Source organism: Juglans regia, chromosome 6 (assembly GCF_001411555.2).
Source record: "Juglans regia cultivar Chandler chromosome 6, Walnut 2.0, whole genome shotgun sequence".
Lineage (NCBI taxonomy): Eukaryota > Viridiplantae > Streptophyta > Magnoliopsida > Fagales > Juglandaceae > Juglans > Juglans regia.
Window position 1 is genome coordinate 21,334,278 of NC_049906.1, and position 71,480 is coordinate 21,405,757.

The window sequence follows — 71,480 nt, forward strand, 5'->3', positions numbered from 1 at the left end:
CAAATATTCTTAGATTTAGATAGAGATTTCCCAACATATTATATTGAGGCCTCATTTGAATAGTTAGATGAGATTAGATGGGATGATCTGTGAATAATAATAAAATAGTTTGTAAATAATAGTAAAATAGTTTGTGAATAATAGTGGAATGATTTGAATTAAAATGTTTATAGGATTTTGGAAAAAAAAAAGAGAAAAATCTAAATAAAAATATTATAAAGTTAAAATATTGTTAAAATATAATTTTTGTTTTGTGATTTGAAAATGTTGAATTATTTTTTGTGTTTTATTTGAAAATTTGATAAAGTTGTAATTATTAGGTAATAATTAGATGAAAAAGTTGAAATTTTGAAATTAAAAATTGTTTGTATTTGTGGTATTTAGATATTAAGATGAGATAAGATGAGATGATATGATATGATATGAGATAAGATGATATTACAATCCAAACGAGGCCTTAAATGGTTTTAAATCAATCTATTATTTAATTAGTTTTCTTTTTAAAAATAATTAATATTTGTAATAAAAAAAAATTATTATTCATTAGATTTTTTTTTTCCTGAAAAATTCTAAACCTTAAAATGTTTGAGGTGTAACTGCCTTATTTAGAGCTAGTTCGAGTAACCAAATATTCTGAGACATTCTCACGTATTTTGAGTTATTTTTTTTTTGTTTAAATATCATTTAAATACAAAATATTTTTTAATTTTAAATCTTTAATATTTTTATCTAATCATTATTAAAATATAAAATTTAATAAAAATTTAAACTTAAAAAAAAACCATATTTTCCAAATTTTAAAATATAAATAATATTTATAATTTATAATATTTTTATACAATTTCTTATATTTATTTTATAAAATCCAATAAAACATTTTAATTCAAACATAATATTCATACATATGCAAACGAGCCTATGGACTCTGTTTCCGTACGAGTTCGTGTGCACAGACCGAAAGATCCAACGGTGCAAGCGATCCGATTCGAAGAAAGCATCCAACGTAAGCCAATAATTCTTCTTAGAAACTTTGGCCGTAAAGCCTGTATTCATCCAACTCGGAGTGCGAATGTTTGTAGAAAAAGATGAAGGAGAGTGGGATTTCAGAAGAATTGGAATTGGCAAAGAAGAGATGCTGGGTCGTCATAGATAGAACACCGAGATTGCCTCTCATCGACTCATGCAGGAGCACTCTCCTTAGACTCGCCCACTCCGAGCTCAATTTCCTCTCCCGGTGTCCCACTCGCTCTTCCACACGCCTCAGGTCAGCCTTACACAAATTGATCTTGAAACAATATGTTCTATAAAACCCGTCTGGTTCAGTTCAGATTATACTTGAATTAACGAGAGAATTGCTGATTTTGCCCATTTTATACAATAGGAGAAAATTAAGATAAATTTGGATAGTAATTTGAGATGAGATGAGATGAGATGAGATAGAAGTTGAAAGTTGAATAAAATATTATGATAATATTATTTTTAATATTATTATTATTTTGAGATTTGAAAAAGTAGAATTGTTTATTATATTTTGTGTGAGAATTAAAAAATTGTAATGATTAAATGAGATGAGATGAGATGAGTTGAGATCAACTTTGAATCCAAACGGGGCAGTGATAAAAAGAAAACCGGCAAGATGGTGCTCTCTGTGAACTGTTTCGTACGTGAACTAAGTGTGGTGAAAACATACTCATTTGAGTGGAAATTAGTGGGTCCAAATCTCTAAGGTGGAGTGAATGGTAATGAGGGTTTAAGAGGCCTATTCTGAATTAGATTATCAATTATTGTAATGCCCCAATGGAAGACTTAAACCACATGGCCTATACTTCAAAATGATTAGTCAATGATACAATTAGAGCCGTATTGGAACATCATAAAGAGCAAGAACTTCTCATTCCCAAATAATGTGGGATCCCATACACCACCTACCTTATCCTCTTATCATATGGGATATCACAATTATGTTTTTTAGTGGGGCTGCGTTGTAATCTAATAAGAAGGTTCGTTGGTAATCCAGGATGGGTCATTTTTTGTTCTTTAGTTGATGTAGCCAAGTAATTGGCCATAAGTGGTAACTGTGGTTCTACTTTTCTTGAAATAGAAACTAGTGATTACTAAGATTTGATCATTTTTTCTATGTGGTGACAGTTTAAATATTGGGCACCTCGAAGCAATTGTTCACATTCTCCAGCAGCCATGTCTAACTGGTGTTTCCAGAGTTTGCAAGCCAATACCTGTATCATCTACAGATTGGAATGGGTTGAAAACCAATTCTTGTTCTAAAGGCGTCCATGTCGATATAGTTTGTACTCTCAATAGGCAACCTGTGTGGATTATTGTATCTGATAGGAACCCAAGGTACATTCCTTGGGATAAATGTCAAAAGAGTAAGGGCTTGAGATTGCGAGTTGAAGAAGTCCTTGCTGCAGCTCGGTCTTCAATGACATTGAAACCTTACTCGATCATTCTTTTCTTCTCGAATGGTGTTGGAAACTTTGTTAGAGAGAAACTCAGAGAAGAATTTGGGGCATCTGAGATTGAATTGGAGTTCTCCGTTTTCGATTTTGACTTCTCTGAGGATTTGGATGGTGAGTGGATAAATGTGCTTGCAAGATCGTACCAAGATGCATGTGTGCTTGAAATAAAGGTTGATGATATTGGTGATATCATTTCAAGTCCTGGATGTGAATTGAAAGGGTTAAGTGTTGCTGCAGTCACACCAAGGCTTTCAGAAGAGCTAGCGGAGAGAAGTGCGGGTGATCCTTTTTGTTCACTCATTTCGAGGATGAAATACTGCCCTTTTGAAGTTAAAAATTTGGAATATTCTGAAATGAAGGAGCTGTTAGGTGACGTTGATCTTATAAATTTTGATACAACAGCATTGATTGCACTTGTATCAGGGATCAGTAATGGTGGTACCGAGAAACTTTTGGGTACTCCAGAGAGTGAATTGAGACAGCGGTTTAAGGGAAACTTTGAGTTTGTGATTGGACAGGTAAAATCACTTTAGTTTTGTGTTTACTTCCACTTTATCGAGTTGTGTTAGTATGGAACTGACACATTTGTAGGTGTGAGCAGCATTGGTGGGGTCTGAATGCGGATAAACTTCTTTCTTGTACTTCTCTGAGTTCGTGGTGTGTAAAAAAGTGCATGATATGTAAAGTTTTGGTTAGTAGGCATAATGCTTAAAACATGGTCTGACATAACTATCCTATCATGCATGACTCAACGGATGTGGCAAATCAGCACATAAAACCGACATGGGTCAACTACTCATTTGTTGCCTGTCTTTTCCCATGGTAAAAGTTCTCTTTGCAGTTTCTCTTGCATATTTCCCATACCTTTCAAGGTGGTATTCTACAATCAGATGGTGGTCTTCTTTGCTGCCAAATTTTCCCATGATAAAAAGTTCCCTCTGCAGTTTCTCTGGTGTATTTCAAATAACTTTCAAGGTATTCTACAATCAGATGGTAGTCTTAGATGCATTTCTTCATTTCATTCGTCAATGTCCCCATTCTTTTGAATAGTTTTGCCGTGATACCTTGATCGATCCATTCACACACCGAAAACATGGAAAAAGACAAAAAAGAACTGGTGACCTATTACCCCCATAAAATTTTCAATTTTCCTATTATCCTCTTTCACTAATACTCAGTAGCGAGCAAATAAGCTGCAACAGTAACACTGCAATCCTACATTGGGAATAGGCATAATCCACATAAAGTGGTAAGCTATAAAGATAGTCATGAATGCTAAGTCCCACATTCGCTATTGTAACACCCGGATCCAAATTTTATAGGCTTGGAAGTTTTTTTAAGTTTGGACCATGGACCCATTTTTGTTAAGGCTAAAAGGAAGATTCTTTATGGAACCCATTAGTCCGTACCCATTATTTGAGGATCTAGTATTGAGGAGATAGGATTGGATATGAAATTATGGACCTAGATTAAAAAAGGAGTAGGTTCGGCCCATTAGGAGGCCCGGCCCATTTTTTTTCTAGCCAAAGCCCATTTGATTTTTGGCTGTTAAATTCATGAGAATTGGAAATCAACCCTTTATGGGTAAGTTAGAACCCGATTAGGTGCCAAGAAACCCTCTAGATGAATGCGATCCACACTTAGATTGTTTTAGAAGAATTCTTGCACCAGCCTGATTTAGGACTCTCTCTAGATAGGGATATGAGCTGTTCTAGATCTGGAGAAGTAGAAATCAGCCCCACTTATGACTTCTAAATGGGTCGAAAAAATAGGAACATGTTTTCCTTGTAACTCCTAGCCACTATGATTCTTAGAACCCTTTTCTAAGCCAATGGTGAGTTAAATTCGTACAGTCCTATTATTAGGTTTTTCAGGCCTCATAAGAAGGACCATATGGACTGAAAACTAGAAAACTAGAGGCTACTGTGAGTCTAGAAAGTTTTTATAGCAATCTCACGTGATGTGTTTCAAGAAAACCCATCCCTAACCCTAGGAAAGTTGCTGCAATTTCAGGAGATTGAAAAAACAGCATCACCCTATTACTTCCAACCATTTTTCAGCAAATTAAAGTAGGTGATTGTAGATGTGTTTATTCTCGCCAAAAGCGAAGAGGTAATTAGCATGATCATATCCTTACGTGTATGGTAAGCAATGTTTTTAAAGTATTATGTATGTATGGCCCTATATTGAAAGCCCTTTTTTATGTACCAAGTTATGATGAAAGTGATTTTTGAATGGCAAGATAAAAGACAAGTAATGAAAGAAGCTTTAAGAATGGCCATGAGAGATGCATGGTACCAATGCATTTATGGGTGGATGTGCAAGCCATGGACCTAAGCATTGTTCACCATATTTATATTATGATAAGTTAAGCGGTTCCCCTTGTGGCTATAGACAGTTGAATCGGTGCACAACCTTGCACACGGGGTTAATACCTGTTGGCCATAAAGATAATGATATGATTAAAGAAAGGGAAATATAAATTCAATGAGTTATGCATAGTACATGTTTATGTAAAAGTATTAAGTATGCATATTTTTCAAAGAAACCCTATGTTTACTGTTTGATGTACTACTTATTAAGTATTCAACTCATTTTGTTTTTTTTTGTTTTTATGTTTTTAAAATGTACAGGTAAAGAAGATAGTGTTGATGAGCAGCTGGTCAGGCATATTCATGTTTCAAGGGATTTTCAGACTTAGTTAATAAGTGTTTTTCACCAAAAGATTTGTTTTAAATTTCTTGCTATGAGAATATTTTTTTTATGCTATGATTTTGGGAAGTTATTTCCGATAAATGAGGTATTTTTATTATGTTGGGTCTCTTTACTTGGCATAGTTACAAAAGTACATAACACTCCTAACCTATGGGAAGGGAGTTTACAGCTACATACTAGGTCAAACTGGACTTTTTAAGTGATTTTAGGAAAGCTCTGAAATTGACTAGTCCCTTTGGAGTTATAGTGCAGATATAGTTATAGTGTAGATATGACTAGTGCTTTCCTTGTTTCATTAAAAATCAGAGCCACGCACTTATCAAAAAATTTAAATTCAGAGCCACGTAGTAAGGCCAACCATTTGATATTGGAGCACTATATGACATAACTCTGACAAGGGCATTAGGAATTTAAGGGAGGGAGGGAGGGGGTTGTAATACGTTAGTCCCCATTGGGAATAGGTGTATAACCCACATAATGTGGGTAAGTATTAAAGGTAGTTATGGGTGCTAAGTCCCCACTGGCTACGTACTAGATGAAAATGGGTTTATAAGTGATTCTGGAGAAGCTCCAAAATTGACTAGTATGTTTAGAGTTATAGTGCAAATACGACTAGTAGTTTCTCTGTGTCGGTAGATAGACCTTTTTAGAAAAGTCCGTTTGACATCCCTCCCCCCTCCCCTTTCCCCATACCTATCAAAATGTTAGACACAATTGTTAACATACAGAGAGCCCTGTCCCCCTTCCCCCCCTTCCTCTCTCTCTGCATGGCAGTCACATGGTAGTCTTAAGTTTATGTGTTGGCAACAATGGAGTTTTGTTCATCTTTGTGTGTTTTCACTTCAATACTCCCGGCATGTATTAACATCCACGTTCTAGTTGACGCAATCTTGTCTTCTTTTTTGGCAGGTGATGTCTGAAATTGAGAATCCAATTCATGTGGAACTGGGTGGTGTAATATCTGGAAGGAGAGGCATAATATGTGAAAGTGTTCATTCAGAGTTCATGGATTTAGTACTGATGTGTGGAGGGCCTAATGAGAAGTTCAGAGCCAATCAATTACTCAAGTGCCTGACGTGAGTTTCTTGACTAGTTTGTTTCCTTCTTGAACCACTATAATCTGCAACAATTATAAAAATCATAGATGTGCACATTATAAAATCAGCATAATTATTTACTGATTTGACACAATCATCATTGGTTTGTTTCTTTTTTTGTGAGATAGGTTTTTTATTCTGTACTCAGTATATTGAGGTTAAAAGAATTCCAATCTCTATGGGTAAAAAAGGCTTGTTGGTTAATTTTTTATACAAAGCTGTCACTAATGTTTAGTGTGGTCCTTGGAGAACTCACGTGAAATAACCATAAAGTATTGGTTTCTAGGTTCTATTATAAACAATTTGTCCGTTCTTTAAGTAATTCAGATTGTTATCTATTTTATTTGGTGTAAAGTCATATATTTATTAATTACTATGTTTGAGAAGATAGGAAATAAATTTAGTGTTCTGGTAAATGAGATTTCCACTTCTTGAACTTACTTTTAATTATCCTCTTAAATCAGCATATTGTCTATAACGTTTAATGCGCTTGCATTGTGATTTATTTATCTTATGTGTAAATTCTTCGAGGAATATTTTCTTTGTTCTTACACGCAGACACCATGTGCACACCCCACAAATGGAAAGCTTTTGTGTTAAACTCACATAAGGTCACATGATCCACCTTCTTGTGATTTCAACTTTTGTTACTGTTTAGGAACATTCCAGCTGATCATAAATTCTGCCATAGTACTTTCCTCCACCCTCTCTCAGCAAAGAAAACTCTACCATGTCCTTGAATAAGCAAATGCAATTCTCTGTAAATGGAAAAGATCTAAAAAATCTCTGTGCTTTCTCTCCTTCTAATAGAGTTTACTGTAGCTGAAAATATACAAATTTGAGCTCAGTGTGTCTCATCTTTGCTAAGAGAAGCAATTTAGTAATTAGATTTTTTTTGGAGGTAAATACCTCTGTACATCAGTGGGAGTTGAATCTGTGATCTCATTCTTGTTGGGGGTTGAGATGTTATTTAGCCCAAAGGTTGTTAGGATAATGAGTTACTTGAACTGCTCTTTTTAGTTTTGATTGCAATGGTGCTATATACAATGATCAAAATGGATCAATGTATTTAGGGAAGAGGAAGGAATTTAGTTTATTACCATAAAAGAACCAGTGAAAGGTTTGTGGTGAGGAAATGGGGGAAAAAGGATTGGAATTCTGAGACACATGATTTATGTGTGCAACTCTAATGAGAGGGTTTAAAGAGTTGGGTGACCAAGATGTTGATATTATGTAAAGTCCAGACTGGATCATCTGCTTTATATTATTATGGAGATATCTTTGCCTTACATTATTCTTGTAATTATTGTGATTTGCTTTGGTTTCCATGGTTAGATGCATTTGTTTTATATAAGATAGGTGTATGGAGAATGCCTTTTAATTTTGTAACTAGGTGTATGCTGTTACCTCTTGTCTACTCGGGCTATGCCTATTTACTTTTAAGATAGGTGTGTGGAGAATGATTCCTTTTGTCTCATTTGGTGTATTTGGCTTGAAAAGAATGGCTGGAGCTTTGAAGATAGGGACTGCTCTCTGGATGAGCATAGAAGTTTTTTTTTTTTTTTTCCACACTTTTATTTCTTTGGGCTTCTGCTAGTGTTTTTAATGGAGCCAGCTTTCATGACTTTTTTGTATCACTTTCAGGCTTCTAACTCGTAACTAGGTGTTCTCAGTTGTATACTTCCTGTATAGTTGGGCTATGCCTATTTACTTGATTCAATAAAACTTTATTTTACCCATAAAAAAAAGTTTGTAGGCGTCCTATGGCTGAGTGGTGGGACAATAATTTGCAGTTTTCTCCTTTTTCCTCCTTCCAACTTGCTATCAGATCATGCTAGAACCCTAGAAAAGTAATCTAACCCATAAAAGAATCGCCAATCTCTTTCGAAGACACTGGTGCTGTCCAGATGCTGACGTCGGGGTAGTAGAGCTACCAGATTTCTAGCAACCTGCTTAATGAAGCTGGATTTGTGGTCTGGATATTGGCAAGTTCAAATTGCTAAGAGGAAGATCCAAAGACCACATATGTCATGAGATATGGTACATATGTGTTTATGGTAATGCCCTTTAGTCTCGCAAATGCTCCTGCCACCTTCTGTAATTTGTGAATGATGTTTTATTGACTACATCGACAAGTTTCTAGTTGTCTATCTTGATGATATTGCATTGTGTAGTGAGTCCCTGGAGAACAATTTGTGCCACCTGAGAAAGCTATCGATATGATTGAGCGAGCATTATCTTGACATTAAGAAATAAACGTCTGAAATTTCTTGGAAGGAGGTTCTTTTCTTCAAGCAAAAAATCAGCAAAGTGAGAATCCTCATGGATATCAGAAGATTCGTGCTATCCTTGATTGGCTGGTGCCCACAATGACCTTAGAGTTACAGCCTTTTGCTGCCCTAGGTAATTACTATTTAAAGTTTATTGATGGCTGCCCTAAGAAAGCTACCCCTTTGACTGATCTGCTGACAGAGGAGAGATGGCAGTGGTCTGGAAGGCTATGGTAGCAAGCAAACTGGTGTTGTGTTTGCCAAATTTTGATGTACCTTTTGAAGAGCATACAAATGCATCCGACAAGGCCATTGGTGGAGTTCTTGCCTAGGGGGCACCTTGGGTCATGAGAAAAAGATATTGGCAGTGATCCACTGCCTTGTAATTTGGCAGGTGTATTTGCTTGTCATCAAGTTTGTTGTTCGCACATGACAATGCAACCAACACATATTTTCAATACCAAATAAATCTCCCAAGCAAGCCAGATGGCAAGAACTCCAAAAGTAGTATTTTTTGTGGGTAAACAAGCCACAAAGGCACACAACCAAGAAGTGGATGTGCTTAGCCGCATGCAGGTTCAAGAGATAGTTGCAGCTATTTCTCGAGTGGAAACCAACTTCCTAGAAAGGGTCGCCTGCTCCGTAGGACAGATGAACACTAAGAAGTTGGTGACTGGTGTGAAGGAGGGTATTGTGTGGCGGTGTTGGTTGGAGGCTATTTTACTCTATGTTGAGGAATGTCTGTTGTACTAGAGATCATACACCTTAACTTTGCTCACTCTCAACTTCATGGACCCATAACCAATCCTTGCATGTTTCCCAAAACTCTCAAACATCTCACCCAATTAGGGTTGCACGCACATCAGCATTAATTGCCCATATCCTATTCGGTTTTACCCTAATCTCCTGCACTCTACTCCACTTGGTTTACTCATCATTGACCCATTCTTTGGACATGATCCTAGGTATTTTAATGAGGAACGATGCAAAATATGTCCTTACCAAAAGCGTTGGGGTGTTTTGCACCAAGGGTGTAAACCGAGCGGTATAGAGGGCTCTTTGCTTGGCAATGATGTACTTGGGGTGTGGCGGCTCACCGGTGGTGCTAAGTGGTTCCAAGAGGTCCTGGTGGCTGTGTGGCATGGGGTGTAACTCATGAGGAAAAAGGCCCAAGATGGATGGCGCTAGGCGGAGGGGCCGAGTGTGTGTGTGGCATGTGCGTGTGTGCAGGTCAAGGGCTTATTGGCAGGGATAGGTGTCACATGGGGTGACAATGGTGCTGGCTGGATGTGGGGAGGCACACGGCTGGAGGGAGTCGGGCTGCTGCAGAAACCCTTGGGCCCCAACGTGTAAGTGCATGCATGTATACCGTGCGGCTCATGTGTGTGTTTATAAAGGGTTTGGTCAGGTCAGGCCCTAGGATTATGAGCCATGGGTTATTCTCATGGGTATGGGTCATGGTTTGGGCTTATTCTCATGGGTCCTATGTTACTATCCTAGCCCAATCTCTTCTCCACCAATTCTAGACCCAATAATTCAAGCCCTAGCATCCCTTAGGGCCCAAACTTCAAACTTTTGTATTTGACCTCAATGAAATGGGTTGAAACCTAATAATTTCCAATCCCGGGCTAGCTTCCTAAAATTAAATCTTCTCATGACATGGTTGCCAATCGCTAACTAGTTAATTAACATAAAATGATAACCTGAGTTCACACATGAAATGCTAGAAACTAGTAAATATGGTACTCTAAAGCATGTCGGAGATATGACAAATTAGAGCTTATATGCATCCAAAATAGTTCCATGATTGATTAAGATCAAACTGATAAAGACAGCAAGTCTCCGACTATAGCTAATATTGAACTTGAAATCTGATACCAAAAGAACGAATGTGGTATATTTTAATTCAAGTACCTAAACATAAGGAAAAGCAGGAGCGAAAGGCTAGCATAGGGAACAAGGTCATGTTGCTATGATAAGTGAGGAGGTGGAGGCTCTTAGTTGTAATACAGGACATAGAATGTAGGAAACAGGAAAAAGAAGATGAAGAGACCTATGCATCTGACGATTACTACACCCAGGGGAAAGTTGCATAACACATCAGGCAAAGCAGCTAGGATTTCAGTATTTTCTCAATTAGTCTTCAGAAAATACTGATGCATGCATAGATCACTATCTACCAGCGTGTTACCAGTTATGGCTAAAATGTATAGTTTGTACCTTATTGTGAAATTTGACTGTTAATTACTAAAGTGCATTTACTAGAGAACTTCTCAAGTTGTTCCCAGCCTCCAGCCTTGAAATCTATCGATATGCAACTTTCTGGTTTGGCCTATTCACAGGATTTTAAATCCGGTTTCTCTAAGGATTTGATTCAAACATAATTCTGAAAGAAGACTTACACAGGGAAGACAAAAACGAATGACACTTGTTGAGAAAATGATATGGTATGTGGTGATACAATAAGTTCTTTAGTGTGTTGGACTTGATGTATAGTATCTTAAATATCTCTCAGTAGTTTGAATGTTGATTTCTGAACTCATGTTACCATAAGCACCCTCCCATTTTTTCGTACCATATTTTTTTTTTATAATTAATGAGAGATTTTATTACCAAGAGTAGGCATAGCCCAAGTACATAGGAAGTATACAAGAGAAAAAACCAACATACACTCTAGAAACTGAAAATGACTAAAGCAAATCAAGAAAATTCTCTCCATTCAATACAAAAGCCTTAGCCCAAAAACACAAGGTATTAAAGAAAACTCCCCAAGTTCTCCCATCGATCATTCTTATCTTCAAGGCACCTCCCATTCCTCTCTAACCATAGGCACCACATCAAGCAAAAAGGAATCATCTTTCAAATGGCAGCAATACGATGACTCCCCTCAAAACCTTTCCAACATGCAAGAAAATCCACCACATGCTTAGGCATCACCCAAGCAATGCCCATCCTACCAAAAATCTCATTCCACAATGTCTTAGCCACCTCACAATGAAGGAAAAGATGGTTAACAGATTCACCATCTTTCTTACTTATGAAACACCAATCTACTACTTAAAGTCCACACACACTTTCTTAAGTTATCCGTAGTGAAAATTTTTCCAAGAGACGCCAACCAACAGAAACATGCCTCCTTACTAGGTGCCTTAACTCTCCAAATGCATTTCCAGGGGTAATCATAGACACAATGACAAGTTAGTGCCTTATAAAAGGAACTAACCGAAAATCTGGAATTTCCTACATGAACCCACAGCAAACCATCCTCCCTTCCCTGAGCAATCTTCAAATCATGTAATCTGCCAAAAAAATCAGAGACTACATTCACTTCCCAGTCATGCACATTTCTGACAAAATCAACACTCCATTGTAGACTATTATTCACAAAAGACAAGGAATCAGCCACTGCAGCATCTTGATCCCTAGCAATCCTGAAAGGGAAGGGTAAACACTCTCGAGAGCTGAATCCCCACACCAAATATCATGCCAAAAATGAATCCTTGCCCTGTCCCCCCCACCTTGGATTTTACATGATTGATGAACTCCCCCCAACCCATCCGAATGGACTTCCACAAACCACCCCTTTTACTTCATTAGAACACCAACTCCCCCACATCCTCCCCCATATTTAATGTCAACAACATTTTTCCATAGTGCGCCCCTCTCAATATGATATCTCCAAAGCCATTTTCCAAGAAGAGCTTTGTTAAAAAGCCTCAAATTTCGCACCCCCAAACCTCCACAAGAAACCGGTTGACAAACCTTATTCCAACTTACCAAGTGAAACTTTGTTTCCTCCACTTTACCTCCCCACAAGAAATTCCAAAAAATCCTTTTAATTCTATTTGCCACCCTTGCCGGCAAAGGAAAAAGAGAAATGAGATAAGTAGGAAGATTAGACAACGTACTCTTTATCAAAGTAATTCTACCCCCTTTAGACAAATATAACTTTTTCCAACCAGCTAACCTTCTCTCGATCTTATCAATCACCCCATCCCAGATCATAACAGATTTGTGAGGAGCACCCAAAAGAAGACCAAGATGCCTCAATGGCAACGAGATATCTTACACCCCAAAATATTAGCCAAATCTGAAATATTAGCCAATTACCCGTTAGTTCTACTCTTGTGTATTTTGCACGCACATTATACATGAAGTAAATAATTTTTCAAGTTTTTTGTGCCTTTTACCGTAACTATATAAAATTCATACTATGCAAATACTTCTCATGAAGGTCAGAGCTGATAAGATTGAGGTTTTGAACAGGCTGGTGCCGGATAGTCCTTCGCAACGTGTTATGGGTCTGCCAACTACAAGAAAGCTGGCATTGAAGAACAAGGTAGTTTTTGGCACCGGTGATTACTGGTTTGCTCCAACCTTAACAGCAAATATGGCATTTGTTAGAGCAATTTCACAGACCGGAATGTCCCTGTTTACTATTGAGCATAGACCACGGGCTTTAACTGGCGATTAATCTTATACATGATCTTGGGACTAAATGTTAAGACATGCTTCCATAAATATCCTTTGCAAGTAAGACGGTCTCAATTGGATACACTTGATCTATATGTATATCCATGTTGCCAAGGACATGATCCATGCATGGCAAGAGTTAACTACTTCAATTCGTGAAAGGTGTGAAATCCATCTGCAGTGAAGAACTTATATATATATAACTACTGCCACAATGACGCACTTCAAAGTGTCATTTTTTGTTTTTTAGACCCGGTCACCCAAGTTCCTACCCCTTGTAGGAAAAAATAGAGATGCAGAAGAAAAGAAAATAGAAGTACGCTACCGGAAATTACTTTGGGGGGAACTTTACAAATATAGATTTTGGGAATTGAATTTTAATAGAATTTACCTTTAAAAAAATCTTAAGAAATTAACTTTTAATAATTTTTTCAAAGGTTTCCGGGTTCAAGCCCATCTTTGTAGTCCACTTTATGTAGAGATAGTAGCGAGGAGATGAGAGGTAGCCCTTTCCACGTAGTTGGATTTGTGGGGGAAGTTGGTGAACCGGACGCCTGCCTGCCTCGTAGGGTGGGATGAGTGGGAGGGGATTCCACCACCCATCGTGACTTAGAAACTTGAATATGTATTATTTTAGTTAGAATTAGAAACTTGAGTCTTAAAAACCTTAAAAAAACAAAACAAAAGACGGGCAGTGGTAGTGTTTATGAGTTTTCTCCTTAACTTTTATAAATTTATTTCTTTTTGTGATGCAAATGTTTCCATGCCTAGGAAAACATCATCTGGGGTCTTTCATATGTTTCTAATTACGTAGTAGATTTTAGCTATAATATTAATATTTGGAATTGCATTGTAGGCACTAATGTTCATAGTTCTATGTAGCAGATACATGCAAGATCCAAATACTAAGAGTTCTGCATGGCACTATGGCATAGAATCTCAAACAGGACAGGGTGGTTCATACTGCCAAACCAGCCTTCTGCTCCCTGGGCTTTGCATCAGGCTAAGCTAATCGAGACAACTAAGGTTTAGTAGTACTCGATCTTTGGAAACTTTACTGCTAGGGTTTTACTTAAAACTGGGGTGTGGAATCAAGCAAAACCATAACCAGAGGTCCAGAAACTAATCGTAGTTGGGGCTAAAGTAAACATGCAAGAGAGAATTTGGTGCGTGTTTTAGCCAAAATTGTAGCGAATATTTTTCAAACAAGAATGTGAAAATTCTGAATATAGGATATTATTAATTTATTCACTTATTACCGTTCTTAATATGAGTTATTCAGTTATTTGCATTATAGTAAAATGAATTTTGCTGCCAAATTTGCATTAATATACAAACACGCAGAGTTCAATTGATTACCACAAAAAAGTATGGACGACTATCTTAATAAAGACAACTTTTCATTTCATTCAAAATCAAAAAAATAAGTTTCTTTATAGAAAGTGGCCCGTTTGGATTAGTTGAGATGGTTTTAGATGAGTTAAATAAAATATTGTTAGAATATTATTTTTTAATATTATTATTATTTTGAAATTTAAAAAAATTGAATTGTTTATTATATTTTGTGTGAAAATTTAAGAAAATTGTAATGATGAGATGAGATGAATTGAAATGAATTTCCAATCCATACTGGGGAAATCTGTTTACTTTTCTACAATAAGTTACTAATCAATTCCTTTGGGTGCAAACAATCATTTGGGGCTACACTATGTGGTGAAAAGTCAGCGATTTAACCAATTCCGTGTAGGGAAACTTTCGAGGGTGCGGTGCACGAAACCAAGATTTATTTTATAGGGGTAGGTCCAAAGCCTTGGAGAAGTTCCCTGACATATAAAAAAAAAAAAAAAGTTACTAATCAATTGAATCTGTATTGTATATAGAAACTTTGATTGAGTATGTATTGAGGGGCCATGACCTATTTTGCCCAAGAAAAATGATAGTTGCAGTCGTGAGTGCGCAAGTGCTGCATAATCATTTTGAGAAAAATGAATAAATACGGGATTTACATGAAATAAATTAGTTTTTAATAATGAATCTCACTCATTTTTCAATGTAACTGCATAACGATTGTATGTAGCATTACTGTATGTAGCATTACTCTTTGCCCAAATGCCAATTTTCTGTTTTACTAAACTTTTACGAGTAATGTATTTTATGAATCAATGGGGTCCAAAAAGGATGTTTTGTTAACCCACTTAGGTATGTTGATTGAGAAAATTGACTCTTGCCATTGCTACTTTTTTCTGTTTTTTTCTTTTTTTTTGAGAAAATGACAATGTCTGATTTGATTTCGACAACCACTTCGGTATTTTTCTGATGGATGCCATACTCATGTCATGGAGTACCTTTTCGATCAGGTTTCCAATTTCCAGTAATTTCTTTATAGTTTTTTGAAAGTCTTCAACCATTATATTTAAATTTAATTATTTAAGGAAAAATCAAAATTTTATTTTAATGTAATATAGGCTGAGGTGTAAGATGTAAACCATTTTTTGTGAGATGTGAAGAACTTCAATTTGCACGCAGATGGAAAATACTTTAGCCACAAAAAATTATATAAAAATAAACTCATAAATTGATGTAACTTGATATGATACGCCAGATTATAAAGTTATTTTTATTATAAAATATATCTAACGAATTCCATAAAGTCACATCAGTTTGTGGATTTATTTTATGTAATCTCTTTGTATCTATAGCAGTTCTCTTTGTAGACACATACCCAAAAAAGTCTATAGATCTTGAATAATAGTTTCTTCTCAATTACCAGGTCGATGAAAATTGTAGATTGGAAAATGAAGATCGAAGGAAACACTCGTCGTAGTATGTGTCATATTATTATTAAATACAATGCAATTGAATTAGTGATATGTATGATGGAAAAAGAACCAACTTTCCCATCCAAAACGTGGGGGACACAGCAATTTGTGGAAAGACAAATAACTCAAAATCTATAGTGATAATTTCAAAGCTTCAGCCTGAACCTACAATTGCTGGCTTTAATGCTGATGAAATTATTAGCAGATAAACTATCCACGACCAACAAGCATCCTCCCAAGATCCTGACCTTTTTGAGCTTCAGCTTGCCAAGTTTGATTGCCACCGGTGCATCAACCTTAAGATCCAAAGGAATTCTTCCAGTTTGTTGTTGTTCCTGGATTGCAGTCATCAAAGTGCTACCATACTGCGTTTGGCCGGTTAAGGCCAGATGCAGTACTGTCTTGTTTTGATGTCCCTGATAGAACTTTGGCAATGCCCCATCACAAAGCTTAGTGTTTGCATACCACACACTCAACCGGCCCCCTTTCTCGTAGTAAATTCCGATCTTCTTGTTCGGATTATAGGCCGTGATCTTCACGTCGAATTTTGCATATAGGGACATGTCAATGTCGAGCCCTAAACTGCTTATCTTCAAGCTATCGACTGAGTATGATGGAAGTTTTGGTTGGAAGACTAGGTATAGAATTCCAGCAGTGGCTCCGGCTATAACTAGTAGGAGAACAAGGAGGCTAATTGTCCAACATATGCATTTGCAACAACTTCTACTCTTTGCTGGCCTCGAATGGATCACCGGAACAGGAAATTGCTGTGTTGGAGGCTGGGGATGCCGCCGAACGGGACTACCTTTTTCTGATATCGATGAGCCATGAGGCACCAAAGGAGCTGTTGGTGGGGCTTCCATGTCCACCACTGGATGGATTCTTTGGTGCTCTGCCATTGGTATGTATATATTTTCTTCTTGAGCTCAACAAATATGCACCTCTTCCACATAGAACCCACCTTTTTTCTTTCTACAACTAAATTTCATGTCCAACAGTATTAAAGTGTCTGTAATCTGTACCGATTTATAGATGGATTAGTTGGGCTTGCTAAGTTGACTTTTTTTCCTTTTTGATGTTGCTTTTGTGGGGGTGGCTTGATTAATTTGTTCTTCAGAGGAGAGGAAACGGGTTGGAGTCTAACCTTCCTCACCTAATAACTACACGTACAAAGGCCATGGAATATAGAGGTAGTTCAGCTACGCATGCAGTTCCCACTCAATAATTTCATTGGCGTGAATCTTTCTCTATTAAATGGATGCATGCGACACTCTCGAGCACATAATTCTCATTAGGTAGGTTTCGTGGAAAAACATGGCCTGAGATTGTGCCATGAAAAAAAAAAGGCACGTATTTTTAATTACTAATTAATAAGTAAGAAGGATGGAGGAAAAAAGAATAAGAAAAAGGGAGCATGAATACATGACTAAATGGAAAGGAGATACAATTTGCGAAAAAAATAAAAATTCAATGAAAGAAATAAAGAAATTAAGGATATATGGAAGAACTTTGCTAGGTATAAACGCTTTGGCGTACCAAATCACGTACTGACGCTGACGCGATTTTTTTTATTGAAAAGAAAAAAAAAAGAAAAATTTTGAAAAAAGAAGATCTTTTGTCTCACGAAAATTATTTTCGTTTTTAATTCATACCGTTTCATTAAACAAATGCCTTGCATATGTTAGCATCGGTGCGCGATTTGGTGCGCGAACTCGCTTGCAAGAAAACTTTTCCAAATGGACTAATCCATAATTTTTTACCAAATGAGTAGTAGTTCTTTCTTCTCATTGTTTTGTTTTGTTTGTTTGTTTGTTTTTTTTTTTTTTTTCCTATTTAGATTATGCATATGTATTCTTTTTATTTATGGTCTATAAGACACCAGTTGGGCTTAATGGCTTGCGAAATGAAACTTGGCCCATAGCTAAGAGACGACAAACTCTCTTCATCTTCTGCTGAAATGCTGCTGCGGGTTTTGAATCTCAAAGCAGAAAATTTAGATGCCACTGCACTCATGCACTGCTCTTAAATAAACAAGCCTTCATGGGTATCAAATTCTTACTCTCAATTGGATTAGACCCATGACTTCATCATCTACGCCCTTAAATATGACATTCGATTCAAGAACTATAGAGGTAAATACACTGGGAAATTTATTTCCATAACCATATGGTTCCATGCAGCACAAGAACACCAAAACCTCAGTCCTCCACTGGCACCACTTTTACATCAAAAAAATCAATCCTCAGATGAATATCGGATCCTCACATACACAGAAGCAATATTTATGTCAAATCAAATTTAGTACATGTAATTCTATTTCATGTGAATAACACAACGCAGACAACTACCTTCTCCCATGAGATCAAAAGCTTTGTTGATATCTGCAAATGGAATATTATGAGTGATGAATTCCTCAAGCTGAATTTCCTGCAGGTAAAGAAACGACATATTAATCAACTATCTACTTATTCATATAAGAACACAACAATTGGAAATGAGTGCACTGCTGATCTTTGAATTCTCCCTTTTTTTTTCTTTTTTTCTTTTTTTCCTCCTTTTATCATAATTTAGGATAGATTTCAACCCCAGATTTCAGGTAAATATCATCTAGCAAAAGAGCACGCTGTCATCTTGATTCAGAGCATTATTCCTGCTAGGCTTTCTGTATTCAATTATTTTCTCTATCTATTTATTCCTTTATTAATTTTGGGTTTGGATTTTTTTGGGGAAAGGAGGGGAGAGGAAGAGTTGAGGCAAAAATGCCTGTAAGAAGAGAGGGCGAGGATTGGGAAAGTTCCTTGGTTCGCATATCTTTGCTTCCTTAGAAAATGGTCATTGGACTTTCAAAACTGACTTTTTACTCTTTAGGTTTTGGATTTAAATAGAAAGGTCCTTCCATCAATTATCCGTTTGAAACCTTTCTGATGGATAAAAGTTTTTTTAATAGGTTAAAACCTTCCATGAAATCACCGACTTAGCATCATAGGTCAAATGCCATAAAGAAAATAACATAAAAATAGTTCAAAATAGCCAAAAGCATTTATTTAAAAAGCAAAATAAATAAATAAAAAGGCAACAAAAAAAGAAAACGAAAATAAATTCAAATAAAATAAGCCAAGAATATTTAAAACAAAACCTAAAAAAATAATTAAGAAAAGAAACAAAAAATGCAGAAAAGAAAAAAAAATATAAAAATATGTAAAAGATATAAATAACCAAAACATAAATAAAAATTAAAAATAACTTTTAAAAGCCACAAAAGAACATGAGGAAAATATAAAAAGGCCCAAAAATAAAAGTAAAAAACTAAATTTTAACGAATCAACAGTAGTGACATATAGAGGGTTAGTAAGAAAATGAATAACGCTGCTAATTCCAAAATGCACAAGTTTTTTACGAACAGCCAAGCAGGAAGGACCTTTTTTTTTTTATTGGCACCAGGTGTCTGTGAACAAAGTCTTTGGCCCTTGGCAAGGAGTTTCCTGCAAATACAACTCTTGTAATTCAAGTGGAAACTCTCTCACTTGATCTAATCAAAATTAATCAAAATCTTATATTTGGGTCAGTTAGTGATTCAAGCTCAAACATGTTTGAAAAACACATTGGTGTGAAAATTTTGTAGTCCTAAATTAATATGATTTATGTACTGTGCAAAATTTTATTATACCCAATTCGAAGTCTAAAACCAGTACTCTTAAGTACCCATGCAACCATATTTCTCTTGTGGTAACAGCCTAAGTATCTCAAGCTGTGTTTCCTGCACTTCAGAGCTTTGTGTTACTGAACCCTACTAGAAACGAACATGTGGCATATTTTATGGCTGAGCAAGCCCACTCCAAAATCTGATGCTTTAACACTATGGAAAACGAGAAATTGCAGATAGCAGATCTACACATTTGACAAGCGAAAAGAGGTAAAGTTTGGTCACGCAACTCTATCAGAAGTTTTCATGTCCACTTACCTTCTTTATGTACATGTCCACTAATGAAGGAAGATCAGACTTAGGTTTCCATCCCCCAAATAGTGATCCTTTCAATGTTCTTCCAGTGAGAAATAGTGAATAATGAGCTTTCATCTCTGGGTTTACTTTAGGTACGCCAAGAGTAACAGTCATACCCCACCCCTGAAAGAAACATGGACGGACAAAGAAATATTCAAATGAAAAATGCAATTCAAAATGCTTCCTTAAAGACAAAAACATGACACATGGGACATCGAGAGAATTACATCACAACATGACTGCAATGCAGTAGTTATCATTCCAGTATCACCTATACATTCAAATGAGTAGTCTGCCCCTCCACCGGTGATATGCTTAATAACCTGAAACAATTTTACCAATCGGTATGTTGATTTCTTAATGCTCCGAGGGGTCCAATTCAGATAAAGATTCAGATGGTAAATAAAATGTCTGATAGTCACTTGCTTAGTTCTATTAACCTGTTGAATAGGTTGATCAGAGTGATTTGGATCAAGAAACTCTGTTATTCCAAAAGCCTTTGCTGCATCAATAAGAGCACAACATGAACAAAGAATGTTACAATGACTCGAAATACTGCTGCCGAAAATATGAAAGAGCAAAAGTCATGGTACCTTTTTCACCCTTCTTCGGATTAGTGTCCACACCGATAATTCGAGATGCCCCCCGAAGTTTGGCACCCTGTGCAACCTAGTCTTACAGGAAGTAATTACTGATCAAAGTCATGTCAGGATAACTAATTTCCATGCTCTTATTGAGGATACAGATTGCATGCAAGACACAGATAAGAATTAATGTTACCATGCCAGCAAACTTACAGAAAGGCCCACTGTTCCAAGTCCAAAAATCACCACTGTTGATCCTTTAGAGATATTAGCAACATTCCAAGCTGCACCCAAACCTAATAAAACAACCCCATTGTTAAGCATACTCAACTAGAACAAAGAATTCCTTTTCCATAGCACAAAGATGTGCGCATAAACATGTATAATATGCATGTAGGTGCACCTCCACTTTTCCTTTTTCTTCTTTTCCTTTTTAACATGGAGCAACTCACCCAGAACCAAATATTCTTTCTGCTTCACAGAACTCAAATGACGGATACACACAGATATTTCTACCATGGTATAGAAGTTGAGTGACATTACTATTTACCTAACTATAATTACATTTCCATTTGCATCCCCATGCTGTGTTTTCATACTGAGATATACCAAAACATAATTAAATTTATTCAAGGTCTCACTACCAAAATTTTTCCTAAAATAGGTTGATTAGGAAAAAAACTGTATCCCAAGTGGCTGATGTAATTCTGGTGATATACAGCCCACCCTCTTCCCAGAAACCATGGAAAACTCCAAGATTCTAGTGCATAAGTGCATGTGTAGGTGTAAAACAGACACATAAAAACAGAGGGTACAGGAGTGCCAGACTTTATGGCATTATCCTGATTTGGTGTTCAATAAGGAAAAAACAGTGGGCACTGTGGCATCAGACTTTATCAAATCATGATTTGGAGTTTTTACCTGCAGCTACTCCACAACTGAGAAGGCATATTTTGTCCAGAGGTGCAAGTGGGCTCACTTTGACAGCACATCCAGAATGCACCACTGTATATTCACTGAAACTTGAGACTGCACAATAGTGAAAGATGGGCTTCCCATTTATCGAGAAGCGTGTCTTATGATCACTATGCATTACACCTCTCCTTTCCAAACCAAGTGCTTCACAGATGTTGCTTTTGCCTGATTTGCACTGTCTACATTTCATGCATTCTCCAGTAAATACTGTAAGCACGTGGTCTCCCTCTTGAAACTCAATTACTCCTTCCCCCACACTCTCAACAACCCTGTGAAAAAGCTACTAATCAATCCAAAGTTCAGCATCCATTTCCCAAGCCAATTATAGCTATAATGAAAATTTAAGAAAGTGTAGCTATTGCATTATTATAACACCAGGACTCATTATCCTCATGGTATTAACTCTGCAAAACTTGGTGAAAATTTTAACAGTATCTTTACCAAAGCTCAATCCTAGTGAATGTTCTAGACTATCTCATGCACAACATAGTACAATCAAACATGATTGTCTCCAATCCTAGTAGCATCCAGTGTATAACCAAATTATTGCTGTGCATATCGTATGGACAAGTCAAATAGCATGACTCCTTATACTTAGATGAACATTCAAGGAAATCAGTTGAGAGAAGACTGGCCCAAAAAGAGGAGAGATTTTGATGCAGACCAGGAAAAAATAATTATGGTTGTTTTTAAGGGTGAGATGTAATAGATGTATTCTGGTGTGGGAGAATCCCACCTCTTTGGAGAGATCTAGTTTATGATTTGATCCTAATTTATGAAGGGTTTTCCTTCAAAATATTGAATCCCAACTCTTATGAGACTGCTCACTTTAATTCTGGCGTGCTTCTGAAATGCATATAAGCCTGCCCATACATAGAGTTGAGATCACATGTAATACCATGGATGTATAAGAAGGTGGTGAATGAGATCCAAGATTGCTTGGGAATGAGTTCTTACCCTTTATAATGAATTTCAAGTGACTCCAATTTAACATTAACTAGCCTTTTGGAATATGTGCCCAGATGTGGCTTGGGCTTTTCTTAGGTCGTTACAAATGGTATTAGAGCTAGGTTCAAGGAAAAGTGTAGGACTTGAGCACTCCCACTTATGATGGGATGTAATGGCCTAACAAGGACATTAGGGATTTAAGGGGAGGAGATTGTAATACCCCAAATTGTGTATAGGAATGTGATGAATGGGATCTCACTTTGCTTAAAAATGAGAAGTTTTTAACCCTTTATAAAGGGGCACCAATTGTAACATTAACTAGTCCTTTCGAAGTATAGGCCCAGATGTGGCTTGGGCCTTTCTTGGGTCGTTACATGACAAGAGTCTAGAACATTAGACCTTGAAAACCAAGAATTTTAGACTTACACTAGTAGATTAGAATGGAAGACTAAGAGATCAAATGGACTTCATTACTACTTTAGATCTTCAACAAAACAATTATAATTGCTTGGAGATTCAACGATATTAATGAATTTTTCTAAACTCAATAAGCAAAGATCTAAAGACTTAATTTCATCAAATATTATATATAAATTTAAAAGCATTCATGGGAAAATATTTATTGGCAATCAAATTACTAGGAAGTAAGTCAGCATTACCCTGATGCTTCATGGCCAAATATTCGAGGAAATATAGCCTGGAAAAAGAAGCATATTGTGTAAGACACTGAGAGCATTCCCCTGCAGCTCCCTTTACCCACCACCCAACCAATAACCAAGTACTAAGGTGAGAAGTACAGCAGAAAATGTAAAAGAGAAAATGTATATCAGTGTATCAACTATGACTTCAGCTTCTGCAAGGTAACAGACATGACATACTTTAAAGAGATTTAATGCTTAGGAAATTGGGGATTAACCTAGAATTATAGTATTACTTGATGTTCTGTTTCCAGCCAATGCTATATATTTATGTAGAAGTCATTGCTGGCATATGCACTATTTTTCGAAGTGGCATGAATGTTAGCATTGAAAACAAGATATTAAATTCTACTGTGCTCTAGCAGAAAATGTTCTAACATATAAAAAGAAAAAATGTTGTCTCTCTTACATCCTGCTTTTAGCCCCTTTACTTTGTTTGACTGATCCTCTCATGGAAATACTTAACCACATATCCAATATATCTCAATCCCTCAGCAAGAGAAACAATGAGAATTATAAATTCACCTTTCAATCTAATTTATGCTTTTAAATCTTCTTAGAATTAGGATTAACAGATGTCAAGCTGGATTCATAATTATGTTGTCTCAAGTGAGCACTTCAGTTTTTTTTTATCCCGAGATTAGGTTCCTAACCCATAAATTTCTTCTAGCCAGGGATTTCAATTCTACAGAGATATTCAGTACATACAAAACATATCATGCTGTGAAATTAAACAAGGTGGTATTGATTCATGTATGAGTTTTTAGCGTAAAAGACAATTAAGTCATTACCCCTCCACTCCCTTAGATGTGGTAAACATTTCAAAGATTGTCCTCCAGGTCCATGGATCAATAGAGGTAGTAAAAAGAGCTCAGAATATGAACAATATTGATAGCAAGTATGGCCATAATTTCCTTTCCTTGTACTTCCCAAGATTCTAGCCCTTAGGGCCAAAGTTCTCTTAAAGTTACTTGTTTTTGTATAGTGGCACACCTTTCCCCCTCTTAAAGTTACTTGTTTTTTGTTCAGAAAATCCCATGTTGCATAATTTTCTAATTAAAATATGTTCATGGTTACAGACATCTTAATAAAACTTTTGTCCATATATAGTGAGGTACAAGATGAATCCAATGCTATAGTTCCATATACAATGTTAACTTCTGTCTTCTTGAAGGAAGATGCTTACCCTAGAACACAGACTAAATCATCAAATTATTAGCTATCACAGAGTTTGAATCATATTGCAATGTATCTTTAGGACCCTAATAGCTGGCCTATTTTCCTATCTTGGAAGTTTTTAAATGCTTCATTTTACCCCCACAATCTTTTAGAAGGGGCAGCACCACATTAATCTGTCTGAAATGTAACATTAAAAGGGAAAAGTGATTGATTCAAACAGCATATATAATTGTCCAATTCTCTTAACAACAGTACTTGACCGCGAAGTAAGCAATGTTTTCTCTCTGTTTCAACTTTATTCACCAAAAACCCAGAAGTATGTAAGAGCAAATTTAAGTATACTATTTCAAAACAGCATATGTTTCCGTATAGGAAAGTCAAAAGAAATAATGGGGAAGAATGAGAAGGAGACGAAGAGCAAGTACGTGGGACTGCCAAGCTGTGATATCGCTGCGGCAGAGAGAGGTGCAGACAACTTTAATCCTAATCTCCATGGGTTGGGGTGGACTCACATCGACTTGCTCCATCATCAATGGCTCTCCAGCACCCCATGCCACCGCAGCTTATATAAGTAAACACAGATAAATGACACATATTTAGACAAAAAAAATTATCATATTCTCGTCCAAACACGAGGAGAAGAAGAAGAGAGACAGACATGAACATACAAGAAAATATTAGTCATTTCATGAAAAAACGACGAGAAATGCCGAAAGTAAGGTAGGAAGATGAAACCTTTGCATGTAATCACGTGGGGATGTTTGATGGAAGACATTTGATCGAGGTTCTTTCGAATCAGCAGAAGCGAATGGTAGCAGCTAACTGGGGAAGTCGAGCAGTTCTGGAACAACGAATAATGAGTTCGTGGCTCGTGGCGCGGTAGGTGGGCGGGTTTGGTAGGGGGGCGTTAGAAAGAAATTGGCAACAGTGAATTGTTTCGTTCAAATATCCGCAATGTTTTTTTTTTTTTGTCTGAAACTATATTACTAATTATAAAATTTTTTTGTTTGACTTTTGAGAAGAATATCACTATAAGGCATAAGGGGTATTTTCCCTATGATCCTTAAAGTAAGTCCACGAGAGACTATTGAGAAAGTCAGAGAGCCTAGCCAAGGTCAATGACCCTACACTAAAAGGAGTCAGTGGGCTTCTGTAGAATACTTGGTCAACAAGCAAAATCTACCCACGAAACAACCCACGCGTAGGGAAAACAGACGGTAGGGACAAGTGAGACTCATCGCCCTGACACCACCCCGATGACACCCTACCCTTGGGAACCTGCATAGGCAGTTGGACGGAAAATATGGAGAACCCTTGATCTCTTGATAGTAGGCACAAGGTTTTGAATTTCGTTCTGTACCGGCCGGTACGGCCGAAATTTTTCGTACCGGCTGTCTGGCCGATACAGGGACTATATACATTTCGTACCGGCCAAAATACCGGCCGTAGTGGCCGGTACCGGCCGATATTTCGGCCAGTGTTTTTTTTTTTTTTCATTTTTTCAAACTATAAGTTTATTTTTTAACCTTCAATTCAAACTAGACTATTTATAATTTATATATATATATGTATTTATATATAATTTATTTATATATAGACTATTATTTTAAAATATAATTTTTATATATAATTTATTTATATATCGACCATTCCGAAATGTTATCCCGAAATACTATCCCGAAACGGTACCTGTACCGAAATATTTCGTTTCAGTGCCTTGACCGGTACAGCATCCGGTACGGTATTCAAAACATTGAGCAGGCATGAAGGAGCTTAACAGAACGTCTGCATGGAGGTGCCACTCCTCGGACTCTACGCCGCATTAATGACGCCGCCCCAGAAGTCACGCAACATTAAAAGATTCTAACTAAATGAACAGTGGAAATGACATTAGCTCCTCAAAGTCAGGTATGAGTCGTCCCCACCAGAAAGGTAGTATAAAAGTCAGCCCCCAAGTATGAAGAGCTCTTTTTGGTTCCTCTAAACTTACGCACAAAATACAAAGGAAATATATTGACTTTAGTATCAGAGACTCCCTGGCCACCACAAAAGCTGCCACTTTTCGTGTTTACTTAAGTGTATAGGTGTAAGACTCAAGACCTGAGTTGTTAGAACCCGGCACAAAGGCGTACAAAACATGACGTTAACAGTGGCGCCATCTGTGGGATTCCTATAAACTTCATGCTAGCGGGGGCACAATCTCATCCAGTCGAAAGGCGCACGCCAAGCGAGCAAGATACAGAGAAGTGTATTTGACAGAGTGTTGCCCTACCAAGTACAGGAGAAACGAACGGGCCCCCATCATTTCCTTTGGAGAGGACGAGGAGGAGGGGGTCCTCTATCTGCACGATGACACCCTAGTAGTGACTATACTGGTTGCCAACTTCACCCATAGGAGGATCCTTATTGACAACAATAGCTCCACAAAAACCCTATTTTGGGAAGCCTTTACCCAGATGGGGATAGATGCTACTCGACTCCAACTAACCCCCATGCCATTAAATGGTTTCTTCAGGGACATGGTCTAGCCAGTCGGAACCATCACACTGTCCATCTTGGCGAGCAGCGCCCCCTCGACAGTCTAAGAGCGGTAACATCGACCTACTACTTGAAGATGAAGTTCCTGACCTCTTGGGGGGTAGGAGAAATTTGAGGAGAACAGGTCTTGGCACAAGAGTGTTACGTGCAAGAACTAAAGCCAAAGGACGGAGGGGTGCACATGGTCCACGCCCATAGGACGCAAGCATTTGTAGAAGTTCAATGGTGAAAGAACTGTATGACTTGTAATTTATATTTCCATGTCGATAATGTAAATTCTATTAATGAAAGTGTGACTTATCAGGGATAAAATACGTCTCGCCTATCTCGACTCCTTACTCCAACAACGTAATCTCTATCAACATAATCTTCATTAACATAATCTCTATCAATGACTACTTACCTCCCTGTGAGGCACCAAAGGGATGAGTTACACAAGGCTACTTTATCTCTCTTGCGGTGAAGAGTGGGCCAGCCCTCGGCTGCCTGACATGCACCATTTTAGTAAGCATCAACAAGTAGAAATGGGTCCAGTTCCAAACTACCCAATAACTTACTTCCCCACGACAGGTAAAGGGCGAGATGCACCCTAAGGCCATCTCATCCCTCCCTCGACTGCCTGACAACTTATCCCAACCTCCGCCACAATGAAGAGTGTATCAGCACTAGCCAAACCCAACACTTGCGTTCCTTCTGGTGTCAACGGGCTGGAGTGGGTCCAGTTCCAAACTGCTTGACTACCTACCTCCCCATGAGAGCTAAAAGGTGGGCAGGAGGCCCAACCTTCCCAGCGGGAAGAGCAAGTCCAACTTCTCAGTTGCCCAATAACTTACCCCACCCCCATTATGGTGAAGAATCGGCTGCTCAGCTATCCAACACTTACCTCCCCACAAGGTACCAAAGGGATGAGTTATGCTCGAAGGCTACTTTATCCCTCTTGCAGTGGAGAGCGGGCCAGCCCTCGACTACCCGACACTTACCTTCCTCGTGAACGTCAACAAGCGAGAGTGGGTCTAATCCCAAACTGCCCAATAACTTACCTTCCCGTGGGAGGTAAAGGGAGAGATGCACCTTAAGGCCATCTCGTCCCTCCTACGACGGAGAGTAGGTCCAGCCCCTCGCCAGCCCGACAACTTACCCCGATCTCCACCACGATGAAGAGTGGTATCAATATCGACTTAACCCAACACTTACCAGGTGAGCCTCATCACTGCTCGGCAACTTACCCCGACCTCCACAAACTTGCCTGATCACTTGCCTCAGTCTACCAGGTCGACGAGAAAACCAAGGGAGCCAAGTATTGTGTCTCCACGGACTTGCTTTATCCCTTACCTCAGTCTACGAGGTCGACGAGAAAACCAAGGGAGCCAAGTACTGTGTCTCTATGAACTTGCCTCATCCCTTGCCTAAGCTTACGAGGTCGACAAGAAAACCAGGGGAGCCAAGTACCATGTCTCCATTGTGATACCCTGCTCCTTCCTTCTTACGCACGCTTCTTATTTCTGACGTACGTTCCTTCTTTGTGACGTAAGCAAATCCCGAGGGTAGAGATTATGTGATCATCTACCCTTCTCACTAGCAACTGCGAGCCACGTTATGCGTGTCGAACCATGATGGCGTGTTTCGAAAGATATCGCGTGACTTCTAGGGCACGCCTAGTGTTTTAAATATGCTGGAAATATTTATAAGGAGTATTTCCAGTGTTATTGAATTAAGATTGATCTTAAATACGACAATCATAATATTCTTGAAGAGCTCCAAAAATATTATAATTGTCGGAAATCATAATATTATTAAAATGATTTCAATTATTTAAGATATTATGAGATTTAAATTATGTTGAAAGCTTTTATTAATCAAATGGTTTTATTCTCTTTAATATGTTAAGTGAGACTTCATCATTTTATTAATGATGAAGAATATTATTTTATAAACTAAAGTTAGTTTAAAATAATATTCTACCTTAATTCCTCTAAGCGCTTTTAATTAAGTTAATATTTATGCATTTTAAATCAGTGTTTGAGATCTACCGTTAGATCGTTATGTGGATCCCCAGACGAAGGGATTGGGTTAAATACCCAGACCCCCTCTCCGTCTCCCTCACTTTTTCCCCAGCCCTCTCTCTCTCCTCCCTCTCCCCAGCGTACACTGTACGCAGTCCATCTCCACGCCTCAGCTCGGAGTCGCCGTGCGTCGGCAGCTCTCACCGCCGGCACCACAAGCTGCACCTCACTCCGACGAGCCTCCTTAGCCTAGTCCCTCTCTCTCATGCTCCTTCTCTCTCTCCGCTGGCCATGCACAGCCCGAACGGCTTAGTGCTTACTGCGCCGCCGTGCGCCGTCCTCTGGCGTCACCACCTCCACAGCAGCTTCCCCTCCCATCGGCCATCCTCTTCCACCGAAGTTGGCCCCCACCGTGCAGCCCTCCCTCTCTCCTCACGGTAAGTAGCCGAAATGGGTTTTTAACCCATTTCCCCTCCTTGCACCGCCGTACGCGGCCACCCATGGCCACCATGGTCTCCCCCTTCCCTCCCCCTTCCTCCTCCACGTGACCTGACGCCCATAGCCTCCCCTTGATCCACCACACGAGGCTCTTCCCACGCACGGGTTTTACACCCTCCACCACTGTGCACCGCCACCCACGGCGCGTAACCGCCACCTTCAGCCTCCTCAGGCCACCATCGAGCCATCCCAACCGCCCATAGCCCCGATCTGCCACCCATGCACGCACACTCTCCCTCACTCTCTCACGGGCTTCTCCCCCTCCTACACGGCCATAGCCCCAATCTGCCACCCCAGTGCCACCAAGAGCTCCACCAGCAACCCCTTAGCCCAACCCTAGGTCCAAACCACCACTTTGAGTGGTGGGTAGTCACTGCACGTGATGGACAGCTACTGCGCGTGGCTGACCGCCACTGTACATGGTTAGATCCGTCGTGTTACGCTCCTTGCCATCATCACAAGGCCTTCACGAGCCCTTCTAAGACCACACCTAGCTATCCAAACGCCTAAACAGTTAACGTACATGAGTTAGCCGCCACGTACGACACTTCTGACATCATCGGATGTGATGATCAACGAGCAACGCACGGGTTATCCCGTCGATGGTATAACCCTCTATCCCTCGTTAATTATATTAGATATTGATTAGTTGACTAAGTTGTAGACTGTGCTGTTGGTATTGTGGAATGTGGTATTGTGATGTGGTGCTGTGTGATGAAGTGTTGGGCATATCTGTGTAGTGTGGTGATGTGATGTGATATGATGTGTATGTGAGGTGTTGGGCATATATGTGTTGAGTGGAGATGTATTGTGTCGTGTAGTGTGCGGTGAAGTGTTGGGCGTAATTGGGAAGTGCGCGGTGTAGTGTTGTGGATTGTGCTGTATTAGTGACGTGGCAGGTGGAATGGGAACAGTACACGCTGAGTGTACTCAGTATGTGGCGTAGTGTGAGACAATGAGAGTATATGTAAAATATACCCTCCTGGCATATTGTGGAACAGGATGAATACAAGTGAAGTGTACTTTGTAGCATAGTGAGTGTAAAAGGAGTACACATGGAGTGTACTCCATGTGGTGAATTGATGCATCATATGGCGTGTACGCCATAGTGGTGATGTGGCGTAATGCATGTGAAGGGAGTACACGAGAAGTGTACTCCATGTGGTGGAATGATGTACCATATGGCGAGTAAGCCATAATGGTGATGTGGCGTGTTGTGTATGAGGGGGAGTACACGCGGAATGTACTCTATGTGGTGGATTGATGCACCATATGGCGTGTACGCCATAGAGGTGATGTAGCATAGTGCGTGTGAATGGAGTACACGTGGAGTGTACTCCATGTGGTAAACTGATGCACCATATGGCGGGTATGCCATAATGGTGATGTGGCGTAATGCATATAGGGGGTACACGAGGAGTGTATTCCATGTGGTATAGTGATGCACCATATGGTGGGTATGCCATAGTGGTGATGTGGCGTATGTGAAGGGAATATACGTGGAGTGTACTCCATGTGGTAGCGACACTCCGTGTGGTGTGTCATAGAGATAAGGATGGTTATGTGATTGATGGGTGTGGAATGTGATGGGTAGTGTCGGGAACTGTGGAACAGTGTCTCGAAGTAGTTATGGCATAGCCTGTAGTCTGAGGTGGCAAGTGTCACCGTGATGGACTTATAGCTAGAAGTATGCGCGAAATAACAGAACAAGTGTAGCAGAAGCATGACTGGGGAATGTCACGAAGTGACATGACTATTGACAATCATGCTTGTGATGGATGAAGTAGCGGAACAAGTGTGAGAGTACGCAGCGGAAGCATGACTGGGCAACGTCACGAAATGACGTGGTTATTGGCAATCATGCTTATGATGGGTGAAGTGTTAGAGTGTAGGAATGGCATAACGGGAATGTGATGAGATGTCAAGATGTGATAGGAGTACGTGAGGAACTGTACTCGTGATGAGTTAAGCGCTGATATAAGAATGACATAGTGGGATGTTGGGTAATGCGACAAGGTCATGGTGTAGCTTGGGTGTCCTCTCGAGCTATATGACGTGACCTAAGGCGTAGTTGTGAATGGGTCTTGTCGTGTTGAGTGTTGGGATGAACTGTCAAAAGAGACGAGTAGCGTGAAGAGTCATGCTAGCCGGATTAAGAGAAGGTTGATATCGGAGTATGGTGCTTGTTTACACAAGTAGGTGATCAGCGTGTCATATGTTGATGTTAGGTGATAAAGGGGTAATGTACATGTGTAATCTAGTTAGACACATGTGTCGGACGGATTCACCATGTGTAATGGGTAATTTGTCATTAGTACAGTTACACGGTGCTTAAGCCTCAGAGTTGGCTTAGAGCCGTGTGGCTTGTATGGATGGGAACGAGGGTTTAGTATGGGTTAAGATGCATAGAGGCAGTGACAGTGTATTGTCTAGGATCGGGATGCGTGATTTCCGTCGATCAAAATCATGCGTCGAAATGTGGTTAGTACGAAGAGTAAGACGAATGTCTTAGTGTTTTAATCCTAAGGTGAATCATGGGTTCACTTTAGTGGATGAGCACTCGAGGCAAGACTTTAAGTTGGAAGATGTGGTGACCGTAAGTGATCCTCGAAGGGTTTAGCATAGTAAAGGGCACGTAAGTGCACGTGATAAAAGGAGAGTGTTTTAAGTGATGTGTAGCTCTATTTCTAGTTTAAGTTGCTTATGCATTAGATAGAAAATGACGCTAAGGTATGTGTATGCATGTAGGTTGCCATCTGAAAAGTACATGAATGGACTGCATGATATGCAAGTAGCACGGAGTCTAGGTAAGTGTTATGTTCATACTCTTATAGAGTTTTCCACGATACAAGAAACGCTTTTCCTTTTAGATGCTTACGAAAAGAAATGAAAGACGTTTTACGAAAAAAAATGCTAAGTGTTCAAAGGTATACGTATGTACGGCCCCTCCTTGGCAGCCCCTGTTTACGCACCCAAAGTATTAATTGCAAGCATGTGAATGGATGACTATACGCTGTATCTATTATATGTATTTTATAAGAAAATCCATAAACTGATGAAAATGCATGAAAAGCATGAAAATGGATGCTTTTATGGATCCTACGAACCGATGCTTTCATGTGCGCCATGAGGTGATGCTTGTGGATGCCATGAAAGACGACGTTCTAGGTGATGCTTATGGATGCCACGAAAGCTGACGTTTAAGCCCATGTATATTCTTAAATGATGTTTTCCATGAACGGACTGTTAAACGAAGGATAGAACTAAAATGAATTGAAAAAGGAAAAGACGATTTTCGGGCGTAAAACGATGCTTTCTCATGAAAAGAAATGTTTTCTCATGAAAGGACTGTTAAATGAAAGAAAGAACTGAATGAAAGCTCTAGCTCTTTCGAGCCGACATGAATGAATGAATGAAAAGTAAGGAAAGACATTAAAGCATAAAATGTATGAAGATACGTAACGGCCACATGAATGAATGAAAACGGTACCAATGAATGGACAGATTGCAATGCCGGGTAAGTAGTACTGGTAGTGCACCCAGTGCTGCCTCCTGACTGAAAAGGGATTTCCAACTCGTGGACATGGGCAGAATCCGGGTCCAAAGGAAGACTGCTAACCCCAACACACGGGGCGTAACAGTGTGTACTGGCCTATGAAAGTGATAAGAACGAATGGATGTATGCATGAATGCACGAACCTTTAAGAAATGAAGGCATTGACGGGGGACACGTTTTAAAAAGAACGCACGTATGCACGTAAGCATGCACGAATTCTTGAAGAAATGAAGGCACTGACGGGAGAAACGTTTTACGAAAAGAAAGCCCATGTTTAAAAGAGAAAAATCATGTCCAGTGATGTTTTCAAATGAAAGCACATATGCATGCATGTAATAGTATATATGAATGATGAATGCATGAATGAAAACCTATGTTGTTATATTTTAACTGTATGAAGTAATGCTTACGAGTCTTAGACTCGTTTTAGTTTTTATGCATGTCCCTCCCCCCCACAGGAACTGCATGATCAGGACGGACACGGCCCATGGGGAAGAGCACGGAAGTCTAGGCACGAGTTTTAAATGTATGAGAGGCCTTTTTATTTCAAGATTTATGTTTTCCATTGTAAACCTCTTTTACAGTCAAAGCACATCTTAATTTATAAACGTGGAGTCTTGCACCCTAGGTATACAAGTGAAAAGTTTTAAATCGAACGGTAATTCCCATCGTCCTTTATAAAAATATTTTGTAAAAAGTCCCACCACAAGGACATGCATTACATCCATGCTTTATCCTTTGCCTCAATTTATGACGCTGACAAGAAGATCGAGGAGCCAAGTATCGTGCCTCCACAGATTCGACTTATCCATCACATCTGGTCCGCCAGGACGACAGAATAAAAAGTAGAGGAAGAAGAACATTAAGAAAAAAGACAATTTTGTTAATAGTTAAATGTATACAAAGCGCGAGTAAATAGCCACAAGGATGTCTAAAGATACTTGGTCAGAGGTCTTTTACTAGGAAAGGAAATAAATTACGTAGCTTTACAAACAGAGAAACGTAAACAAAAACTAAGGTGCGGGAGCTTCAAGATCCAAGTCAGAAGCATTGGGATCTGACTCAGGCACATTAGGATTTAGATCGGGGGCATCAGAGTCGGAAGGGAAGACTTTAGAAATCATGTCTGCCTGAGGGTTCTTCAAAATGTGGTCCCGCATCCTTTTTAAGCCTTTAATGTATTCGTATGACGCAGCCTGGTCGCGGGTGAACAAAGCCTACCTTAGTTGCCCTTCTAAGTGGGGAACAACCTCTTGAACTTGAGACAGGTCGCTCCGTAGATCTTCAATGACCACCTTCTGGGCGGCAAACCTTTTCTTAGCCCCCTCTAACTCTTTAGATGTTTGGTCGGCCCTCCTCTTCTCTTGGGCGGCAGCAGTCTGGGTAACCGCCAAAGAATCTTCCTGTCCTTTCAAGGCTTCAGAAAGGAACTGGCAATCTCTGTCCAATTGCTCAAGCCGCTGAGCCTCAGAATCTCGACGGCCCCTCAAGTCAGCATTCTCCCCTGGCAATTGGCTCAGTGACTCCTCAGGAGCTGCCACCTTAACAACCAGTTTATCAACTGACCCCTCAGTTGAGATCCTCGCCGCCAACTCAGTCAAGACATCATTGCGAGCCAACTCAGCTTGCTCCTGACTCTTTTGGGGAGCAAGCTGGGCTTTCACTAGCTCGGCCTCTATACGCTCCCTCGCCCCTAGGCGAATCGCAAGGCTTGTCGTGCCACCGAGTAGAGGGCCTGTTTGTCCCATTCAATTGCTTCCTGGTCATCCACAATTAAAGTGGCTAGTCGAGATGCGCCCTGTCGCCAACAAAAACAAATGTGGGAATAGTCAGTATAGGATCCCTAATCCATATGATGGCAGAAATGAATATACCAGTGCGAGAGACCTCAGAGAAGAAGTCCATCAAAGACTTGGTCACCCATTCGAGGGACTCTGCTCGAGCTCCTCCCACCTCTGATCGAGGAATGGCCTCCACTGGGCTCTCTTCGAGGGATGGCCGGGTAGCTACCTCCACATCTTCAATTGCACCCGCATCTCTGCGAGGCTAATGGAGGGCTAAGAGAGAAGGTGGCCCATGGTGGCGGAAGAAAGTTCCTCGCTAGGACTTTGAGGCTCCACTCTCTCACTCGGGCTCCATGGATTTTCTATGTGGCACCCTCAACCCCTGCTTGAGATTAGACGGTGACTGAAATACCGGGACATGTAACACAAGGCTACACACCCCTCGTACATGAAAAATAATATGCTATGCACCTATGTACACTAGCAGTATGCAATAACATAGCAGCAAAAAAATTGTAAAAATCGGGTAATCTAAGTAATGCGATAAGCAATTGCAAAGCACATGGCACCATACTAACATAATATCCCAACATTGTCCAAATACCATAAACATGTATCATAAAGATATAGCATCCCAAAAGTATAGAGTATAGTTTAAATCTCCCAAAACACGGGACCTCCTCAAAACATTGTTCCTCAATTGTTGAGATCTAAACCATATGTTCCTTCTTTTTTTATTTTTTACTTTTTCTTTTCCTAAAAAAAACTTAGGTTCCCGTTTTCTTCAAGAGGGCTCGGGCTTCATGCGCTTCTCTAGGGTCCTATCTTTATCCCAATTGTTACTCCGTCTGAATTCCGCAATGAATTCAAGTATTTCGGAGATCTCTTGGTCGATAGATTCAAGTCGCTCTAGGATGGAGGGCTCAGGCCGACTTGTAACCATCTTAGGTACGATCCTCTCCGAAGGAGGTGTAGTTCTTTTCCTCTTGGTCATGGGTGTCATTTTCTATATCTGTAACAACTTCTACCATTCCAGTTGGGGAATGGTAGTGGAAACTACCACAATGAGATTTCAAAAAATCTCAGCAAGTAATCACATAACATATCACAGTTAGCACATGCATACAAGAGGTACATCATGAAATGCATGCATGGACATGTAGTTGACATATGACTTGATCATCTTCAAAAGACTTGTAACAGAGACTTTAGCTTTTCATAAGAACTTCTTAACTTTCTTATTTACGTTGATCTTAATCAGAACTTGCCTTATTAGAACAAATCAAAAGATATGCATTGAGTGATCCTTATCATATCACGAGGTTTTCATCAAGTGATCCTTAACATATGAGCTATTATCTTTGTTCAAAGCGTGGACACAACACGGTTCCCTTTTGCACTGCATGTTCCTGCTAGTTACCGCACTATCAACGGTCCGTGCACCATGTGAATAAGTCATAAATAGATATTCATACTAACTCGACCTTACTTCATTGGGTTACATAACTTATGCACCCACTAGCGTTAGGCGCTTCCTAGATCCGACATTCTTTGAAAAGAATCCATTCAAGGCTCGTTGACTGTATTTTGTCTTCCCAGGGGTTACCACTCTTTTCTTAAGCACTCCAGAGTGGACATGAGAGTTCCATTAGGACATTCTCTCGTCCTAGCACTTGGGGTTGTGATAAAACTTTTAAACCCTTTTCTTTGAAAACACTTTTTGGAAAACACTTTTCCCCAAATGCATGTGACATGAGACTTAAGACATACATACTTACACTTGACATATGACGCATGACACATGAAATTCCGTGCATGAAATAACTAAGCATAACATGTTCAATTCATGCTTGATAACATAAATCACATGAGATATCAAAACACATACATGGAATCATGAGAATGGGCCTCGGCCGAAACATATAGATGCAAAAACATGAAGAATCATCACTTGAACATGCTTCTTCTTCAAACATATTTGCTTAAATCAAAGCATAATGAAATGAAACATAAAATCATGGTATTTGGTCAAGATCCGAAACTTCTAAGACATGGAATAGCCAAATCATCAAGTAACACAAATCAACCACAATATTTTCCTTAGAACCAAAACATGCTTAGAACATTCTTGCCATTTTCATTTTAAACCAAAACATACCATTCATATAATATCCATATTCCAAGATCACATAAGCTATTCAAACAAACAAATAAGAAATAGCAATAAAAGCAAACATGGCAATGAAAGGATTTACACAAATATATCCAAGTATTAACCAAGAGCAAGTTGAGTGTATACTTACAAAAATCCATGTTAAGGAAATAGTAGCAAGCTATAAATCCGAATGTGCTTCGTTAGAAAGTGTCTAGAAAAATCCTATTCCGTGTTCTTGAGTGTGTGGGGATTTTTAGGGCATCACTTGATCTCAAACCATTTGGCCTTTAGGGTTTTTAGGTCAAAAACTCCTTCATTTCACTCATGTAGTAAAACAAAACTTGAAACAAGATGAATGCACATGTGGTGATCGAAAACATGGAGGGTATACATCCCCCACCATTCGGCTTCAAGGGTTCCTTGAAAACCCTAAAACCTTTTTCCATAAAAAGAAATGGGTAGAAGTGTGTGTATTTCACCATTCTCGAAATCCTTATGAGATTTGAACCTCATTTTGAGTTGAAAAAGTGACTTGTGTTTAAGACTGAGAAAACCGATCCTTACCTTGTCTATTCTTGATGGTGGTGAAATCCTCTCTTGACAAGGAATCTTCCTTGTTTGGTTAGAAAGAAAGTGTGAGAAAGAGTAAGAATCTTCAAGTGAATGTGTGAGAAGAATGGGGAGAAGATGAGAACACATGCAAAACTCAAAAAATGACTAAGAAGAAAGTCTTGGGCATGTGGCTCTCTTCCCTTTTTATAGAACTTTCATCAATCCCTTATAAGTTGCTTGAAGTCTATTGTATGTAAGACAAGTGGCCTTTCCCTCTTCCTTATTCTCTTTAGCCGAAAATGACTCTTGGTTTTCCCCACCTTTGGATTACATTGGGAAGGCAAAAGAATTGGGGTGGCGTCTGGGTCCTTCCTTTAGCCGAAATCCTCATCTTCCATCTATGCCCCTTCCAATTCTCAACTAAGTGCATTGTACATTAGGGCAAAGAGGTAAAACAACTCCAAGTCTCTTCCTTTTCCCAAGAGATAAACTTTGCATGAGTAACACATGGCATAGGTATGTGCCATGCCCTAGCCGTCCACTCTCTCTTCCACTTCCAAAGTTGATGCTTCATCTCCTAGTGCTCCTTCCCTAGGTGACTCCTCATGTGCTATTGGTCTAAAGATAACTTAAGTGACAAGTGGCAAGTGAAGAGGTGCATTGGAAATGTGGTAGCCGAAATTCTAGGGGCATATTTGTCCTTTGATACAAGAGTCCCTTCATCTAATCTTCTAGACGCTTAATGCATGCTTGACACTTGGCAAAGTTTGACAAAATCCGAAATCTCATGTGCCCCATTTGGTTTCCCACGCATCTTTTCTAAAGAAACTTCCTTCCACTTCCCTAGGCTTCCCTTTCCAAGAAAATCTACCTTGGAACTTGAAATAAGGCCAAAACCATGGTCTAGGCATGTAGGAAATGGGTTGGTCGAAAATCCTTTAGTCTTCCTAGGTTCCTTTTGTCCCTTGATTCTTCTAAAAGTTTCTAGCATGTTGACAAGTGGCAGATCCTCTAGGATAGGCGTGCAACCCACCTTTTGGTGTTTCCCTACACTTCTCTCTCCCCCTTAGCCCACCATCAAGACCAGATTCATAGTGCAACACCTGCATGACACATGACACTAGTGACTAAGGTTTGAGTCATGGACCTAAACCCATTGGGCCTGGATTTCTAAATAAGGCCAAAAATTACAAGGCATTCTAGGGCCACTCCCCTCTTGGGCTCAAGTTACTAAATCAAAGACCCTAAGGCCTTCCAAAAATAAGTAAGGCTTTTAAAATGCTTAGGCAAGCTTAGGTCATCACACTCTCTCGCGGTCCTCACCTCCACGACCATCTCAATTTCACCAGTCGTCAACCTTGTAATAGGCTTAGGAGAGAGAGTAGTGGTCGTCTTCTCAACAGCGAGGTCAAGAACCACGACCAACTTTGGCTCCACTCCTTCCCTTCCAGAAGCTCTCCCGTGAGCTTGATGGTGGCAGTGGCAGTGGCAGAAGCAGGGCCCCCATGACACGGTTGGGCTTAAGGGGACTTGGGGGAAGACATCCTCTCCACACCTACGTCAGAGCCTCTTGTGCAATCCCTAGCAACACTCTGGAAGATTTGACCTTCGATGGTGGATTGCTTTGTGGATAGAGAGGAGGGGATCATCTCCACGTTGAACTCAAGGGGAGGTGCTACCATAGTTGATTGACAAGGCGCCGGTTCCAAGAGGGGGCCGTAGAAGTGCGTTGAGAGCATGTTGGCCCCCTCGGGAGAGGCCTTTGGCTGTATCACTTTGTCATCAGGAACCATCCCCATATGGCCCAAATGGGGAACTCACAGTGATTCACCTGTTTGACTGGAAATTCCCACACTCGGTTGGACACAAAGAAAAATTTGGGGCTCCAATATGTGACCTTATGATAACGTGGTTCCAAAGAAACGAGCGCGTGCATCACCCTGAAACTGCAAATGTTCCCCTCACGTTTTATAAGTTTGTGGGTAAGGAGAAACTCGCGGCCAGTAAGGTTAGCATGCTTCAGGTCTGATTTCAACAAAGCTCGCCGCTAGAGGACACAACAACACATCAAGATCCTCTAAGCATTTAGGTGGAGTTGAGAGGGGGCCAATCCGAGACAGTCTAGTAGGTCATGGATAGGACAAGGGACGGGTAACCTCAACTCGAAAGAGAACATGCTGGGGAAGAGGGCAACCTTCGAGGCAAAACCCTCATCATCGACAATCCCCTTACGTGGTCCAGGAACTTCAAAAACCAACTTCTCTGGGACATGAAAGGTGGAAGCCAGTGAAGACAAAAACTCAAAACGGGTGTTCGAATGCCAATGTTACTGAAAGAGACGAGGATGTGGAAAAGGGGGGAAAAGGGGGGAAATGCCTGTTGGCCTTCCGTACCCATGCGACAGATGGGGGATGCGAAAGGGTTCGAATCTCGTGAAATGCGTGACACGACGTGAACTGGAAAACCAAAAGCCACCTCAAGATAGGGTCTAAGGAGTCTAGCCGTTGGACTATGAAGGGTAAAAATGTAAAACAAGGAAGGAGAAGGGCATAAAAAATAGGGCTCCAACGACGAAGGGGGGGAATTTAAATAGACCCTAGTGATGGTTAGCATCCCAAAGTCGTGGGAACACACGCGCCAAACGAGGCTGGCAAGACGTGGATGCATCTTGGAGCATGTCCTGTACGATGCAACACGGAGAGAAGGAGCCGCCTGACACCATCAATGCTGAAAGGACTGGAAGGACGCAATCAAGTGCGAAATCCAACCGTCATAAAATGTTCCAATAAAGTCAACAGGGAAACCATCACCTGGCATTGTTAAAATAATGAAGAAGCCATGCAGGCATAATCCAGAGCCTAGAACCTACATGCAGAAGAGCCGGGAGAGTATAACTGCCCATTTCTAGGGAATAGGATCTCAATGGCAGCGACAACGAGAAAATATATAGCATGAAAATGAAGGCAAAAAGAAATTCTCATCGGACTAGTTCAATAATAGTTGGAGGGGTAATTGTAAGGGGGTTTTCCCTTTATCGACTCTCAAAGAAAGCCCATGAGGGACCACTGGGGAAGTAAGTTAGAGAGTCGGTCGAGCCCAACGACCCTCCACTAAAAAGAGTTAGTGGGCCTCTGCAGAGTACTCGGTCCACGAGTAAAATCCACCCACGAAGCAACCCACGCGTAGGTAAAGCGGATAGCAGGGGCAGATGAGACTCGCCACCTTGACACCACCTCAATGACACCCTACCATCGAGAACCTACCCAATCAGGTGAGCACAAAATATGGACAACCCTTGATCTCCTGACAGCAAGCATGAAGGGGCTTAACAGGGAACATCCATAGGGTAAAGTGAGTTAGGGAGCCACGCCACATTAATGGTGCCACTCCCCAGACTCTACGCCACCCCAGAAGCCACACCACATTAAAGGATTCTGACTAAATGAACAATGGAAAGGACATAGGCTCCTCAAAGTCAGGTATGAGCTATCCCCACTAGAAACCTAGTATAAAAGTGGACCCCCATGTACAAAGAACTCTCTCTGATTCCTCTTAGCTTACTCACAAACTACTAAGGAGATATGCTGACTTTAGCACCAGAGACTCCCCGACCACCACCAAAACTCCCTAGTCATTGTGTTTGCTTACGTTTGTAGGTGAAAGACTCAAGCCTCGAGTTGCTGGAATCTGGCCCAAAGGCGTACGAAACACGACGTTAACAATCAACATAAGTTGTTTTTGGTTTTTACTTGATAATTATAAAAACTAGTCACTACATTAGAAAACATAAGATATTTAATTAACAATAACTTTGCTATATTTAAAAATAATAATTTTAAACTATCTAAAGATATACAAAAAGTTTTAAATTAATTTGTGGGTTAATTGCAAAATTAGTCTTTGATTTTTCACGTTCTTGTAGTTTGAGCCTTCAATTTTTAAGTTTTGCAAAATTGATATATGAGTTTCAAGAAATCCGTTGTGGACAACATGTTTCACACACCAGTCACCAAGCTCAATGACTTGCAACACAAGGAAAGTGGGGGCTCAGGGTTGATTAAGCACCTCCAATGCCTAAGTAAGTTTTCAGCTCTTAGAGAGAATTTCAGTGTATGAAAGAATGTAAGTTCATAATTCTAACCTAGTGCTTGACTTTTATACTGCCCGCCGAGAGTGTAGGATGAGCCATTGAGAAAGATCTGCCAAGGCTTGCCCGCAAGTGCATCTCAAATTTCTTTAAGGAAGTCGGTGAACTCTCCAACGAAGTCAGCCAATATCTGTCCCTTCATCAAGTTCCAGGGAAGATAGTCGATGTCAAACTCGCTTAACTCAATCGCCCAGCTCATCAAATGGCCTGAGACGTCTGGCCGCTGCAAGACCTTCTTCAAAGGTGCTTTTGTCAGGACCTTGATCAGGTGGGCTTGGAAATATGGCCTCAATCGCTAGACTATCATCACCAGTGCAAAGGTTAACATATCCATCCGTAGGTATCTCGCCTCTGCTCCCCATAAAGCCCTGCTAGTGTAATACACTGGTTTCTGGGTACCCATGGCTTCCCTTACCAAGGCAACTGAAACGGCGTGCTGGGAGACATACAAGTACAAGCTCAAAGCTTCTCCCAGCTTAGTTTGGCTGAGGAGTGGCGGGCTGGTAAGATACTCCTTGAATTTCCTAAATGCTCATATGCACTCGTCATCCTAGGTTTGTGCCTTCCGTAATACGTTGAAGAATGGTAGGCATTTGTCCATTGATTGGGAAACAAATCGGTTGAGGGCTGCTACTCATCTTGCTAACCTCTACACTTTGTTTATTTATTTTTTTTTTTTTGGGGGGGTGGCATGTCTATTATGGCCCTTGCCTTCTCCAAGCTCACTTCTATTCTCCTCTCTGAAACCACGAAACCCAAAAACTTCCTGGACTCGACTCCGAAAGCACACTTTTTCGGATTGAGCTTCATCTTGTATCTTCGTAGCATTGCAAGCAAGTCTGCCAAGTGCTACTTTGGCACTTTGCTCTTGACGAGTAGATCATCCACCTAGACCTCCATATTGTGCCCTATCTATCCGACGTTACCGCCTTCAAATTACTTAGGGTTGGTCACCCCAATATGGCATTGTAGGACGAAGGGGCTTTCACCACCAAGAAGTCAAACATCGTCGTAGCTATGTTAGGGGCCTTGCCAGCCAAGATCGACAAAGTAATGGTTCCCACCAGTTGGATGACATCCCCTGAGAATCCTTTGAGCAACATGGGTGCCATTCGCATGCAATCGGGATCGACCCCCATCTTGGTGAAAACTTCCCAAAGGAGGATATATGTTGAGCTAATTGTCGATTAAGATCTTCCAAGTCGTGAAGTTGATGATGAGCATAGTTACCACCAGCGCATCGTCATGGGGGTTAAGGACCACATCACTATCTTCATTGCCAAAAAAGATGATCGCTTTCATTGAACACCTCTTCTTCTTGGTTGGGGGTCTCTCCGCCAAATACGTTTCTCCATATTGTGCCCTTTGAGTGTGTGTTTTGCTGCTAGATGAGTGGGACCGCCCCCAGTGAAATTGTAACACCCCTGTCTCGTAGGCTACGAGTGTCACATATTTTTCATAAAATATAACACGTCAAGAAATCTCATATTTAATAAAATAAAATGAGCATTTATTTCATAAAAAGAATTATTTAACAAAAATGTCTCCAGAAAATATTAAATGAGATAAACTAAATAAAATCCATGTCATAAAAATAACAATTTATTCTAAGAAGTTTGGGGTTTAATTGACTACTCCCTCTAATCCTGGCTTGCCTACTTATGGTCATCATGTCTAGTAGTACATGATTATGAGTAGTATACATCATAGCCAGGGTACCAGAGGATGACTTTTGACTAATTTGCTTTGCCAGGATGGTAGTTAATACTGCAATCATAGTCCTTCAAAAGTTCCAACCACCTACATTGTCTCATATTCAACTCTTTCTGTGTGAAGAAGTATTTCAAGCTCTTATAGTCTGTATAAATCTCGCACCTCTCACCATAAAGATAATGACTCCATATTTTCAAAGCAAATATCACTGTTGCAAGTTCCAGATCATGGGTCAGGTAATTCTGCTCATAATTTTTCAATTATTGGGAAGCGTATGGAATAACTTTCTCATTCTGCATTAAAACACAACCTAAACCCTTTAGTGAAGTATCGTTGTATATAACAAATCCTCCATCTCTCGAGGGAACTGTAAGAACTAGTGTCGTCACTAGTTTTTTTTTCAATTCTTGGAAGCTCTCCTCACACTCATCTGTCCATAAGAACTTCTCATCCTTTCTTGTCAACTTTGTCATTGGGGCTGCAATACTCGAAAACTCTTCTACAAATCTTTTGTACTAACCAACAAGGCCTAAGAAACTTCGTACCTCATTAACATTATTAGGCTTGGGCCATTTTACCACTACCTCAACCTTTGCCAGATCACTTGAAATTTCTTTTGCTGACACCACGTGTCCCAAATAGGTGATCTCTTGTAACTTCTTTTCTCTTAGTGTCTCAAGGTCAATCCTCAAATGCTCCACATGCTCTATGATACTCTGAGAATAAATAAGAATATCGTCGATAAAGACTATCACAAACTAGTCCAAATAATCCTCAAATACCATATTCATATGATCCATGAAAGCTATGGGGGCATTAGTTAAACCAAAGGGCATAACAAGGAATTCATAATGTCCATACAGTGCCCTGAAAGCCGTCTTATGCACATCTATCTCCTTAACCTTCAACTGATGGTATCTGGATCACAAGTCTATCTTGGAAAAGACTTGTGCTCCCTGAAACTGATCAAATAAGTCGTCTACCCATAGTATAGGGTATATGTTCTTGATAGTTACCTTATTTAACTCCCTATAGTCAATACACAATTGCATAGACCCATTCTTCTTCTTCACGAAAGGTACCAAAGCGCCCCACAGGGATACACTGGGGCGTATGAAACATTTTTCTAGTAAATCCTTGAGTTCCCTTAACTCAACTGAAGCCATGCGGTAGGGTGCTTTAGATATAGGTGTTGTTCCTGGAGTGAGATCAATCGCGAACTCCACTTCCCTATCCTATGGTGACCCTGGAAGCTCCTCGAGAAACATGTCTCTAAATTTTCTAACTACTTTTATGTCCTCAACCCTGAGTCCATCTACTGGTGGTAAGACTAAACTCGCTAGGAATCCCGTGCACCCTTCTCTCAATAGTCAGGTGACCTGGATAGCTGAGATTACACGAGGATGGGAACTTTCTCATACTAACTAAAAACTAAACTACTCACCTTTTTTGGATTTAAAGACTACTCTCTTATTAAAGCAATCTACACAGGCATGGTTTTGGGACAACCAGTCCATTCCCATAATCACGTCAAATCTGGACATATTAAATACGATCAAATCCGGAGGTAAAATCCTCCCTTGAATCTTTATTAGACATCCAATCAAAATGGAATCACAAACGATATGCTCTCCCTTTGGCGTGGCAATAGAAATACTAGGTTCTAGTGGCTTAGGTATCTTCTCAGTCAATGGTGCATAGTGTTTGGAAATAAAAGAATGAGTGGCACCATAATCGAATAAAATGGAGGCATGACGTGAAAATAAAGATAGTGTACCCATATGAATGTCATGATGACTTGGAATTATGAGGATCATATAATTCATGCATCATACTATATACATATCTAAACTTAGGATAAGGAAAAGTACATGTGACTACATTATTTGACGTCGCAACGTCATCAAGGGTGAGAGAATAAACTCATGTTGTAGCTGTCATCTTCTGCCCTATGCTCCTTCCTAATTCCCTGAGTCTCTTTATTGGGTAGTCCTGAGCAAAATTATTTGGCTTTTCGCATTTAAAACACAAGTTTTGGACGAACAAACACTTTCCCAAGTGCTTATTCCCACATGTTTGACACTTTGGGTAGATATGTCCTATTGGTGGTTGTCCCTAATGGTTCTCGCTATGAGGCCTCTTGTCCTTATGCGACGCTGACTGGGGTTGCTGCTACTGTTGCTAGCGCTTCCTTTGGTTGTTGCAGTCAATATTCTCTTGAATATCCTCTTTAGCAATGGTAACTCGGGTGACCAATTCCGTGACGCTCCGAATCCTAAGAGTACGTACACAATCCCTAATCCTGCGATCTAAGCCGCGCTCGAACTTCTCAGCTTTCTTTTCCTCATCTGGAATTAAGTAACTGGCAAAACGTGACAACTCCATGAATCTCGTAGCATACTATGCTACCGTCATCATTTCTTGAGTGAGGTCCATAAATTGGCGAGCTCTCGATTCCTGAAGGGTCTATGGGGAAAAGTGATCTAGAAAGGTTCTCTTGAAACGTTCCCAAGAAATGGGGATTACTTTCCTTAACTCCAATTGTATCAATTCCCGTGTCGACTTCCACCACTGGTTTGCCATGTCAGTCAAGTGGTAAGTGGCATATTTCACCTTCTGATCATCCATGCAGTAAAGTGCTTCAAAGATTTGCTCCATATATTCAATCCAGCTTTCAGCGTACAGGGAATTCAATTTTCCGTCGAAAGTAGGGGGTGCTGACGGGAAAATTGTTCCAAGGTACAACCAGCCTGTGGAGCTCTAGGCCCTATAAATTGACCACTAGCTATTGATTGGAAGAATTGGGTTGCAGCCACGACAAGAGGATTCGAGTTATCATTCTGGCTAGATCCAGAGATCCCTCTCGATTTCGGCCTTTCCTAGTATCGGGAGCCATGATCTACGTCAAGATGTCATAGTAACAATTAGTTAGTATTTGATGAGAATGTAAAATAATGACAATAAAACAACTGCAACGAAGGTTCTAACTAGTAAGCCAGGAGCATCTTAGGTAACCTATCTTTAGAATTATTTATAAAATATTTCTTTAAAAAAGAAAAGAGTCTGCAGAATCTCTCGACTGGCTTTGATACCAATTTGTAACACCCATTTCTCGTAGGTTAGGAGTGTCACATATTTTTCATAAAATATAACCCATCATGAGATCTCATATTTAATAAAATAAAATCATAAAAAAAAAACATAAAAAAATTCTAAAAAATTCTAAATTAAAATCAAGATTGCTTTGTATTGATTTTGGCAAAAATAAGAATAAATCAATCCCCGACAATGGCACTAAAAATTTGATCGGTGCAAAACTGCAAGTACATAGTATCATAGTTTTATAGTAAAGTGATGAGCAGAGTATTATCCTCAAGGATTAGTAACTCCCTTTTGACATGTATCGAAATTATACTAACTTCGACTTTATTTAGAAAAGTCACTAAGATTGTTTGTAATTGCAAATTGAAATAAAATCAGTTCAAAGAAAATATTCAAAGGAAAAGAAAGCTATTGTTTGATGATCGAATCAATGAGAAAAAGAACTTCTAGGAAACTAATTTCACCTAGTCCCTCACTATTTTTTTCTCATCTAACTAATTGAATTTAATTCTCTCTATTTGTTAGCAAAATCTCCAAACCCATCCAAAAGCCTCTTTCGATAATTAGTTGAATTTATTCTTGATCATCATTTTATACAAGCGTATACAAATTAATGAAGTAATAACGTAATAAGACCAACAATTTTAAAATTACATAGGTTCATATAGGTCTTTCGATTCCTATATTTACCTATACTGAAATATCCAAGATCTATCCTATAATTTCCTCTTTCGAAAGTAAATCACATGATCAAAATCATCTAATCAATGGTCAATCAATTAGATGCAATAAGCTCATAATAAATCAGATAAATATAACAGAAAATTACTTCAAATTAGCATAGAAAAGCAAGTATAGTTTGAAACTAAAATACATCATTTTTCTAGAATAAAAGAAAATTTTAGTTCATCCAAAAAATTAAATTTAATATCAACAAATTCACCATAATTTTTCTGTGAGGAATAGAAAAAAATCAACTCCTCCAGCTTCGTTTTCTTCAAGCCTTCCTCACTTCTCTTTCTTTACTCTCTGCTTTTTCCAATTTTTCACGTTTTAGTCACGTGGAAGGTAGAATTGCTCTTTTGATTTTTGCCATTTCTAGCATTTTTGCATTTTTCTGCATCTTCAACGTCTTAGATTTATCTTCACTTAAATGAAGGAGTCCTTTGTGTTGTGAAATACTATTGCAAAGCACACACACCAACGATGGCAAATAAAGTAAAAGCAACACAATCAAGAACACGACACAATATTTACGTGGTTCGGTAAATTGCCTACGTCCACAGGAGTTGCATAAATCTTTATTAACCAGAAGAGATTACAATCACTCAATCTCAACTCACACTCTCTATGGCTTTTTACTCTCTCATACAATATGCACTCACAAGACAATTGTTCTCTCTCAAAATATGCTTAAGGTCATCCAACACAAGTCTAATATGACATATATATAGTGAGTGGCGTTGGAAACCCTAATCTGACCAAAACTGCGTACTTCGCTCGAGCGGAATGTCGAGCTAGACTCGAGCGAATAGCCAAATAAACATTGGCTCAAGCAAAGTGTCAAGCGAACACTAGGGTTTGTGTCTCGCTCGAGCGGAGTGTCGAGCGGGACTCGAGCAGTCTGTCAAGCGAACCTTGGCTCGAGCCAACAGTCGAGCCAACTTCAGTAAACACTTTTTCAGCTCCAAAACCAGTCTCCACATATACCCCAACAATCTCCCACTTGGAGACTGGGTCTCCACATGCTAGCCACTGTTTCCAGCCAAGCCCTATCATCTCTGCAGCTCACAGCTCCCATCTTCAAGCTAGAAAACGCACTGAAGTCAAGCCCGACTTCAGTCTTCCACATACATCGCCCTTAGGGCGACTCACAACTCTCACTGCACTAGGAGTATCCGGTCTCTAACCGATCTTGGCAACCTTAGCCAACTTTCCCAGGCTTTCATGAGGAACAGCAAAGCTGACTCCCTTTGGCTTCCTCACATGTTTCGCGCGATCAAACCTGCCTTTTTGCACTCTTGTATTTCCTTGCACATCACTGGATCCTGATGTTAAATACAAAGAATTAGATCTCTTACCATGCGCTAGGACCAGCGCACCCTTAGTGATCTTCCAAGCTCCTCCAGAGAACGCTACTACAAAACCACTGTCATCAATCTGTCCCACAGAGATAAGATTTTTCTTCAACTTTGGAACATGTCTGGCTTGTTGTAAAGTCCACACGCTCCTGTTTGGAGGTGTGATATGCACATCACCCACTCCCACTACATCCAATGCCTCTCCATCAGCCACATACATCTTCCCAAAATCACCAGCAACATAATTCTGCATGATTTCTCGATGTGAAGTGCTATGGAACGAAGACCATGAATCCAACACCCAATCATCAATCAGACTATGCACTGCAAGAAGTAAGGTATCATGAATTTCTTCTGCCACTACATTCACAGCATCATCATCAGAACTTTCTTGATTCCTGCAATTTCTCTTGATGTGGCCCTGCTTGCCACAACTCCAGCACGTGATCTGCTGCCCATATCTCGTCTTGCTATTTTCCCTGCTCTTGGAGCTTGACCTGCCATGTCCTCTGCCCCTATTGTCAACAATCAGGGAAGATCCTGAACCTGAGGACTCACCCATGTCTCTCCTACGTACCTCTTCAGCAAGCACCATGTCACATATGTTATCGTAGTTCAGTTTTGCCTTACCAGCTGAATTACTCAAAGCCATCCTCATGGACTCCCAACTATTTGACAGCGATGCCAATAGAATCAATGCTCTGATCTCATCATCAAACTCAATCTCTACAGAAGACAGTTGATTTGTGATCGTATTGAATTCATTCAAGTGTTGGGCTACAGACATACCTTCAGACATCTTCAGATTGAACAATTTCTTCATCAAGTACACCTTATTATTTGCAGACGGCTTTTCATACATACCTGACAAAGTCGTCATGAGATCCACCGTGGTTCTCTTCTTACTGAAATTGTGTGCCATTGTTCTGGATAAGGTCAACCGAACAAGACCTAGAACCTGTCGATCTAACAGTGTCCACTCAGCATCATCCAACTCTCCGGCTTCTTTCCCAACAATGGAAGGTGGAGCCTCTTCCCATAGAGATAATCCTCAATCTCCATCTTCCAGTACCCAAAATCAGTACCGTCAAACTTCTTGATCCCGGGTGCGTTCACTTTATCTCCAGCCATCATTCTCCTTCAGATCCGACCTTGGCTCTTGATACCAGTTGTTGTGAAATACTATGCAACGCACACACACCAACGATGGCAAATAAAGTAAAAGCAACACAATCAAGAACACGACACAATATTTACGTGGTTCGGAAAATTGCCTACGTCCACAGGAGCTGCAGAAATCTTTATTAACCAGAAGAGATTACAATCATTCAATCTCAACTCACACAATATACACTCACAAGACAATTGTTCTCTCTTAAAATATACTTAAGGTCATCCAACACAAGTCTAATATGACATATATATAGTGAGTGGTGCTCGAAACCCTAATCTGGCCAAAACTGAGTACTTCGCTCTAGCGGAGTGTCGAGTGCCACTCGAGCGAACAGCCAAATAAACATTGGCTCGAGCGGAGTGTCAAGCGAACACTAGGGTTTGTGTCTCGCTCGAGCGGAGTGTCGAGTGGGACTCGAGCGAACTCTCTGACTGCCTTTGCTCAAGCAGTCTGTCGAGTGATGTCGAGCGAACCTTGGCTCGAGCCAACAGTTGAGCCAACTTCAGCAAACACTTTTTCAGCTCCAAAACCAATATCCACATATACCCCAACACTTTGGAATGAGGGAGTCCTTAGACGATAGGCTTCTAAAATTTGAAAATAATTTAATATGAATAATTTAATAAATATTTTGATATTTGCTAATATTAAGAAATAATAAAATGATTCAAAAGTCACAACATATTCTCCCTTATTATCCAATTAATAATATAGCATAACAATTTTACCAAAATTCAGTAAAATATACAATGGAAATTTATTCTACTAATTAAACTTGAATATACTTAAAATTCAAATCCTTGTAATTTATTATCATAATTAAATCATAAATGAATACTTAATATAATTTAAATTGTATATAAGATATAAGTGTCAACTACATGCAACAAGGACCAAATTAAAACCAAGTCAACATATTACATCTATAAGTAAACATAGGCCGACGTGAAAAGACCCATTTTAAACACATTTTGTCATGCCCACACAAAAGAAAAGCTAAAAACGTACTACTCCAAAGATTTCAAGAGACAGTTTACAAAAACTGAAAAGTAGAGTCAAAAAGGTTGCAAGGCATTATTTTGAAATAACCAAAAAACTTGTAGGGCTTATGGGAAAGCTGATATATGACAAAAGCTCAAACGGTAGTTTTGTAATTAACTAAAAAGCATGAAATGTTTTTATGGAAAAACTGAATTAAGATAGAAATGGTGATACATGACAAAACCAAAAGGGCAAAAATGAAGGCTTTAGTTTCTAGAGACATTTTACGAAAGTTAAAATATATCGTGTGAAGGGTAATTTTGTGATATGTAAACAGGTGCAGGGTTTTATTGGACAAAGCTAAAATGAAAGTGAATGAGATCCAACACAAATACACGAAAACATAAAGAGACGAACACTTGAGAAGAAAGTCATCGTGCGAATTAGTGAGGTGCTCGGACTTACTGTGATAGAAAGCATAAGCCGTGCGATGATGGATTTGGGTGGCTGGACAAAGATCAACGACGACAAAGCTTCGAAAGCAAAGAAATATTGTTTGACCAAAGAAAATGATGGTGAAGGAAACAGAGACATCAGCGTTGTCTTACCGAGAGGATGTCGGAGTGCAACGGTGGTGGCTAGCGGCTAGAGATCAACATTCGGAAGCGTAAGCCGAACGTCGCCTCTAATGAATGCAGATTTGCAGAGGAAGCCATTGAAGACCAATTGTGCCCTTCAAAGAGTGAGGCCTTTCCACCAGTCTCATGGAGGTTCTGACCCTCGAATCCCGCGAGAGGGACCTCGCTGCGAGATGAGCAAGCCTTCTTAGGGGCAGGATGTGAAGAGTTTTTAGGAGCCATTAAGAGTGGAGATTAGAAGCGGCGATGCTAGAAAACTGCTCAAGGAAGGAAGAGGTTTAACATAAAGGTAAGAGAAAAGGTGAAAATGACGGGAAATAGAGGGTTGGAGACGGCTGGGCTACCTCACATCTGGGAATACCAAGGGCCTCCAAAAGAAAATTGTAGGGAACAAATCCCGAGATCCCTTGACATGTAATGATGAGGGTACTAAATCGTTATGCCACCTCGACCACGAGTAAGGAGGAAGCGGGTGAGTGAGGGTCACGTGCCAGCCAGCTGCCAACTTCTCGATCTTGTCAAAAGCACGACACCAATGCATGAGAAACCTAACTGACACGCTACAGAGGGGCCCACCCATGCAACTTCGTGTGCCGTAATAGCAGGCGACGATTTGAAATCCCTGCCACTCATCAGAAGCACGACACCAATGTGCAAGAAGCTTAATTGACACGCCACAAGAGGGGCCCACCCACGCCACTTCAGGTGCCATTTAGACAGGCAACGATTAGAAATCCTTGTCACAGGTGTGCAACGAGGATTTGTGAGGTAACTGGAAAGGGGTTCCCCTCCTTTGGGCAGGGTTGGCAAAGGCCCCTGAACCTCCTTAAGATGAGTTGGCCCAAATCACATGGGCACCGGGCGACTTGGGCCCCTAGCCTATGAACCACATACTAGGGAAGGATCGACGAGCCAGTACGCACCACAATACCAACTGAACACGTGCCTTAGATGAAGACAAGGGTATGTCACGCTGGCAGCACAAAGATTTCCGCAAACGACAAAGATGTTATGGGATACCACAGGTAAGAGAAGTGGAGTAGTGGCCGCAATCCCCACCCTCTGCCCGAGAAGGCCTGCAAACATGAACGAGAGCCCTCCAACTTCTAGTGCGACAGCGAGGCACTGCAATGACAAGTGAAACCTTGCTAGGAACATGGTGTCCCGTACGACCTACAGGCCATCTCCTCGCAGAGGGGCCACTGTTGCCAGCTATATAAATCCTTCCCTGAGGCTGGAAGAAGGTTAAGTTCCATTCTCTCTCTCCTTGATTTTTCGCACTCATTTGCATACTCAGAGAAACAGTCTAACTTAAGCATCAGAGGTGTCCCTCACCACCCCGAGCTTCTTCCTTAATGGATTTTGCAGGTTAGCAAGTGGATTCAACAGGTCGACAAGGATACGAAACATGCCCTCAATAAAGTCATTCCTAGCTCACGATGGTGATTTAGGCCAGAATGATATAGTCAAATAGCCTACGATAGCGATTTGGGCGTCAATATCAGGGTATTCGTAGGTACATCCATGGAAATAATTGATAAATGAATAATACAATATAAAGAAGGAGATACACTCGAATTTACGTGATTCGGCATAAAGGCCTATGTCCATGGATTGTCTGGGGGCAAAATTCACTATGATGATAATTTTACAGTCTCTCATGACCTCACATATCTCTCAATACAATAAAGGAAAATTTGAGTTTCTAAAGGTTGATGGAGATGCCAACCTTTTGAAGAGAGAAGATTTCTGTAGCTTCTGTACATAGTGGAGTCTCTCCTAAATATGAGGAGATTCAGGTTTATTTCCTTCCTTAGAGTGATTGAGTCACACTTGCCTTGTGAAACCATTTATTTTTACGTCTGAATCAACTTACCTTATCTTTTGGCTTGATTCTTGACCTTATCCTTAGACTTAGTTCTTGGCTATTGACTATATACCCAATACCTACATTAATCATAAACCACTGCTATTTGTTGCTCTAAACTTTACAAGGTTGAGTTTTTTTTAATCACCAAACAACAATGTTAGAAGGAAACCTATTTTGACTACTGTAATAATTGGAGATTGAAGATGATTTTGTATTACTAATTCTTGATTTGGGTTAGAAGCTAAAACAATAACAATGACACAAGTTTTGGCTGGACCAAGATCATAATCACTTTGAGTCACCCTAAGTGCATTCTATTTATACCAAACCAAAAGTAAATTGCAAACAAAAAGCTCCAAACTCAAAGTGTTAGCGAGTGAATAGAAGGCTTGTCGGCTCGTATTAACATTTAAAAAAAAAAAGTAGCGGTGAATGGAAGGCTTAACATAGATGCCAAGGAGGGAAATCACTAAAGCAGGAAGATTACCCTCGCCCGAACATATCCCAATTTTATTCTGTCTTTCGATAAGCCTAACTGTCTTTGTTTATTCGTAATGGCCAAAATTCATAAACCTTCTCTTGGATTTCCTCTATGATGAGTTTACTTCTTTTTTTTTTTTTGCAAGCATTTCATTAATATAAAAAGATCAAGATATATGAGGAGTAGAGTTTCCCAACAAACACCTTATTTAAATAAGTGTAGTACAAAAGAGGAAAATAAATTGAATTTTGGGACAAAGAAATTGGTCCCCAACTATTTTCCCACAAATGGGGCACTGTCTTAAATGATGAATTTTTTTTTTACAATTTGCCAAACTATTGTGCCACCATTGGAGGCGGTGGTTGGTGGTGATACACCTAAGTTTGTTGGTTTGAAATTTTCGTAGAAGAGACCGATGCCCTCATCCTCAAAATCTTCGATTAAGTAAAGTGAAAACATAGTATGATAAACGGCATTGCTTGGCCCGAACTACAGGTGGCCACATTTCTTCTCGCGCCCCTGTGATAGGGCGTGGAGACCATGCAACGGTGATAGTGAGGTGGAAAGGGTTAAATCAATGTCATCATCGGAGGCATTTCGACGCAATTGTGCATGGCAGCCATGTGTGGTCTAAACTAGGTTGTGCCTAGATTTTTGCGACGCTCCCGCACTATACCAATAGATCCACAACTAGAGAGTTGCATGGTGGAGCACATGTAGATACTTGATCACTGGAAGGCGGTAAATTGGGCCTAAATCGAACAGGCGGAAAGAAAAAACTAAAAAAACTAGGAGAAAAGCATATAAACAAGACAATGCAGGAAATGGAACCAAGAGGAGGAGAGGATGAGGGACTCTTTTTTCTTTTTAGAGGGAAGCGGGACTCTTTGGAAGCGAGAATAAAGTATATTCCCCTATGATGAGTTGCTACTTGCTAGTTAATATACGTTTATCCTCATCTTCACGAAAGGTTTGTACACGATAACTTCATTGAAGTTTTTGTGATTAGCAAGAGCATTATCTGAACCAAAATTAATCCAATCCTACCCTTATCAACTCATTCCCTTGAGCCAATACCTAAGGGTCAGGAAGTCCACAAATATGCAGATAGAATTACCCACTTAAAATAGAAGAGTTAAAAGACCTGAATCTTCATTTTCTTCATCACTTCTTCACTAGAATATATAAAACAACACGGCTGCTGCAATATTCTGGATGCCACTGTGTCTGATCCACACGCCCAATTATGAAATTCTTCATTGCAACTTCCAGAAAGTACTCGAGGATTGCATCTGCAACATGAAGAAGAATTGAGAACAATAATCCGTTGGAAAGAATAAAAAAAAGATATCATACCATTTCGCAGTTCACCAGCCAAAAAGATTGTTGTTTTAGATCCACATAGTTCGAGTAGGGTAGCCACTAAATCTGTCACTGCTTCCTCGCTATAGATTACATCCGAACCTAGCACTGAAATAACAGAAATTTATTCAAAAATTAAAATCAAGCCAAACCAAACGGGATTAGCATCTCATTCTAATGAATTTCGTCTCAATCGGGCAATGAACATCAAGAAACCATTTTGTGTGCCTCACTGATGTCAATAGCACGGAGGCAGCCTAAAAAGAAAAAAAAAACCACGAAATAATTGCCAGCAGGGGCCAAATGACATGTTCTGGAAAATAATTGTCAACACATTGCTTTTTTATCATAAGATTAATATTGAGAGCATCAGCATTAGATTAGCTAAAACTCTAGCCAAGAGCATTGCTCTTTTTAGTCATATTTTAGCTTGTTTCCTTTAAAAAAATCCCAATAATGAGCTAGCTTATATATGCTACAGTAAATTTAGCTCATGGTATTTCTCCTTGCCAAATCTAATGAGCAAACTTTTTTTTATAGGTAAATCTAGTGAGCAAACTTCACTGGCCATTCTTTTTCTTTATTCTACACTTTTTCACGTTCTGTCTCCTCTCTGTCCACACTCCAGTCTCCCTCACAATAATCCTCTAACAAAACCTTGCAACAAAAAGAAAAAGAAATCAAACCCAAAGCAGTGAAGAATAGCCATACTTGAAAGTGAAGAAATTCTCAGCTTTCTACACCAGAGTTTTCCTTCATCAAGCAAGAAATTATTTTCTTTTGAGTGCTGAAAAGATCTACTCACCAAGAATATCTAGAAGATTCTTGAGGCCAAGGTACTTCAACTAAAAACCAAGAGATTCACTCTATATTACAAATGGATCTGTGCTTAAAAATCTACAATTTCATCTTATTTCATTTTATATATCTATTAGTGAGCGAGTCTGTGTTTTCGGCAAAACTTTCCATCTTATATTTCTGTCGTCTTCATTGATTATGGGTGCCATGATTTTACTGCAAAAGAAGGGAACTTCCTAGAACACGCACAGGTGAGGTTGAGTTTTGGAAAAGCTTTGGATCTTTTGGTGTGGGTCCTCGAGCAATTTCCTTTGAGTGAAACTCATCTTTCAGTGTGGATTTGCGGTGATGTGTGCAAGAGATGGTTCCATGGAAAATGTGTAAAAATTACAGGCACAAAAGCCAAGCAGATCAAGCAGTACAAGTGCCCAAGTTGCAATAACAAGAGGGCTAGAATCTAAAATTTAGGTTATGAATTTGGAGAATATGAGCTTCGAAAGAATATGACTGTCAGAACAGAACAAGGAGTAAAATAAGAATAAAGAGAATGAAAAGAGTAAACAATAATGACAAGAACTATGGGCTTATTGCTAAGCCACTTACTTCCTTGCTCAAGAAAGACAATTTTGAGTGGACACAAGAGGCTAGAGAAGCCTTTGAGAATTTGAAGGGGGTGATGACCGTTACTCCCGTGCTTGCTTTGCCCAATTTTGAGAAGCCGTTTGAGGTGTACATGGATGCAAGTGGAGATGGAATAGGTGCTGCTTTAGTACAAGAAAAGAGACCCTTGGCCTTTATTTCCAAAGCACTCGGGCCAATGAAGAAAGCATGGAGCACCTATGCTAGAGAAATGTTGGCGGCTGTGCACGCGGTTAAAGTTTGGTGGCCTTATCTATTGGGCTGCAAGTTTGTTATTGTGACCGACCAACAAGCTTTGAGGCACCTTTTGCAACAAAAAATTGTGACCCCGGAACAACAAAAGTTTCTTGTGAAACTTCTTGGCTTTGAATATGACATTATCTATCAACCGAGAAAAGAGAATAAGGTAGCGGATGCCTTAAGTAGACGTGAGGGGAGTTCGCTATTGTGGGAAGTACATAATGAAGATGATTCTAATTTGTTGGCCTTGAGTGGGGCCGAGTGGAGGATATGGGACAAGATCCGGGAAGCTACCAAGCTAGATGCAAGAGCCATTGAGATTGTTGAGCTTTTAGAAGCTCAAGGGGATGGAGTTATCGGCTTCAAGGTTAGAGACGACCTTATTTATTACAAAGAATATGTCTATGTTCCCAATGTGCCGAATTTGAGAAAAGAGATTCTTGATCACTTTCATAATAGCAAAGAGGGTGGACACTCGGAGTGGTTGAGAACTTACATTAGAGTGAAGCATTTTTTCTATTGTGAAGGAATCAAGAAGGCCGTGAAGAAGCCAGTTGCCGAGTGTGATGTTTGTCAAAAACCCAAGTATGAGACACGGCTTCCATCCGGGCTTTTACAACCACTCCCAATTCTGAACTTGATTTGGGAGGATTTGAGCATGGACTTTGTGGAGAAACTTCCTATTAGTAGTGGCTATGAGGTGATATTTGTTGTGGTAGATCGCCTTAGCAAGTATGATCATTTCATTCCACTTACTCACCCTTAGAACACTCTCATTGGATTAGCTAAAAGCTAAATCCAACGAGTATTTAGCTATTAAAGAGTAAAATATGCTCACATTGGATTAGTCAAATTCCAAATATTTAGAATTTAGTTACAGTGACTTTCAAAAGTTTTTTCAAATTTGAAGGTTACTGTACATACATCAAATACATATTTTATTAATTATTTCTCTCCCTTTCTTTCTATCACATATTTTATCACAATTAATATATTAATTTGACTTAGTGATATATTAATTTAATAAGAACATGATTATTAATTAACATATAATAAGTAGAATAGTAAAATATGATAAAATTAAATAAATTAAAAATTAAAAAAATTAAATATTTTTGAAATTATTAGTTATTCATTACCATATAATGAATAAATATATAATCTAATGTGGAGATTTGATGTGAATAACTAAAACTAAATTCATCTTATATTATTTTATTATTATATAATGAAAAAATAGCTATTCCAATGTAGAGATTTATATGAATGGAATAATCAAAAGCTAAATTTCTCTTACATTCATCAAAATTATCCTTTAACTTTGTCTAATCCAATGAGTGCTCTTACAACACCAAGAGTGTGACCAAAGCATTTGTGGATAATATTGTGAAGCTCCATGGGTTCTTGAAGAGCATTGTGACCGATAGGGATAAGGTGTTCATGAGCACCTTTTGGAAAGAATTGTTTGAGCTCCAAGGGAGTAAATTGAAGGCAAGTTCACCCTATCACCCCCAAACCAATGGGCAAACCGAAGTTGTCAATAGAACACTTGAGCAATATTTGAGGTGTTTTTGCCATGAAGAAAAAATAAGGGGTGACTATTTGACTTGGGCGGAGTATTGGTATAATACTACATTTCATGCTTCCATCCAACAAAGCCCTTTTGAAGTTGTTTATGGAAGACCACCACCAATCTTGGTGAACTATGAGAGAGGCACGGCCAAAAAGTGATGAAGTAGAGAAAGAGTTGCTTAGTAGGGATGAAATCCTAGTGAAGGTAAAAAAAGAGCTCAAGAGAGCTCAAGAAAGAATGAAAAAATATTATGAGGGAAGGCGTGTGGTTGCCATCGAAGTTGGAGACTATGTGTACCTAAAGCTACAACCCTTTGGCCAAATGACATTGAGAATGAAACTTAATTTGAAGCTGTCCAAGAAGTATTATGGGCCTTTTAAAGTGATTGAGAGGTTGGGAGATGTGGCATATATAGGTTGGAACTTCCTCCAACATCCAAACTACACCCAGTGTTTCATGTGATCGTGCTTAAGAAGAGAGTTGGTGACCCAAGGCTCATTGTGGAAGAGTTACCAAAGTTTGATGAAGAAGGACGTATGCTCTTGCAACCAAAGGAAGTTCTTGATTATAGGTTTATCACAAGGAGAAGTAAGAGGAACAAGGTGTGGCAAGTTTTGATCCAATGGGGTGGAGTGCCGAGAGAAGAGGCCACTTGGGAGGATTATGATGATATGAGGGTGAGATTTCCCGAATTTATCCTTGAGGGCAAGGATATACTGCATGTCAGTGCCCAAGCCTTGACACCCACGCAGCACCCAACGAGGCTGCTGGCTAGGCGCATGCCAGTGCACAGGCCAGTAGGCACATGCCTTGCTGCATGCGCAACAAGGTTAGTGACCGCGTGCAGCCCAGCGCGCGGCCCATCAGCATGCACAAGCCATGCGCATCCCTGGGCCGCAAGACCATCCTGCACATGCCCCTATGCCGCACAACCCTGCCAACACCAAGGCCCCCAGCCTGGGCCATGCTGCTCAACACAAGGCTCCAGCCCGTGCCATGCAGCCTTGTCAGCAAGGTTAGTCATGCCTTGGAGCACCAACGCTCAGGCCACCAGCCTGGGCCATGCGGAGACAGCGCCCAGGCCACCTGCTTGGGCCATGCACGGCATTGCAATCTAGCTTGCCTATGCGTGGCACCCAGCCACGCCCATCAACAGGCTATGCACAACACCCTGCCGTGCCACCCAGCAAGCCTATGCGTGGCAACCTGCCACGCCCATCAACCAGCCATGCACGACCCCATGTCATGCCCACCAACAAGCCATGCACTGCACCATGCCATACCACACCATGGCCCACCCATGGGCCTTAGCATGCCACGGGCCACCTTGGCCCATCCACTACTATCCTATTGTTTTTTAGTTAATTCTTATTTTATTTATTTAATTATTTTCCATGAGACCTTTTGGGAGTTCCACTTTGCAACCTTTATAAATAGGACCCTTAAACACTTTCTTTACATCTTTTGGCAATGACCCTAGAGAGAGATTATTTGTTTAGGAGATCATAATTTGGTGCCTTCGCACTTGAGCTTTTTGGGTGAAATCTGTGAATCCCAAAGAGAGGATCACTACCTTGAAATTCATTGAATAGGTGTGATTCAAGTTATCAATGTATGAGTTTTCTTTCAACTTTGTGCAATTCGTGAATCATAGTTGATTATCTATCTTTTGTTCATTCAAGTTCTTGAGTGTTCATAGTTTGTTCATTGTGTTCATCCATCCATTGCCTCATTCAATCCTTCCATACCCTATATTTTCAACCACTATAGTGTTTGTCATACTTTCCATAAATTCCTTCTTCCATCCATTTTGCCCTAGCCAAAATAAACTTACCATATTCGGCTACATCATAAAATACTTTCCTTCCATACTCTACTTGCCCTAGCCGAACCCTACTTACCATATTAGTGTTCCTAAACTTTAGGAACCCTAATTCCATTCCATATCCATCTATATAGCCGGCCATACACTTTCCATATTGAGATCCTAGATTTTAGGAACATTCTTTAAATCTCTCAATTATACAATCAAGCCAATCCCCAAAGATCTCGCCAACCCTAGCCATACCATACTCCAAACCCTAATTCCATTCACCAAAGTAGCGCCAACCCTAGTGCCTCCACTATAGCCTTGCGCCCCATTCATGCATAGGAGTTCCTTCACTTCATCATCTATTCCATCATTCCCATACACCAAACCAACCCTAAACACTTAACCTCAGTTCACCAAAATTGTCATCTTTGCCATTATTGCACAATAACCAAGCAAGAGAGGGATAGGCATTCGGTCAACACAAGGAGAACCAAGGCGTGGACAACATAGTGTTTAGGGACTCGACCAAGGTTCCTAACAAACAGCCCTGCCTGCGCGCACAAGCCTAGCACACGGCATGCCAGCAGCGCTCAGCAACAGCCCGCGGGCAGTACAGCGAGCTCACGCCCAGTGCGCAACATCCCAGCGCGCGCGCCCATGAGTAGCATCAGCAACAACCCAGCGCAGGCCCCTTGCTTGGGCCATGTCAGCAGGCCATCAGCCCCATGTGTCTAGCTCAGCGTGCCCCAGTAGCATGCCAGCAAGTAGCTCAACACGCAGCCCAGTGCTTCCCAGCAGCATGCTAGCGTGCAGCCCAGCCCGCCAGCACGCGCAGCAGCCCAGCACACGCCCAGGCATCAGCAGCCCCAGCGCCTGGGCCATGCCAGCCACACGCACAACATGCCCATGGCCCATGGGCTAGCTTAGGCCACCAAGGGCCAATGTCGTGGGCCCCCATGGGCCCACGCCATTATCATTTATTTATCTATTTATTTATTTATTTTATTTATCAAGGGACCTATTAGGGTTTCCACTTTGTAAACTATAAATAGGACCCTTAGCACCATAGTTGAAAATCTTTTGAATCTTTTGATCATTTGACATTTTTTCCTTTGTGGAACGGTTTGGTGTATTCTTGAAGAACACTTTTGGTGCTTTTGCACTTGGGCTACTTGGGTGCAATTCGTGAATCTCAAGGAGAGGATTAACACCTTACAATTCGTGAATATATGTTATCCATTTATCTATCCTTGATTCATCACCTTGCAGTTCGTGAATAGGTATTGAATCACTTATCTTTCTTTTTGTTGATATTATGTTTCATCACCTTGCAATTCGTGAATAGGTGTTGGTTCATTTTATCAATCTCTTGTTTATGTTTTCCTTTCTATATTCAAAAATCCAAAAATACATTGTTCTTATCTTTTCTACTTGTTCATAGATTTTCTCACATTTTCTCGCATATCAAACATATCTTAAGCCTTATTCTTTGTATTCTTTGATTTCTCTAAACATCCATAAAAACCAAAGAGTCTTCATATTCCTTTGTTGAGTCCATTCATCCCTTGTTCATACAATTTCCATTGTTCATACATTGTCTTACGTTGCCTCATCTCACAAACACATATCACGCCTACCACCACTCCAAGGCCATACTTTCCATATCCATCAAACCCATAAGACTTACCACCATCAATCCACCAATTGTCTTGGCCAAAATTCACCATTGCCTTATACACTCCACCAATTTACCTATTGCCATATACCATCCATACAAATCTCTTGCCTTAGGACTCACTAGGCCTAGCCTCCATCATATGCATTAGCCCTAGCCGAAATTCTCGTCTCCACCTTCCCATAATTGCCACTTACCATAACTAGCCTCCATCATCTCCATAAGCCCTACCCAAAACCCTTGTCTTCCATAAACCCTAGCCACCTCTCAAGAGTCCCACTTGGCAACTTCCTTAACTTTAGGAAAGTTGACTCATCCTAATCACATTTCTTGATTTAAGGAGTCTCCATCTCATTCTTAATCCCTTAAATCTCTCAACCCCTTCATCCAACTAAGCCTTAGCCGAATCCCTAGAGTCCCACAAGGTACTTCCTACATTTTAGCAATCCTCGACTCATCTCCAAATCCAATCCCTTGATCTTAGGAATTCCATTCATCTTTTATCCCTTAAATCTCACCATCCCTCAAATCACTCAATCAATCCCATAAATCACTCATTCCCTAAAATCACTCTAGTCAACCAAGACCTTCTTCACTTACCAAAACCGAAACCATATATTTCCTTGATAGATTCCTACCACTTAGGAATCTTCCCTCAATCATCTCTATCTTTCCAAATCCTACCAAATATTCTATCCTCTTGTCATATTCAAATCCTATCTTCCATCTCCAATTCCTTAATTCTAGGAACATCCCTAGAATCACTCAATCCCACCAAAGATCTTCTTTATCTTACCTTAGCCAATCCCCTAATTCTAGGAACTTTCCTAGAATCATTTCATCCCTAAAATACTTCATTCCTAGAATCTCTCAAAGTCAACCAAAGACTCACATCCTCTTGCCATATCCAAATCTCATCTTACTTTAGCCAATCTCTAAACTCAAAGAACAACCCTAGACTCATTCAAATACCATCCATCTTCATCTTTCTTGCCTTAACCGAATTCCTATCATTCCCAAATAGACTCCATCAATCTAGGAGTCCTAGCCTCACTTATCCACATCCTTCCAAACCCTAGCAACTCATCCTACACTTCAACCCTAAGCCAACTCTTCCCAATCTCCAAATCATCCTTAGCCACCACACAAAACCCTAGCTACACTTCACCATACCAACCCTAATCATTATCCGAGTGGCCCCAACATTAAGGGCAACCTTCAAGCCGTTCCAAATTGCATCAAACACTCATATTAATCACTTAGATCACCCAACCCATCATCTTCATCATTTCCATCACTAAAAACCATACCTTCATCAACCTAGGAACCCATCATTGCCATCATACGTGCCATTATTGCTCAAAGACAAAGCAAGAAGGCTAAGGCATTTGGTCATCACAAGGAGAACCAAGGCAATGACAACATAGTGTTTAGGGACTAGACCGAGATCCCTAACAGGGTCACCCATATCACGATATGGGCCACCAAAGGCAGTGGCCTTTTTCTTAACTTTATGATTTTCTAATATTTTCTGTTTTTAGTTTATTATTTTAACCATTTAAAAGCTAATTGTATATGCATATAATGCGTGCCCTCTTATAGTTGATTACAATGTGGCAGGTATCTGCTATGTCAAGATTTTCCATCATTGAACAAACGGAACTTGGACCAAGTGGTATTTTTGAAATAGGCACCTAACCCTAGGAATCTGTTTAGATATCTTTAAACCATGCATACTAGTTTGCAAAAATTCCAAACCCCAGGGACCTGAACAGTAATTTTCTCAATATTGAAATAAACTAAATAAAGTTATTTTCTTCTAATTTTCAAAATTTAGGAAATGTAAAAATATATAGGTTTTAAAATTCTTGATTGAATTTAAAATGATTTCTAACCTAAGGTCAATTACATGGGCTTGAACACTCTTAAGCCCAGCATTTTGAGCTTACTCAACTAAGCCAAAAATGGGGATGTATAATTAGCTTTGGAAAAATGTAGTACACTTCTAACAATTGAATTCGATAACTCTCCAGCTCCTTTATAACTATGATCACGCTTTTTGATTATCAGATTGGGTCTAGAAGATTAGTTTTTTTCAACTACAGTATGGGTAGAGTGAAAGTTGACATCACCTAAAATTAAACTAATACCCTGCACTCTAAGCTATAGGATTGATGCCAAAACAACCAGCTTGGACTGCATTACAAATACCTGACGGTATTTAAAATATCCAAACATTAGGTACTTAATCATCATTACTAGGAAAGGAACTAACACTAAATATGGCTATCAAAAGAAGAAGGAAAAACAAAGAGTGAATTCCAGCAGAATATGATTCGTTTTCAAGAAAACATTCTTCATTATGTTTCCAATTCTTTAAGCTTAACGCAAGCTTAAGTCCAAGTGATAAAAATCATCTCTGGAATTATAATCACTTCAGTCCACACACACAAAAACATAATCCATGCACCAATATCAGCCAACTAAAGCAAGGAAGGCATGATGAAATATCTGTGTTTGCATTGGGTAATATCTTTTATCACCATATCATGAGGAAGACTCAAGGTGCAGCACTTAAAATTTAAAAGTAATTGCTACCATTAATGAATACATAAAGAAGACTTATTACCATAATCAGGATGGGGTTCAATTAGCTCCCTGTCAGGATCATCACCCCATACAAGCTCCCTCACTGTTGCAGAACCCTGCACATTTCCATGTCTCAGATTGGCTTCAACATTCTTCTTTAGTAGCCTTAGTCTATCAGGCATATCAGTAAGGATAACTTGACCACCCAAAAGAGAAGCAACACAGCTGGAAACATAAAACAATAACAACATGCCTCAAATAAGAGATGCAGCTCATGTCTGGTCCAACCAATAGATTAAGGGCATCTTTGGGTAATGCGATGAGATGAGAATTCTATAAATAGTAGTGAAATGATTTGAGTTAAGATATTTTATTGGGTTTTGGAAAATGGGAGAGAAAAAATTAAATAAAAATATTATAAGTTAAAAAATTGTTTGAATATAATTTTTCAATATTATTTTTGTTTTGAAATTTGAAAAAGTTGTATTGTTTTTTGTATTTTGTTTGGAAGTTTGGGAAAGTTGTATAAGGTAATGTTTAGATAAAAAATTTGAAGATTTGCAATTGAAAAAGTGTTTTGTGTTTGAGTGATGTTTGGGAAGAAAATTATGAGAAATTTTGAGATCATCTCTTTTTTTTTTTTTTTTTGATAAGTCTTTGAGATCATCTCATCTAACTTACCAAACATTTCATCTAACTTACCAAACAAGCTCTAAGACAAAAAATCCAAGTGAAAATCTAAATTTCATGTCCAGCACCTCCAATTAGCTAGATTAATGATGCCCAATGGATGTTATTAAAATGACATTATTGACCCCAGGATAATGACCTGTCAATGAGCCAAAATGCCTGATGAGTGGGGTTCTCTTAATCAGGTACTCTTGACATTATAAGTTCTGGATTTTTTGACATTGAAGAGATTCCCTCCAGACGAATATTGATAAGATTTCATCAAAACATCTATCACATAAAAATAAAGAAGGATAAAAGCTAACAAAGAGATTGCAATCATAATTACCCAACTAATCCACATCCGGAGCCCAATTCAACAATGTTCTTGCCTTGTAGAAGAAGCATCCTTGAGTCGACGGCATGCTCTAGAAACTTCGCCAGTACAACGCCACTATCCCACATTACCGCTCCAGTCACACCAGGAGTGCTCTACAGTCGAATAAATCGAATATATTGCATGATGATTATGATGCTGATAATAGTGGGGATATAAGAAAAAGTGCAGTTGAACATTTTAATGGGGTGGGGGAGTCGCTAGGGGGGAAGCATCATTGAACGAATTCTTGTTACATGCACCAACAAATTGACAAAATGTTAATGAAGCCAATGAAATTCAGGTCATTAAAACCTATTTTGATCCAGTTGTCTCAAAAATGGAACCAGAAAACAGAAGTTGGAGACTGTAGAAGCAGATGATTTGTACTAACTTTATTCAATCTACAACATAGACTTATGAAGGCTGTTAGGTGTAATCAATCTGTCTTTCTTACTCCATAGTTACAGGCCCAAGGCATTTTTACTTTTTTATCTTTATTTTTCCCTGCCCCTCTTTTCATTTGTATATTTTATAAAGCTTATCTCCAGAATGCAGATAACTTCAAAGTTGTAGAAGAATTGATGAATACATCCAATCGAAAACAGCCGAAAAGAACACATAAATGGGTTCCATTGGTCCTAAGATGATAATGCAAATACTCTGATAATTGAATGCTAAATTAATCATTCAACCTCTTTTTCTCATTTCACTATATATGATGTTCTTGCTGTTTTGAATCATTCCACATGACTTTGTATCTTATGGCACAAAGCACAAAGCCTCAACTCTTGAGATGTTTTTTGGGCACGTTGCTGTTGATATCACATTCAGGTAATACTGCTGACAGTTAAGCTCTTTCCATGGTCATGTCATGTCACAAACACCTCAACAATTTCCAAGTGAAGAAATTAGTACGGTTAATGGCAACACGAGAAAATGCCAATGTCCCCTAGATGCCTCGCCTGCAGCAAGATGACTATGCACCTCGCAGAAAAGCCCTAACTGTCAGTCGTTGCAATCCTTTCCACTTCATTTCCAACTGCACTATTTGATTGTTAAGGGACCATAATCCAGCCCACCAGTTTCTCGACGCCCATGTAAGTAATGCCTAAAGAAGCATTCTTCAACTGATAAAGAGAACCATTTAATAAGTTTTCTAATTTTGCCGCATTATCAGTGTATCACATCATGTGAGGAATATATAGGCACATCATAAGACGAGTCCCGCTAAAAGGAAGCTCATACCCATTCAATCTCCATAAAAAAATCATGGAACAATAAACCTAGTCTATAGAGATGAAAGAGAGCGTTTTACGAGTGATTAAGGTTGGTAATATAAAACATCATTTTATATGTGATGAATATGAATAAAAAATATGTTTTGAATAAGGTTGCCAAAAGGAAAAAAGAAGATATGATACCAAGGAAGAAGGGGACTGGAGAATGGAGATAGATTGGCCGCAGGCGTCGAGGCTAAGTTGGAGAGAGGATTGGGAGACGAATGCGTTAGGTTTCGAGAAAGTGGGCTGTTGAATCCCCCAAAGCAGCATGGTCTCCTCCGCAGCAGATTCTTCCCAGACCGATAACAGTTTCACCTTCCCTCCGTACGATCCCATAGACACCATTGCCACCTCTCCTTCCATTTTTGCTTCCTCTGCAGTGGCCATGACTTCTAGCAGGCTTTTCAGGGGTTCTGAAAGTGCAAGCTTCGTTTGGGATCAATTCACGAACAACGTTTTATTTGTTTAATTTGTCCGTCGGTCTAATTTTTATTCCGACGTGGTAAGTTCGAATTTCAAGCTGTTAAATATCTTTCTATAGTTTTTAAAATAATGGGCGGCAAATTGTATTAACGTCGATTTTTGTATCGTGTCAAATTATGTATATTATATAATATAGATCAATTTAATAGGTCAGATTTTCAAATTCTAATACAACTCATTAAAATAAAAGATTGACACGACACGATCCGTTTTAACATATTTCAAAATATTTATGTAAATTAATTGAATTAACCCGAATAATCAATTTGAACTAATTAACATAATTTTACATAAAAATTAATATCACAATATCTCTCAAAAATATAAAATTTCAAAATATTTATGTAAATTAATTGAATTGACCCGAATAATCAATTTGAACTGATTAACATAATTTTACATAAAAATTAATATCACAATATCTCCCAAAAATATAAAATTACCTAAGTGTCAACTTAGATATGCTTGTAAACTAATAATTTTAAATATTTTTATAGTTTTGAAGTACATGAAAGCAACAAAGCAAAAGAAAATAATGTAGATATGCTTGTAAACGGTAACAGACGTGTTTCACACTACCAGCTACTCAAACGACCTGCAAAGAACAATCTGACAACACTGGTTGCCCAGGATAGACTCTAATGCCTAAGTTAGAGAAGTAATCTCAATATAGTATCTTAATAGCACTTAGAAGAATATTTGTTACATTCGTGTACCATTTATAGAGATGCACAGGAGCATGTCTGGGAAGTAGATAACCATATGTTCCCTGTATTCATCTCTACTTGTCCCTTAACCAGGGATGAGGAGATTACTGCTCTGATTTATAGGGATTATCCATCTCAGGATAACTGCCTTCATCTTGGAGCGTTATCACCTCGCGAATGATGTGGCTCGCCTAGTTGATATCGTGCTCCTGTGGGCTTTTAGACCACGGGCCCTGTAGGTCAACATAGCAAGCCTAACGGGCTTGCTTATGGGCTTAGTATCTAGAGGACCCAAATATCCCCTACAATTATCCCGCCAATTTTCTTTGTGCCTGAACATAGGAAATTCATTAATTTCACACCTTATGTGTGTCCATGTGGTATTTTTACCCCGTTGGTTTGCAATAGATAATTTTCCTACCCCGCCGAGGGTCCATGAGAGATAATGTATGGGCTTAAATTCAAACCTATTCTTCGAAACGTAGCCTATGTCAGCCATAGACGTTAGCGCTAATGTAACGTCCCTTATTTGAAAGAAATGGCAACTGTTGGCGCAGCCAACCTTTCGGATTCCCAAGAACCCTCATGATTACCCCTCCTGATTTATTCATTTCCTTCTGCCCGTACTCCTTCTTTTCGTATTTTCTCTCCCTTTCATTTTTCCTTCTCCTTGTTCGAGCCCTCTGTTTGTGTTATCTTCAAGAAGTCATTTTTCTCGTAATGGCCAGCTGTGGTTCTTTCTGTACCCCCCCATCTATTCTTCTGGCCCAACTTCGGCTAGGGGCTCACCTGCCCATGTCGCCGAATCTTCCATCAATCGAATCCCTACCTCCTTTGAGGGCTTTTCTTGGCGTTCTACCCTATCTGAACGGGATTTGGTGAGCTAAGGTCCACACGCTGCGGGATGTACAGATGAAGAAGGGTTCACCAGCAATGTGACCCTGACAGTGAGTGCCCCTAACGCATGGGCTGCGACTCCCTTTCATACACCCCGTTCGTGGCCTTTTGGATTTCTTAGGGTTATCCCCCGCCCAACTTCACTCGCACGCTTGACGTGTTCTTATGTGTTCATGCGTAGTCTTCCACATGGTTTTGGAGCCCCTGGGGGATACTTACCCAGATTTGATAGCGAAAAAATTTCTTTCTTTCTATGGGGTGAAGTCGTTACCAAGCAACGTTTGCAGTTTTTGTGTTAGGTCCCAATGCTTGGCGGCCTTCTATCCTCGCTATTCTAATGCCAAGCAGTGACAAAACAAATTCTTTTTTATTTATGGTAGTAATTGGGAGTATCCCGCAGACAAAATGCATCTTCGGGACTACCCAGTTCATGCTAATTAGGGGAGGGTCCCTGACGACAAAAGCTTGTTGTTGGGTTTGACTGATAGGGAGTGTTCCTGTGTTGACATAGTCCTTAATTGGGTGAAGTAAAATTATAGGAGTGGTTTGGCAATGGCGGACTTGCTCTTCACCACCAATATTGACATATTCTTGGTGACACCCTATCGGGCCCATGTCAGGGGTCGTAAACTCAAGGCCGTTACGCCCCCGGTGAAGAGACGTGCTCCCTAGCCTGGAGGGAAAAGGAGGGCTTCTCAAATTGACGGTTCTTGGCCCAAATGCCCTCGTGGCAGTGTTGATGAGGGCGAGGTTGCTGGATCCGCAGTGGGGGCGGAAGTGGAGGTGGATTGAGGAGTACATTGCGATTCCAACCTTATTGTTGGTGAGGAGGCTCTTAATGCTTCCCCGAGAGAGAAAACGCCTAGAGCTTCTCCGGTAAGGGTCCCCCTCTCCCCCCTGGTGTCGCCAGGTCTTGATGACCTTACTAGGCTCATGGGCCAAGCCCTGGCTGACTTGGCGACGACTTTTGATTTTGACTTGCTCTCCAAGGGCACTAAGTCCACGAGCACGCCGTCCTTCAAGTTTTCTTCTCTCCTTTTCTCGACCTCAACGCCCAATGTCGATTACCTTTCTATGGATATGTACAACGCCTTTTCTATGGGCATGGTTGGGGCTGCGGCGCCCGAATCCATCTTAGTTGGCAGCGCCTAGACCAACATTGAAGACGACCACAGGGAGCAAGGATCTACCAAGAGTTCTCTCCCCGCGACTATTTCTGGGGGTGAGACCCCTGCTACTGACCAAGAGAGGGTCTCCATCCCTTCTCCCTCCCCTTCCTCATTTGGCAGTGAGGACGATTCTCCCTCTCCTCCTAAAGGGGTTGGGTCCTCCTTATAAGACGGCGACGTTGAGGGAAGGGACGTGGGTGATGGGAACTTGGTCGACGCTAACCTTGGAAGGTAGGTTGATGGCCCAGGGACGTTTGTAGCTGAGTTGGAGAATCTGACCACCCCTTCCCTTCCCTTCCCTTCGTGCCCCCCGAGCCGGAAGGGGGCCCTACAGTTGAAGGAATAAGTAAGGTCGAGGAGGTTGGCCCCTAGTACACCCCTTCCCCTTCGGGGTCAGTCATGGAGATTTCAAAGCGCTTAAGGAACATGCTCTCTCCAGTATTGTGTCTATTTTTACTTAGTATGGTTACTTATGTATTGGACCATTTTACTTAGCCATTTGATTATATAGGGTGTTGACAAGTTGGCGACTTTGATTGTGGGCAAGTGTGCCGAATTGGAGGATGAGGTTAAGGAGTGGTGAAAGTTTGGATATTATGCCAAAAAATAAATGACTATGCTTGTGGCTGAGAAGACTGAGATGGAGTGCTACTTGGAACAGGCGATGGGCACATCCGCAACTTGGAGACTGACCTCAAGTTCCACCACGATGAAGTGTGTGAGCTTTGTGGTGAATTGCTTCGAGGTCAATCCATCCAGGCGCATGATAGTTTTGCCTTGCAACTGCGGAGTCTGAAAGGGCGTCTGCTCGAGCTCAGGTGTCTAGCTTGAATGAGGCCTTGGCCGCCTCCTAGTGCTATCAGGTAGACGCCGAGGGGTTTCCAAGAGTCTGCTCAGGCATTGACTACCTCGGAAGAGGAGCATAAGGGGCTTGCCCTTGAATTGTCAAAGGAGAAGGCGTCGCATGTGGAGGAGCGCAGGCAGCTCAACCTCCAACAATCCGAAGCGAAGGGAAATCATGAGGAGTAGCATAAGGATACTGACGGTACACAAGGTAAGATCGCTCAAAGTTTGCAGTATTTGAACGTCATTGTTAAAGAGCAGAAGCAACAGTTGGAGGGGTTAGGGACTCAGTTAGCCTTTGCCAATGGAGAGTTGGTTTGTTTGCACCCTTGATTAGCTACTGCCAAGGCTGTTAGGGACCTTGCATATGGGTACGGCTATGGGGTTGGTATGGCTCACTTGCGGGCCCACCTGCTGGCTAACCCTCGCACCAACTTGAAGAACCTGGACTTGGAGGAGTTTTAGCCTGATGCCATGTCTTGCTAGTTTGTGGACACCTTTGAACGCAAAGAGATGCCTGATGCCTTTCCTACCCCAACATCCTCAGCCCGCCCAGGTGGAGCCTCCTCCTCATGATATTTTTTATATTTGTGATGTTATTTTTTATATTCTTGGACAATGTTTGGCCCTTGACTTTTGTATCTAATTCTTGTATTGGTTTTGGACAATGTTTGGCCCTTGAATTGACCCTTGACTTTTGTATCTGATTCTTGTATTAGTTCAGGTTAATGTTTGGCCCTTGAATTGGCCTTGAGGGGCCTACAAGATTCATGTGGGTTCCAATCGCTAGAACTTCAATCACATTCTTCTGTACTTCCCATGGAAATTCTTCGTCCTCCAGTGTAGAGGCGGCCTT

At 40.1% G+C, this 71,480-nt stretch overlaps 5 protein-coding genes across 12 annotated transcripts; 1 reads left to right on the forward strand and 4 right to left on the reverse strand.

Moving 5' to 3' along the window:
• Nucleotides 1-889: 889 nt before the first annotated feature.
• LOC108995871 lies at nt 890-14,302 on the forward strand. 6 transcript variants are annotated; one of them, XM_035690992.1, is made up of 5 exons: nt 920-1,264; nt 2,149-2,995; nt 6,102-6,268; nt 12,826-12,898; nt 13,889-14,302. In XM_035690992.1, exons 1-5 carry the CDS (start codon nt 1,086-1,088, stop codon nt 14,042-14,044), a joined length of 1,422 nt encoding a protein of 473 aa, XP_035546885.1. In that variant the 5' UTR covers nt 920-1,085; the 3' UTR covers nt 14,045-14,302. The 6 variants fall into 6 exon arrangements, 4 of the variants coding, with proteins under 4 accessions (XP_018827050.1, XP_018827051.1, XP_035546885.1 ...); XM_035690993.1 differs by having other exon boundaries at nt 921-1,264; nt 13,918-14,042; XM_018971505.2 differs by lacking the exon at nt 13,889-14,302 and having other exon boundaries at nt 890-1,264; nt 12,826-13,267.
• Nucleotides 14,303-15,867: 1,565 nt separating this feature from the next.
• On the reverse strand, nt 15,868-16,832 carry LOC108995867 (NDR1/HIN1-like protein 6). Its single transcript, XM_018971501.2, has one exon. It carries the CDS (start codon nt 16,748-16,750, stop codon nt 15,998-16,000), a length of 753 nt encoding a protein of 250 aa, XP_018827046.2. The 5' UTR covers nt 16,751-16,832; the 3' UTR covers nt 15,868-15,997.
• Nucleotides 16,833-17,978: 1,146 nt separating this feature from the next.
• On the reverse strand, nt 17,979-25,158 carry LOC108995858 (alcohol dehydrogenase-like 6). 2 transcript variants are annotated; one of them, XM_018971492.2, is made up of 10 exons: nt 24,971-25,157; nt 24,661-24,797; nt 23,018-23,055; nt 21,357-21,679; nt 20,649-20,731; nt 20,445-20,520; nt 20,292-20,353; nt 20,079-20,174; nt 19,813-19,974; nt 17,979-18,278 (listed from the first exon to the last, which is right to left on the reverse strand). In XM_018971492.2, exons 1-10 carry the CDS (start codon nt 25,008-25,010, stop codon nt 18,165-18,167), a joined length of 1,131 nt encoding a protein of 376 aa, XP_018827037.1. In that variant the 5' UTR covers nt 25,011-25,157; the 3' UTR covers nt 17,979-18,164. The 2 variants fall into 2 exon arrangements, with proteins under 2 accessions (XP_018827037.1, XP_018827038.2); XM_018971493.2 differs by lacking the exon at nt 17,979-18,278 and adding an exon at nt 19,265-19,333 and having other exon boundaries at nt 24,971-25,158.
• An 18,046-nt stretch (nt 25,159-43,204) lies between these two features.
• On the reverse strand, nt 43,205-44,347 carry LOC118348640. The gene is made up of 3 exons (XM_035690700.1): nt 44,198-44,347; nt 43,727-43,897; nt 43,205-43,423 (listed from the first exon to the last, which is right to left on the reverse strand). The coding sequence occupies exons 1-3, from the start codon at nt 44,345-44,347 to the stop codon at nt 43,205-43,207; spliced, it is 540 nt and encodes a 179-aa protein (XP_035546593.1).
• Nucleotides 44,348-54,372: 10,025 nt separating this feature from the next.
• LOC108995859 (protein N-lysine methyltransferase METTL21A) lies at nt 54,373-67,009 on the reverse strand. Of its 2 annotated transcripts, none has more exons than XM_018971494.2 (5): nt 66,667-67,009; nt 65,216-65,358; nt 64,238-64,422; nt 54,865-54,978; nt 54,373-54,800 (listed from the first exon to the last, which is right to left on the reverse strand). In XM_018971494.2, the coding sequence occupies exons 1-5, from the start codon at nt 66,910-66,912 to the stop codon at nt 54,673-54,675; spliced, it is 816 nt and encodes a 271-aa protein (XP_018827039.1). In that variant the 5' UTR covers nt 66,913-67,009; the 3' UTR covers nt 54,373-54,672. The 2 variants fall into 2 exon arrangements, with proteins under 2 accessions (XP_018827039.1, XP_018827040.1); XM_018971495.2 differs by having other exon boundaries at nt 64,238-64,313; nt 65,221-65,358; nt 66,667-66,996.
• Between the last annotated feature and the right edge of the window lie 4,471 nt (nt 67,010-71,480).

Bases quoted from the DNA above. Each gene is read 5' to 3' on its own strand.
- LOC108995871 (XM_035690992.1), top strand. From the start codon at position 1,086: ATGAAGGAGAGTGGGATTTCAGAAGAATTGGAATTGGCAAAGAAGAGA. The intron at 1,265-2,148 runs GTCAGCCTTACA...ATGTGGTGACAG, and splicing joins CGCTCTTCCACACGCCTCAG to TTTAAATATTGGGCACCTCG. The intron at 6,269-12,825 runs GTGAGTTTCTTG...GGTTTTGAACAG, and splicing joins CAATTACTCAAGTGCCTGAC to GCTGGTGCCGGATAGTCCTT.
- LOC108995867 (XM_018971501.2), bottom strand. From the start codon at position 16,750: ATGGCAGAGCACCAAAGAATCCATCCAGTGGTGGACATGGAAGCCCCA.
- LOC108995858 (XM_018971492.2), bottom strand. From the start codon at position 25,010: ATGTCTTCCATCAAACATCCCCACGTGATTACATGCAAAG. The intron at 20,732-21,356 runs GTAAAAACTCCA...TTGTTTTATTAG, and splicing joins CAGTTGTGGAGTAGCTGCAG to GTTTGGGTGCAGCTTGGAAT. The intron at 20,175-20,291 runs GTTAATAGAACT...AAATTGTTTCAG, and splicing joins CTGATCAACCTATTCAACAG to GTTATTAAGCATATCACCGG.
- LOC118348640 (XM_035690700.1), bottom strand. From the start codon at position 44,347: ATGGCTTCAGTTGAGTTAAGGGAACTCAAGGATTTACTAGAAAAATGT. The intron at 43,898-44,197 runs GTAACTATCAAG...ATTTATTCTCAG, and splicing joins ACTATAGGGAGTTAAATAAG to AGTATCATAGAGCATGTGGA. The intron at 43,424-43,726 runs GTACGAAGTTTC...AATTATGAGCAG, and splicing joins AGCCTAATAATGTTAATGAG to AATTACCTGACCCATGATCT.
- LOC108995859 (XM_018971494.2), bottom strand. From the start codon at position 66,912: ATGGCCACTGCAGAGGAAGCAAAAATGGAAGGAGAGGTGGCAATGGTG. The intron at 64,423-65,215 runs GTAATTATGATT...TTATGTTTCCAG, and splicing joins TCCGGATGTGGATTAGTTGG to CTGTGTTGCTTCTCTTTTGG. The intron at 54,801-54,864 runs GTATGATATCTT...TTCATGTTGCAG, and splicing joins GGCTGGTGAACTGCGAAATG to ATGCAATCCTCGAGTACTTT.